Consider the following 72,089-nt stretch of genomic DNA (forward strand, 5'->3'; position numbering starts at 1 on the left):
ACTTTCGAACTGCCGACTGGCGTGATTGAGACGTCGATCCGTGATTCCTACATTCGTCAGTGGGTTATTTAAATGTAAGGTAAGATTTTTTTATGCGTACAGACATTGTGAATCTGTTAGAATGTACATATATGTAAGTGGTGTCTCCTAGCATTCTATCATTAGCGTTTCGTGTGTTTGAACGTTTGTAGCATCTTTCAATTCCTTTCCATTTATAAAATAATCTTAAAAACATCTTTAGTGTTTTAATTTTATTTCAAACTCTCTGGAACAATTACGCACTTTAAAATTTTTCTCCAAAGCACAATACTAACTAAATAATACAAATTACTTATGTACGTATTACACATATACAGATACACGCAATGAGATTCTAGTTTAATATATGTTTTGCGTATATTACATCAAAAGATTTGTGTAATAAGTTCGCATGTGTTCATTGCAGAAATTGTGTAAAAATTAGTACACATACATTAGAGAATTTGTAAAAAATTAAGTAGAGATACATTGTGGAAATTTTGACATAACAAGAACATATAGACAAGAGAGAGAGAGAGAGAGAGAGAGAGAGAGAGAGAGAGAGAGAGAGAGAGAGAAAGAGAGAGAGAGAGGAAAAGAGAGAAAGAAAAAAAGTTTCAGCGCTGGTGAAATAAGGCTAGAAAGAAGATTGGGATTGTAGGCACGCAGTGCTGGAGAGCTGCTGGGGCTTAATATCAACATGGGGATCAATTGATCAGGTACTCTTACACCTTCCTGAGTCCATCTCTGCCGGGAAACATTGCGACGAAGATGTTACAAAACAAACAAAAGGAGCATGGAAAAAGACATAAATGCATAAAGAAACTGATACAGATGGAAAAACACGACAAAAAAATATGAGAAAAGTTTTTTCAAAGGCATATACATAAAAGAAAGAACAAACTAAAAATTTATGAAAATAAACGCCTTAGATTTATGTTTCTAAAAATTTTATTCATGTTTGCTTATGCATTTGCTTTGCTCTGTCCTTGTTTTTATAAGATGTACGAGTATCTCTATGCACGTGTGTGTGTTTATTGTCTACGTGATGTATGTGAGTGTGTACGTGCGTGTTCGCATGTGCACATGTGAGCCAGTCGTCATCTGTCTTTACAACTTTTTATGTCTATTTAATTCTATGTTTGCTCTTGGAATGTTCAAGTAAATGTTGATTTATTAATCATTTTTCTTTCTGTTTGATTTTTTTCTGCCTTGAAGCGTTTTGCTGTAGCTGTGTCAAATAAGGCATGAAGAAAAAAACAAAGCAGGAATAACCACGTCTTTCGTTACATATAGAGACACAGACACATACGCACAGACATATACACAGACATACATAAACACACATATAAATCAATGATAAAAGGATTCTTTGCACGTACGACACACACACGAGCACGCGCGCGCAACCAAACCACAAGCTTACATCGTTATTTATTAAAAACACAACCAAACTGATAACCAGCTAAAAAACACGGAGCTTCCACTTTCGGAATAGGGACTTGGACTGATTGAGAGATAAGGCTGTCGGCTGTTCGAAACAGGTGAACGTATTGAAGAAAAAAAAGAAACATTGGTTGAAAGTGAAAGTCTATCTTATAAAAATTTTGCATGATCGATAATGAAGGCCAAGCATGCATGCATGTTTGTTCGTTTGCACGTTCGTACGTTTGCATGTGTGCACGTTCGTACGTTTGCACGTTCGCACATTACCATCCTTTTCTTTCACAGCAGTTTAACCCAAAATATGACAATTAAAAGCTAATTCAGCATGAATAAAATAAAATTATTTGTAATTAATGAGCAATTATTAGAGCATATAAAAAAAATTAACAATGAAGTAATTAATTTAAAAGCCATTAATAATTTAAATTTATAAAGATTAATAAAAATAAAAGTTGAAGCAAAAATAAAAAATGCACATAGAACAAAATAAAACTAATGAACAAAACTAAAAAAATTTAAAGAAAAGTTTATTAAAAATTTGTCCTAGACTACTTATAATGTTTTTTGGATAAACAAAAATTAAAACATGAAATCCAAATTTGGTTTTAATTTAGACGGACAGATAAAAATAATTTCAAATTATGAAATTGAAAATAAATAAAATTATAAAAAAAATTGACGAAACGAAAGTAAATAACGACGAAAAATTGAATAAAAATGGTAAAAAATGGAGAAAGATAAACAAGGAGAAAGACACAGAAAAGATACAAAAACATGAATAAGAATAAATTGCTAAAAAAGACTAGGTAGTAAGTAAGCTGGATGAGGTGGCTTTTAATCATTATACGCCGAGATCTAACGAAGGGAATTTAACAAGGAGAATTAAACGCTGATGATGATGATGGTGGTGGTAAAGAAGATGATGAAGAAGATGTTGATGATGGTAGCTGTAGTGATGATGAAAATGATAACGACGATAGTGGTGATGATTTTTGTTGTTGTTTTCTCTAAAAAATTTTAGCTGCCAACAAAAAATTTCTGGTTACGACACTGTATGGATGGATGGATGGATAGATGGATAGATAGATAGATAGATAGATGAAAAAATAGATAGAAGGATAGATGGATGATAGATTAATGCGTAGATAGATGCACCGACGCGCGAATGATTTGCTGGTTGAACTAATGAATGCGGTCACAGTATAATATAAATCACCCAGCAAATACATTATGTTAAATAATCGCTGCTGTGTTATACGCGAAAACCGCAAAAATAATGTCGAAATAGCAGGAAGATAAATACTCAGAATCATTTTTATCATCTTCGTCGTAGTCCCCGTCATCTTCATAGTCTTTATCATCAGTATACCTCATCACAGTTCATTTCTTTATGGCATGTTTTCATAATCATCCAATTTTTTACAAAGTTGAAATTTGTAGTTGAAAATTAAAATTTTACAATTTAGGATGACGTAATATAATCAACATCGAACCATCATCATACATCGATGAATAATTATTTTTCTGCCTCAACTTTAAAATCCAACTCACAAATTTAGCTGTAAATTAATTTTAAACTAATGAACACATGTCCTGCCCTAGCTTGGCTGCGTCGACATATGCAACATTTTTTGATTTCTAAAATCTTATTTACTGCAATTCAAACCTTGAAAACTGAGGACGACTTAGCTGGTTAACCATTCATATTGTTATTTATGTTACTTTTTCATATGCAAATCATTAAAATGTTTTGTTGTGGAGAAAAGTTAAGTTTAAGAAGCAAATATCCACAACTGTATATATATGTTTTTTAGTTTGAAAGTTGTAGAAAAAAAATACAAAATCATTCCTATATTAATTGTTGTGGCAAAGAATGGTGAAACATGCCTTCTTTTATTTTATTTTTATTACAACGTATTCCGTCAGCTTGTCAATTTATTTGTTGTCTAATAAAGCAAGAAAAAATTCTTCAATAGCTAATAATGGGAATTTATTTTATTAATTTTTTTAACGAAAACGAAACGTTTTGATTTTGTGTGAACAGGCTTGAATGGCGCGTGATTGAAAAATTCATCTCACTTGCTAGTTTTTGTTCTTTTAGGATGTTGAAATCAGGGCAAGGCCACCACCATTTCTTTTAGCGAGAACCATCGCAGTTCAAAGAATGCCTTTTGTTCAAATTTTTTTGGCTTCATTCTTCATTTAAAATTTTTTCTATTATTATTCTTTAAAAAATAAGGATCTGACAGACGCAGAAACTGTTACAGCATGCAAGGCAGTGGTATAAAATTGATTTAATATACGTGTGCTCATTAAAGGTTCAGAAGACTGGTTTGGAGTTTTTGAAATTATTCGACAAAAAATCGTTCATTTGTGAATTAAGCAAAAAAATTTTTTTGAACTAATAATTTTAATTATTGGTAATTAATTGAATAAGTAATTATTTTAGTAAAATTAGTCGATGATAACAATGTAAAATTAACCAAATAACTTGATATGAACTTAATGAATTTCGCGATGTAGTTTTTATTTAAAGGTGATATAGTACTCTATCATTATTACCATTATCATCCTAATCATCGTCATCATTCTCACGATCATCATCGTCATTTTCATCATCTTCCTCCTCCTCATCTTCTTCTTCATCATTTTTTCCTTATTCTCAACGATGTTACCCTGGTTGGCTGCTTCATAATGGAATTATTATTATTGTTATTGTTGTCTTGCATTTATTTTTATTATTATTTTTAATCATTTAATTTTTCTATTTTGTTTGAGGAAGAAAATTTTTATTAAGTTTTTTTTCCAAGAAATAAAAAACAAAAAAACACACACGCACAAAAAAAACGAAAAATATATCTCGATGATGAAGCTTATGTAATAGGGGTTTTTGGTGTTTCACCGGCGAAATGGCTAACTTGTATGGCTTGTTTAATTTGTTGGCAGTATCCCTCTCCTTAGATATCATGTTACGTTATGTGGTATTGTGTTATATTGTGTTATATCGCGTTATATTATGTTATTATGTTTGTATGAAAAAGGCAATTTAATGTTCTAAAATGTTATGCCGGATATAAAATAAATTACTGTTAAAATGATTTAAGATAAAATCACTAATTAAAAGATAGATAATAAACCGATTAATAAATGAACGGACGAACAAATGAATGAATGAATGGATTTGTTTTTAATGAAACAATAAACAAATAGTTATATGAACAAACAAACGAATGAACAAAGGAATGAATAAACAAACGAATGAATGAATGAACGAACGAACGAACAAACAAACGAACAAATAAACAAAATAAAGAATGAATAAATGAATGATTGAATGATTGAAGATAAGCATATAAGCTGGCAATTTGGCTTTCATCAATTCTTCATAAATGGAGTATAATGTTTGGCTTTCAAAAGGGACATAAAGAAAAAATGCATCTCCTTTACTTTTTAGTTCTTTATGAGCACTAAAAAATATCAACTGGTCTTAAAGTTTGTTTTTCTTTAAAATTTAGTCGATATCGTTATCTTCATCTCTTCTTTTGTTCATTCTTTGTATGCTTTTCCCCAAATAATTCTCAATATTACATCTCATCAAACATGCCATCCAATGTTGCATCATCAATGTAGTCGTAATTTTTTCATTTTAAAATATTTTTCACATTTGAATGAAGTAAATTTTAATTTTTTTTTTCTGGCGAACAGAAGTGATTCCCATGGAAGGAGTCGTTTGATGGAGATTGAGAGGGGCAAACCGAAGCGGCAGAACAGCGAAACGAAGGCGAGAGCATGCTTGCTGGCTTCAAGTAGCAGCGGCAGCAGTCAGTCTTTGCAAAGTGACGATGAACTAGTCAAGGTCGTTTAAAATTTTTTTAAAATCTTGTTTTTGCTCAAAATGATACAAAAAATGAAAAATCGAATCGGAATACAAATTTTACTGAAATTTAATTCAAAAATTCAGTGTTATTTACTAATGTTAGTAGCAGTGTAAAGATGTTTTGTAAAGAGTTGAAGATTTCTAACCCGTGCAGATGGCCACAGGTGTTTTTAACGTGGCAGATGTTGGCAGGGTGGTCGACAGTAGTCAGCAGCAAATTCAAGTCACAACATCCACAGCAGCAACTTCAACATCGTCAGCAGCAGCAGCAGCTTCAACATCGTCAGCAGTAGCTTCAACGTCGTCAGCAGCTCGAGTTTCTCCTCTCGTGTGGCTCAAACAATGCGTACCATCTTTGGTGGTGTCTTCTTTGAATTATGATCAAAATGGTTGGTTGTTCTTTTAAAATATTCACATTAAATTTTATATATTTGATTATAAAATAGTAAAACGTAGAGAAATATTTCTTTAAAATCGCACTTATAAACCGTTTTGTTATTTAAAACCTGATAAAAATGTTGTGATTACTTTAAATTTAACGCAAAAACCTAAGTAAACAAATTTTCGGCGACGAAGAAAAATATGGTATTATATATCATATGAACATTTAGTTTAATTATTGCTTTAAATTCTGAAGTATACTGCGAAATGATTTAACATGATATTATAATGAACTTAACAACCAACACATGTCTATTTGGCAGCATTCGGCCACAGGATGTTCAGCGAGGACTCGCCACCAAGGCACACAGACCACCAGAAGCTACTCAGCAGATCATCGAAGCAGGTTTCTTTACCTCATCATCGTCTTCATCATCATCTTCTTCCTTGTCATTTTCTTTATTTGCACCATCATTGTCGTCTCCTCCATCATTTTCATTAATACGATCTTGTTTTTTAGTTGATATTTGAGCAAATTATTATCATTTCTTATTATCAATTAATTAATTCGTGAAATAATCATCATTAGGATATCATCAACCATTTAATCAATCTGTCTTCTGTCGCATGTTTTCAACGAGAAACGTCGCAAAGCAAATTTTCTCTCATTTTTCGGTTTCAAATAACTTTTTATTGACTTGAATTCAGTTCAAAAAATTAATGAATTATTTAAATGCTCAAATTTCAATGTAAAAAATTTTATAAAAGTTTCTGTAAAATACAAATTTATTATTTAGAATCAGATCATCATAGCATTTTTGTTTGATTTCTGTGAAGATTGGTGTGAGTTGAAAGCCTGCGCAAAAATGTTTAACAATGAAATGAGTGGTGCATATATAAAAGAGTTACTGAATCAATTTGTTTTGAAGCTTTCTCGCATTTGATTTATTCAAAATGTTCAGTTTATTATATAATTATATATTCGAGTTTCCTCTGTATGATGTATCGACGCAGACTTGTGTAGGTATGTGTGTATGAAATTTTCTTCTCGCCATGTTCGGTTGCATTATATGGCAGCATAATAAAGCCATAAAATTTTTCATCTATCTATTCAGGCTTCTAAGCGCAAGAAAAACAGACGCACAGGTTCACCCGACCTCGGTGGCCGGGTCAACAGCGAAGAATACGACGACAATGTTTCGAGTGACGACGACGACCACATCCATTCGGCTTCCACTTCTGCAACCGCTGCTGTTGCTGCTACTACTATTGTTGACTTTGGTGGTGCTGATGGTGACAGTGTGAGAAATATAAATCGTGATGACACGAGTCGTAGAGCAGCGAACGAGTTGGAAGTTGGCAGCGACGATAACAATGACCCCACGAACTCTCTGCCTCGACGAGGAAGAAGGCAGGCGATCTTCGATACAAAGGTCCCAATTAATCATTTTGTCATCAGCATCGGTTATTTTCGCGCCAATAACTTTGCGCCAGCGTCCAGCAATCAATCAATCAGAAATAAAGCCCAGTGAATAAATAATACCTGCAACGATCGAACCATATGCTCATTGCTCATTGGCTATTTTTTTTTATTTCATCACATTCAATGGCGTCGTGAAAGTTATCTATCAGTCACGGGTTATGTAAGAATTGAAATAAACTAACTTTCAATATTTTAGATACAGGTAAGTTTTAGGCTAAAAGAGCATTCAATTTTCGAATTATGCGCGCAATAAGCTAGTATAGGCACTATTAACAAAAACAATTCGATAATAATAATTTTTTCATCATCATTAACACAAACTTTATTATTGCACATATTATACCGTAAAATAATTTGTATATTTACCTTTATTACTTGCAGAGTTTAGGCATGGAGGGACTTGACCTTTCACCTTCGACCTCGTGTGACGAAAGCGACAACATGTAAGTTCAACTTTCCTCTGCATTTGATTTTAGTTTTTTTTTATTATTTGGTTCAATGCTCTAAAAATCAAATTAACTGGTTTCATATAATATTTTATTCGTCATTGCTTGACTTAAGTTTAAAAATTGCATTGATATGAATAAAAAGTTGCTTAAGCATAAATACGAAAAAAATCATGCATCGATATGATAAAGGTTGTTTACACATAGAGATGGAAAAAAAGTTGTTTATGCAATCGTTAACATGACGCAATATTGTTTGAATCTCTGATCGCCCCATAACAACATTCCAAATTCGCAGTTTTTAATCCGATCGTTGTTGACTCACGTTAAAGTATCGTAAATCAACTAACATAAGTTTCAATCGCCATAGACACAATTACTTAATATCGAACATTGAACAACTGGATAGATCAAGCAGAAAGAATTACAATTTCAAAAACTAAATTTTTTAAGCGAATGTAAAGAATTTAACGTTTAACTGTTGACTATCAACGATCGGCAGAGGCTCAGAGAGATGAATTGTGGGACGACTTGTGAGAGCGATACAGACGATTGCTCTGATTTTCGAGGAAGAAAGTCCAGTAAGAAAGGAGGTGCTTGCGACTTTACTTCTTGTAACAAAGGTAAGGGAGATCAGAAAGGAGAGCCGAAGTGTTCGTGCAGAGGGGGAGAATCCTTCCAGAAGTGGAAGAAGGAGATGCTATCGAAGGAGTGTAGCAAGGGATCATGTGGCAAGAATGCCAAACGTTCCTACAGTGACACCTCCTGTCGCGCGACGAAAAAAAGTTCGACGAGTAGCAAAGAATGTTGCGGCTGCTCGTGTGCGTCATTCGTCTTTTGTGCTGCCGCGCTCGTGGCTGTCGGTGTCACTGCTGCCTACATCAAGAAGAAATATATCGATTGAATCCTCTTGCAGCTCCACCACCTTCATCATCTCGGTGACAATTGCTTTTTAATTAGTTGGTGAAAACTATGAACTACGAAGAATTCGCTTGTTAAATGTTCAATTTAAATTAGTACGCCCACCTAATAAAACATCTTTCTCGTGTTCGAGTCTTTCGTTTTGGTTTACAATTTTTCAAAAATTATTCAATCTAGCAAAATATAACTCAAAATAGTTTTGAGTATGGATGGCGAACATAGCACCTTATAGTAATTTGAATCTTTTTCAAGTCATGTACAAATGAATTTTAACAAATGCAATTACACGCGACACTTTGCTGAGAGGTTTGAATATGATTGCTTTCAACGACTTGACAATTACTTTGCAAAAAATAGTTTAATCGGCACTTACATTTTCTTCTTGCTATGAAAAGTATTATAAGAAATATATTTAGTCGTTTGGCTCAATTTCGTAACACGTTTATAAAAAACATAAGAGTAATAATTTTTGACTTACTTTTTAAACAGATCGGATAACAAACCAGCAACTTAGATCAGATTAAAAAAAACTATCACAAATTGAGCAGTTAAAAGTAAAGCTCTTTGCTTTAAATGCAATTTATTTCAATTTCAAGGTGAGCAGTTAGAGTTAATCATGGTAAATAATATTCGTTCTGACTGAATGACATTCTTTGCGCGTCTTGTAACACGTAAGCTTATGAGTGTGTAAAAATTAAATATAAAACTAAAGGAATGACCAATACGGTGATAGGCAAATTTATAAATTTTCTTACAAGCATTCGTTATAGATGCAAAACGCTAAATGCAAAATTGCTGCTGAACTTGAAGATGAAGTGAACTACTCGACATGAAATATGCGCGCTGCTCATAGCTATTTTTATACTTGCGATATTGCACTGCTGATCGAGTTGCTCTCCTCACAAGGTGAGCAATTAATTCTAATGCAATTTCTCCGTCTGCGCACTGCATGAAAAAACATGTTAGGTTATTTTTGTCATTTCCTTCTGCAAATATCAGTGCGTCCACGCTGGAAAGTCGGGAGATTTCAAAAGCGATTTTTTTCCAAGTGCAATTTAAATAAACTCAATTGCATTAAGTAATGCTTTTTTAAAAATATTCTTAGTAACTTCTTGAAAGTTAAGTTTTTGGATATTGTGAAATGACTTGAAATTCAATGTTTTTTTTTAATTTTTAGCAACATGTTTAGCGAAAGATTTATATTTTCCCAAATTAAAATGTCCTCAAATCAACTTTAATTTGTTTTACTTTTAAAATATTCAAACTTGCCATCCTCACATCAATAATCCAACGTTCCTTGCAACAAGAAATTCGCTAGCTGTCAGTATGGGAACGCAGTTGAGACGACGGAGCTCTGTGGATGAGCTGCAGATGTTGATGACCATGAAGGAGAAAGAAGGTAGGAGGAAAAAAGAGTTTGCTGTTAGACCACTGCTCAAAAGAAACACCATCGCCGATTTTGCCACGTCCAAAACTTTCCAGGGTTCCACCGCGAGCCTTCTCTCTGCCGGAGATCAAGGTTTTCCATGAGAGAACTTTGAATAAAATTTTTATAAACTTAAACGTTTGATCAATTTTGTTTTTATCATATCTTGAGATATTGTAATAATAACTCTTGCAATATTTGTAATTAAATTATCACAAACAATCGTTATATATTTATATTTACTTGGAGTAAATTTTCTATTTTTACCATTTTACCGGCAGTTTTAGAAAAAAAGTCCAAAAATGCATTTTCTTTTCTTAAATTGGTTAGTCAAAATTTTTCAGCGATAAAATTATATAATGGATAAAAGTATCAAATTACCTGCGTAGATTGACAAAAAGTGCCACCGATCAAAAGATGACTACAAGGATTTGAACGAGGTGCTCAACAGTTTAAAACCATCAGAATTTAAAGATTACCATCTAAACACTTACAAAGTACTTGCTTGTTTTCTTCGTACCATCCATAACACCGCATATTTTCATGTAAATAAGTTAATAAAATCTTAAAATTTAGCTAAAAGCTGAAAAACTTAACGATCCTTAAAAACCTATCTGCCGTGCCGCCCATTACACAGAACATGCATTGGACCGACCTGATGGAGATGCAACCATCAACATCGACCGGTGCAACGAACAACAACAACAACAAGCCTAAGAAACTTGTTGTAAATGAGATGGAGAGGAAGAGGCGGGAGGCTGTCTGGGAACTTTTCCGAAGTGAATGTGTCTTCCTCATAGATCACCTCATGGTCCTCAAACATGTGTGCTTCAGATTTTCATTTGTTTATCATATTGGGCAAACGTTTTTATATTGGGTTGTGGAATAAAATTTTATTTATTTTAATTTCAAGCATTATGTTTATAATAACACATATAGTTCTATAAAATTGTGCGTGTTATATTTGTGTGTGTTATAATTAATAATATGCGTGTTATAATTATTTGCATAATTCGCTCTTATAAGATACATTTCATATATTTTATTTTACATTTCCAAACTTTCATCCAGTATTTTTAATTTAATCAATATGTTTTGTATGATGAAAAAATTAGCAACGAAATGTCGCTGAAATTGATGTGTGCTGACGTAGGTCACTGCGTTTTTATTCTAAATACCTGGGTGCGTATTTGAAAGTTAACATTTGATTCAATACTACTACTACAGCTGGACAGAACGAGCAGAATAACTTAATTAATTTATCAAATTTTAAAATATAACTGCTTTTTATCTCAAAATGTTAACAATTTTTAAAAATAAATTGTTCAAATTTCAATAAAACTATGATGGCCCAGTGTTTTATGGAGCCAATGAAGAAGGTTCAAGTGGAAGGCCACCTCATGTTCACAGAGCCACACCAGCTGTTCGGCAACCTAGATGAACTTTGCTACGTCAGTTACACTTTCAGTAAAGACTTCATTTCGCTGCTCCTCAAAGATTTTGACCCGCTAGAATTTGGCAAGACTGAAATTTTGATGAGAGCTCTTAAAAGGGTTAGAGTCTAATATGCTCTAGGCGTGCGTGTTTTTGTATTTAATTTTTGAATTTTCATTTTTTTGAATTTTTATTTTTGTCACTTTTTATTTTTTGATTAATTTTTATATCTGATTGAAAAATGTTGATCATGAAATTGTTGTTCATTGTCACGATTTAAAAATTCAGTTCTGTCAGTTGACGAGAGATGGAGAGGTCTACCACGACTACTGCTTAAACTACTCTAAAAGCACCAACTATCTCGAGCAACTCAGGAAAAACGAAGATTTCAACGAATTTGAAAAGGTATTTTTTTTCCTCTCTCTCTCTTTCACTCTCTTACTCTTTCTCTCTCACACACACATGCTTTCTCTCTCTCTCTCATATATATTTATATTATTTATACATATATATGCTGTATATATGTATTTAATTTGATGGAAAGTTATTTGCATACCTGGATTTGTGTTTAGAAAATCATTAAACCCATATATATTTAATTAAATATAAAAAATGCAAAACAAATTTTATTATATACATATATATATACCCATTCAAACAATATATATATATATATATATATACACACATAAAGGTAATTATTCCTATTTCAAGAATAAAAGGTGAGAGGCTAATAAGTCTCTCTTTATAGAGCTTCATTGTATTCAGTGCGTTGGTGACTGTACATAAATCGTCCGTCATTCCTATATCAGTTGTGCAGTAGTACACATAAGTTGTACTGTACACATCAGTTATGCACATCAGTTGTACACATCAGTTGTACACATCAGCTGTACACATCAGCTGTAAATCTGTTGTACATCATTCGCACATTAGTTATACATAGACCTTACACAAATTTGACAGACAGTTTTATAAATGCAAAACGCCAATGGGATTGATGGTCACGATTTGTTGACATTCTGCAGAAAAATATGAATTAATCGTTTGGTGTTATTTATTTTCACTTGCAGTGGTGCAACCAGGATGAGAGGTGCCGACGACTCCAGCTGACTGACCTGCTCATCTCGCCACTGCAGCACTGCACCAAGGTGCCATTACTCTTGCATAACATCCGCAGGTTGTTGCTGGTCACTTGCTATGCAGTGCTAATCATATTAAAATTCATTATTCATTCATCTAGCCTGTCTGTTTAAAGAAAAATAGAGTTTTAATTTTTAATTTCTAAATTAGAAGCATTTATTTTATTAATTTTTTTTTCTTTATTATGCAGCTCTGACATACGCATAACCGCTTACATATCATCCCTGTATTTAAACCTCCGTGCCACAAAGACTGTACTATCCACACCAAACGACGTACATGCACATGCATGTACATGCACGCGCAAGTACCGCATCATACACGCATGGGGAATGATAGTCTTTGAGTTTTGGACAAAGAGTATTCCAACCAAACCATCACGTAACTGCACGAGACATGACACTTTTACCGACTGAGCTAACTCGCCGACCCATTGTGTCAATTATTTTCGGACAAAGACTTTTTGATAGTTATAATTATACTTTTTATAAATTTTGTTACAATTAAAGTTTTTTCCATTAAATAATTAATTAAATATTTGAAAATTATGTTCAGATACACAGCAAGCAGCAACGATCAACAATGGCTATCTGAGACATTATCTAAACTCGAGTCGTCTTTGGGTCGGTAGCAGTAATCTATTTTGAACATTAAAATTGACTACATTAATGTTACTAACAACATTTAAAACATTAATTTTTAAAGCCATGATCAATTATATCAATAGATTATAATCACCGTTGTTATAAAGTAATATTGCAAATTGTTTAAGGAATGTTTAATTTTGACATCAAACACATTTCTTCCTTCAAGTCAACTTGGAAACGAAGATGGTTTGTCTAACGAACTACGAGCGGATACAAGAGATCCAACACCAAATCGTCTGGCAACCAATCACCGAACTGGAACCAAGGGCTTACATTCCCGATGTTGGCAGCATTTATCTTTTTCCGAATGTTTCACAAATTTTGGGGTTTTCTTTATATCCACATACTTGCATTTTCAATATTTATCTTTTCAGTTAAAAAATGGGTGAAAGTAAAAATGAATGTTTACTATATTACTGAGTGTTTCATATTTGCACCGACTCCACTTTTGTTCAACAGTTCCTTCGCTGCACACTGAGCCGACAGCCGTGTGAGAAACTGCTGACATGTACCAGTCGGAAATTGATATACGAGGGTTTCGTCAACTTGCTAGGTAGTACGGTCTCAATATTTTCATTTATGTTGCTGTCAAGTTAAAAAGTATAAATAACTTTTTAAACGCTATCTAACTTATCCCATTTTTTCTGCAAACCTAAATATTTTATCACTTGAATAATTTCTGAAATGATTTGAACTTGAATAAAATGTATAACAATTAAAATAAGTTTAATTTTTTTCTACTGGCAAAGAAATATCAAAAGCCATCACAATGTACATGTTCCTCTTCGACGATATCTTGCTGCTGACCAAAATAAAAAAGTCAAACAGAAGGGTGAGTGAGAATGTTAAATCTCAAGTTGTCTTCCATGTTGTACACATTATTGCCATTTCTTTTCGCCATTATTTATTTTTTTTATCCATTGAATGTTTAAAAAATAAATGCCTAATGCAAATCCAGCATTTCTTCAAAATAATATATTTAGAAATACTTTGATGTCCGTAGGTTCTGCCTCGAAACTGCGCCGCTTGTTCGATTGACACCTCCTCCACTTCATCCACCAAATTGCCAAACGAAGGATCCGTCTTTGTGGTCTACAGGCAACCCCTGGCCCTTGATAGGTTCACCGTTCATGACGTCAGACCACCAGATAGTCCAGGTAGGTCGCTTTTTTTATTTTGTTTGTTTTATAGTGTGAATGTTTGTTTTCTGCTTCATGTGTTGATTTCTATGATTCAACATGGTACGTGGTGTGTTGATTTGTATGTCTAAGCATGCTATGGGGTGTGTTGATTTGTGTTATTCAACATGCTATGTGGTGTGTTGATTTGTATGTTGACTTGCTTGCAGATTTGTATTATGATTTTTATGTTGTTTTTATACGTTGATTTGTTGTACGGGTTCATATGAGCGTTGGTCTTTGGATTGACACGTCTGCTATGATGGATTGTTTGCGTTTCTCCCACTTTGATTGATCGTTTGTTTGCATTCCAAGTTAATTGTTTGCTCGTACCATTTTTATTCTCTAGTATTTATAAAAATTCCATTGTATATTATACATCTAAATTAATACGCAAGTAAAATTTATACTCTCATGACGAAACAACGTTTTTATATGTGTTGGGATTTGCCATCCGAGGAATGTATTTAAAAGTGGACTTGTATGTTGTTTCTTGCAACATTATGATCAAATTCCTTGAAAAATTTAAAAACCCATATTTGGATCGGGACGGGCAGGAGTTCAACCGCCTGTTGAAGCGACGTTCGAGCAGCCAACAAACGGCGGAGAAGCCTCAGATGCCGGGAGTGACGCAACAACTTCTCACGGACGAGATTGGTGCATTCCACATCTCGATGAATGCAATCCAGGTTCTTCAACTCAAAAATCGAGTTTCTTTTTCGGATGTGTGTCTGTGTCGAACGTCTTGAGGAACGCTTTTGTCCTCGTTCAGGTCAATCGCTTCCAGCAGATCATCGGAGTCTTCACCATTCAGGCACATTCCAACGTCAGCAAGGTTGCTCATTTTGTGTTAGGGAGTATGCGTCATTGTGTAGGGTTAATCTTTGTTGGACGTTATTTTTTATTCATATTAATTTCAAGTTTTTCAAATTAGAAATTTATGACTTCTAAAAAATTGATCGATCATTGATTTCAAACAGCGCTAAAATTTATTATTTGTACATTTTCAAAGTTAGTCGTAAGGTTATTGTTTATCAGAATGAAAAACTAAACAATTGTATTCGTATTTTATTATCAGTCTTTTTTATTATTGTTTGTTTCAGTTATCAAACTTTAGTGTTTTAAATTTGAAAAATTATTGTTGAATAAAATTAAACTACAAAAATTTCAACGCGCCAGACATCGTGGCTGCAGCACATTCACGAAGCGCAAGTCAACTACAGAGAAACGTTGGACAATCCAAACTTGTCCTCAGCGACCGCTTTCGCCGACAAACCGCCCTCATCCCCATTTGTCCAGCAACCATCAACAACAGCCTCCAAGTTGTTCTTCAGCAGCATGATTGGTCGCAGTCAAATGTCTATGTCTATCGCTCCATCCGTGGAACAACTTTTTAAGGCACCTGGAATCAGGAGCAGGGAGGGCAGTAGGTTAGGTACAATGTCTTCAGTCGCGAAACCGACATGCACTGAAACAATCTCGCTAGCTACATCCTATGCTACAAAGCCAGCTGATTCAAAACCACACTACAAGCGAGACATGAAAATTGTTATAACTCCTGAACAGACTGTTTATCAAGTCGTAGACACTAAGGATAGCCGAAACCAGATGACAGTGCCAGGAAAATGTGGGGGTGTTAGTAAATGGAGAAGTGTATCGTCAGACGCGGCAACAGTGACTTCTCCAACCTCTGAAAGTGTGGTAAGGAGGACATCCGATCCAATATCAACTTCTCCGTCCAATCAACTTGACCAGCAGCAGCAACAACAACTTTGTTTTGAACACGAACAACCACATGAACAGCCACAACAGGAAGAAAGCATGCTTCATCAGCACCAACACAGAATTATTTACCACAAACCGCAGATACATCATGAGGATGTTCCGATGCCCCCTTCATTATCCCCCGGCATGCTGTCACTGGGTTTGAACCAACAACTTACGGCCCATAGTTATCAACATTTAGCTCAGCTAAACTACCACCACCAACAACATCAGCAACAACAATTCAACCTACTTTATCAACAACAACTCTACCAACAGCAGCAGCAATACGTGTTGCAGCAACGGTTGCAGCAATCCAGATATCCTTCTGTGCCAAAGAATCTTGAATATTCACAATCTTTTGATCACATGACATACGGGGCGTCACCAATTCTTCATCCCTCGTCCATGTTCAACTTACCAAACATTTCCTCATCCACCAACTTCTCCATCTACAACGCGCCTGTTGGTCTATTTCTCATTTATTTTCTTGCTTTTGCAGCAGTATAACTTATGACAGTTTTCTAAATAATTCTGTAACAATATAACAAAATATTAACTTAGTGATGAAACATTCTTCAAAATTTGTTGGTGTTATTCGAATTAAAAATTGTTGCCAAATATAGCATAAACCTGGTTATCGAATTTGATTTTTCCATTGTTTTTCAATTTCTTGATTGTCATCAAATGAAATTTTTGATCTTTCCTCACAGAATTCTTCAATCAACTTGAACCAGCAAGATTTGGCGGAGTTTGAGAGAGAGCAGCTGAAAAAAACGTCGGCAACGATGGCAACATCAACAAACAACTCCACATTATTTCCATACGCAGTCAGCAACACCACTCCAACTACAGCAGCGGCTGCCGTTCCATTTTCACCAACTATAAAACCTCCACCGTCGTTATCGGCGCAGATGTTGACGTCATCGCCATCATTCATGACGTCAGCATCGCCATCTCACCTGCCTCCACATCTTCACAGACCTCCGTCATCTTCGTTGAAACTTCCGCACGACGAAGAAGTGGTGAGGCACTCGTCGCTGCGAGTGCGCAGGAGACCGAGTCCTGGCGTCATCGGTCTCAAGTACAACATCGAAAAGTCGCAATCGTCCGACGTCATCCATCTTTGATGACATCCGATCAGTCGATGCAATGACGCTTATATGTGCAGTGATGATGCTGATGAGATGAGCTGACCGTAAGTGTTGATGAAGGTGATGATGAAGAAGAAAATAATGCTGAAATTGGAAGTGTTTGATCGAATGTCGTTTAAACATAATGTCAAAAATATATTATGATAAACGTAACGAATGATGATGTTGAATTTATTGATGACGCCATAGACGGTGGAAATGTTTCCGAAAGGTTTCTCGTTGTCGAGTGGAGATAGTGATGAGAATCAGTAATGATGAGATGACGATGACGAAGGCACTCAATTTATCTATTAAACAAACTGACGAACGCCCGGGCGCGTGAATTCGAGTTATCAAACATTTCACAAATATTTGTACTGTGTGTCTACGTTATTTTGGCACTGCGACGAGCTTTCGAATGAATATTTTGTATAAAATATATTTTTCACTGAAAACGTCTGCTTAGATTTTAAATGAACATTTTTTTTCATTTTTGTATTTTATAATTTTTTAGTTATTAAACCACTCATTGTCGTATTGAATTCTTAAAACTTGCAAATGTTTTTTTTATCTAGGTAATATTTCAATTCCAACCTTCAAATAAATTTTATATTCATTTTTCATGTGTGTCTCGTTCAAGACGAGAGCTTCATACAAACTAGTCAAGCAGTAACAAAATTTCTCGCTGCTACCTCCAGTCAAATATTTTTTAAGTCTTTTTGTACTTAGTTGTAAACCTTTCACACAAGAATGAAATAATTTTATTAAAATATTGAATGACGAACTGCATGATGTGTTAGTAAGTTACGTTCTCGAGTATTTTTTAAACGAAACGTTCTAACATTTTCAGCCTGTCACAAAACATATCACGAATTGCACGTTAACGTTGGATTGAATTCATAGAAAATATTTTGTTGGACAGATTTTACAATTTTTAAATAGTATTGCATTTCGTCGGTATGAATTTTTATATTAGTTTAACTTGAGAACTTATTTATGTACTTTTTGCTGAACAGGCGATCTTGCAACAAAATTGTTGTTTCAAAATGAAGAATATTATTGAATAAAATTCTTTTCTACATGATTTGATGTCTAAACATATCTTATAAGCTCAACTTTAATTTATTCCAAAAACATTCAAATGTTTTATTATCTGGTTTCTTGTATTTTTTGTTGTCAAATCAACCTGGTGCAATACAACTTTGGATATTTTGATACATCTTGCAATACTTCATTAACAAGAATCATCAATGGTTATTTGTCTGTTTAGACAAAATATTCTAAAGTCACGTCAAAAATTCATGCGTTCAAGAATTTAAATATTTTTATTTACTTTTTCCATAAAGTACTGTAAATGTTTGACTTGTAATATTTAATATTATTCACCCACTCAAACTGGACCTATTTAGTGTATGCGTGAGTGTTTGCGTTTGTGTGCGTTTGTGCTTGCGTGAGTGTGTATGTCTGTGTGTGTTTACGTCGATATGTTAAGTTATTAATTAATTAATTCATTAAAATGTTTTTTTTATCTTCAATTAATTAACTGGAACCAAATCATAGTGCTATTGTAAATTAATATGGAATGCGGCTCTGTTTTTTAATACGCTTGGTCCAATGGAAAATTTTTATTTAAGTAGTTTAGATTCTAAATGAAATATATGTTATGTCTCTGGTTTCAAGTTATTTTTAATAATTGATATTTGTTAATTTAAAACAACTGTAATGGTTTTGTTAATGTTGTCAAACTGTTTGATATTATTGCACTGTGTTTAATGAATACAACGCTTCTGTTTTTGTAACTATTATTAATACATGCTGATATGCTCTACATATCATATCAACCACAAAACCGTATTTCTATTGCGTCTGCGGTTTGATAAGTTTAAATAAATATTTTTCAAATAAATCACTTGTTTGACTTTCACAAGAAGTAATCTTTTTCAATAGACTTTGTAGGAATTTGATATACAATATATAGTACGTTATCATAAGTGGGTATCACGCTCATGTGTATAAATGCGTGTGGTGTAATTGTGGTAATATTTTAATATCATTACAATAACTAACCATTAAACTGTATGGTGGATGGTTGGCAATCCGAACGTTTACAAGTACAAGGTATGTAAATCGGTGGCTTTGCCATGTTAATGACACTTGACGGCCAGATTAAACCCTGTTACATTGCTTTAGCTTCGATGAACTTTTAAACACACATGACAGAATAATGACACTTTGCGGCAAACGACTTCCGTTTCCTATTTTTAGTTTTTTCTGTAGGTTTGAGTTGAGGTTTCTGTCTGTCAAAACTGCTCAAAAAAGTAGAAATCTATACAAATACAAATTAAAAATGGAAGGCAAAAAACCTTTTGAACGCCTTTCCACAGTGGTTCGTCCTGTTAACTACGATCTCACTTTCAAGACAGATTTAGAAAAATTTACTTTTGAGGGAAAGGCAGACATCAGTGTGGAAGTAAGATGATTAATTTTTATTTAAGTAAATTCACTGTGACAAAATTAATGTGAAGTTCGTTTTTGTTAGTCATGTTGTTTGCAAGGAAGGGTCTTCAATTATTATTTTAAAAGGTCATGTCAATTTACTTTACAGACTTCAGCGCCCACAAAGAGTGTCATGCTGAACAGTGTCAGCTTGGATATTGTTCAAGTTGCTTTTAAATCTCAAGAACAAAGTACAAATAAACAGTTAAATTTGGATTGCTTATATTATAATTAGGGATGCACCGGATTCAGGTTTTTCAAATCCGGCCGGACTTGGCCGGATTTGAAATTCAAAAACCGGCAGGGGCCGAAGCTGGAGCCGGATTTTAGTTACCATTTTACATATGTTAGAAAAAATACTCACATTTACGGTTATCTACATGTTGAACATCAAAAAATAACACCAAGCAAATAGTTATTTAATTCAAATATATGAATAAGTTGTGTGATATGCCAAATTCTGTACACAAAGATCAGCTTATAATTTATGCATATTTGCATAACCCAAGTTAAAGCACAAAGAAAATTGTCCAGCTCACTGCACAATTAGTGATGTTGTAATTATGTGTCATGTATACCTAGCCTAACCTTTAACATACCATGTTCTTAAATTATGTGCTTATGTATCTCTCTCTCTCTCTCTAAATATATATATATATAGATATATATCTTTATTTATATATATATATAATGTAACTATATGATCCGTCATGTGCAATTATCAATATATAGTACATACACGTGCACAAGTTCTTTTACACAAAGATCAGCTTATAATTTATGCATAACCCATGTTATAGCATAAAGAAAATTGTCCAGATCACCTCACAATTAGTGATGTTGTTATTATGTGTCATGTATGCCTTTAGCTTAGCTTTAGCCATTAACTTATTGACATAAAATTAATTGAATTCAATAAAATTTTTTTTTCTATTTCTAACATTTTTAAAAATTGATAGACGCTTAAATCCAGCCCTAAATCCGGCCGGGGCCGGATTCGACCGGATTTGAAAAAAAGCCGGATTTTGGCCGGGGCCGAACTTCGGTGCATCCCTAATTATAATAATATTGTGCTTTAACAAATAGTTATGGTGCATCTAAAATTAATTTAGTAATGTTAGTCTTAAATTGTTAATGCAACATTAATTTAAAAAGTGAATACCTATTAGAACAGAATCAGATTTGGTGCAAATAATGATCATTTGCATTTGACAATCCTATCTGCCATCTGATAATTTGTTTAATGAATGCAATTATCAGATGATAATAATAATGTTAGATTGTATATTGTAGCAACAAAACAAAACTAAAACTTAATAGCCTGATTTGTTGAAACTCATTTGTTTTTATTTTAAAATTTTTTTAATAAATATGAATGCATTTTATTTGTTTTTGTATGGTATAAAATGTCATTGTAGGTTTTGACAAAGTTGAAGTGAGTTTTTCAAAAGAAGATGAAACTGTTACTTTCACTTTCCCAGAAGAACTGAAGGTGTATAATTTTAGTATTCAATTTATTATATAGTCATTCATTAGAAAAGTTATATCTATAGTGTACAATCTAGGGAATATTATTACATTTTCAATTTTTATGCTTGAACAAATTCCAGGTAGGACCAGGCAACATAATTATAAACTTCCTTGGTGAGCTGAATGATAAGTTGAAAGGATTTTACAGAAGCAAGTACACAACTCCTGCTGGTCAAGAAAAGTATGCTGCTGTAACCCAGTTTGAGGTGATTATTGTTCTTAATACAGTGTATCTTTCTTGTTTTTATGTTACATCAGGTTACAAAATTATTTTGTAACATTAAGACTATTCATATGCAATGTGTATGATGTGTGGTTTGCACGCTATTCATATATGCTGTGTGTGTTTGTCGTTGAAACTTCTGAAGCAAAGGCAAAAGAGAGAGATTAACCTTTAACATTTTATTATCTATAGTTCTTGTTTGAATTAATAATTAAAAATTATTTCTGTTTTAATTTTCTGTTCAGAATGATATTGTTTCACTAGTACTTACAGTTCGAAGTATTTCTGATTGAAGAATGTGCATGTAAGTAATAAATAATATAACGTTTAGCCTACAGATGCCAGGCAATGCTTTCCGTGCTGGGATGAGCCTGCTATCAAGGCAACATTTGACATCACTTTGGTGGTTCCACAAGATAAAGTTACATTATCTAACATGGTATGTCAGAGCTGAAGTCTTTTCTGCATTTGTTTTTTAATTATTTTTGGAGGCTTGTTTTTTTGTATATTATGTTGTAAATATTTTTGGCCTTTCACTAACAAATTTTTTAAACAGCCTGTAAAAAAAGAAACCAAAGATGAAGATAATAAGTTGAAAACAGTTTCATTTGAAAGAAGTCCAATAATGTCAACCTACCTGCTTGCCATGGTTGTTGGTGAGTATGATTATGTTGAAGAGAAGGATTCTGATGGAGTCCTGATCAGAGTCTATACTCCTTTGGGCAAAAAGGAACAGGGTCTTTTTGCATTGAGTGTAAGTTTTTTTTAATTTTAAACTTTTTTTTTATTAACTTTACCTGCTGATAATTTACAACAAACAATTTGTTCTGATTTTTAAAGTATTTTGTTTTTAAGTTCTTTTCTGATTCAAATTATTACAAGCAGATATCTAAAACAATTTCTTAACTAAACTCAGGTTGCTACTAAAACTCTTCCATTCTACAAAAACTACTTCAATATTGCTTACCCTCTTCCAAAAATGGACCTGATTGCAATAGCTGATTTTTCAGCTGGTGCCATGGAAAACTGGGGCCTTATAACATATCGTGAGACGGCACTGCTGATCGATGAGAGCAATTCATCAACTGCCACCAAACAGCGAGTGGCATTGGTTGTTGGTCATGAAATTGCTCATCAGTGGTTTGGCAATCTTGTAACCATGGTTAGTCACAAGTAGTTTTTTTAAGGACTTCAAAATTGTTTGCAGTATTTTGTTATTTTAAATTCTCTTTAAGTCTTTTTAATCTAAATTTTTAAAAATCTTTGTTTGGAAAAGAATGGTGTGTTGTTTTTTACTAACCTTATGGTACATTTTGTATATTAACTAAGGAATTTACATTTATTAAATAGAACTGCAAATAACTGCTTGTTAGGAATGGTGGACCCATCTGTGGTTGAATGAAGGGTTTGCATCTTGGATTGAGTACCTCTGTGTTGACCACTGCTTTCCAGAGTTTGACATCTGGACACAGTTTGCAAGCTCTGATTTCAGCGAGGCTCTCAATTTAGATGCTCTCAAAAACAGTCATCCAATCGAAGTATGTTTTTGAGTATTTTTCATTTGTTATATTTGACATAACTTTGATTTTCTGTTTACAATTTCTTCATTTTGTGTCGAGTTATGCTTACTGATGATTTTTTATGTAGGTAGCAGTTGGCCACCCATCAGAAATTGATGAAATATTTGACTCCATATCATACTGCAAGGGTGCCTCAGTTATCAGGATGTTGCATGATTACATTGGAGATAGGGTTTGCTAATTATATTATACATCATTTAAAAATATCTATTTTCTAAGATTTTTACTTTCACATTTTCTTAAATTAAATAGGTTTTTTCATATACTCTTATTTATGTATAAGTTCGAAATTTGGAAAATTTTTATATTAGCCTATACAATTCAAACCTGTAGCTTATACGTATGAACACCTCTCTCAACCTCAGGACTATAGAGCTGGTATGCATGCCTACCTCTCCAAGCACCAGTACAAGAACACCTTCACTGAAGATCTCTGGGAATCACTAGAACAGGCCAGTGGCAAGCCCATCAACGAAATCATGAGCACATGGACCAAACAAATGGGCTATCCTGTCATTAAGGTTATGAATGATGTCGTATTGCATTAATGTTGCTCAGAGTGGGCCTCTTATAATTATAAAATTGTTTTTATTCTGTGATATGGATATAGAAAATGAGAATTTAAGGTAACATTCATTGATAAGCCTTTAACAGAGGTCTCTGAGTGGTGTTAATGATAAAAAAATAGATATTGAATAATTGACTGGATTTTTATTACAGGTTTGTCAACAGATGAAAGAAAACTGTAGACAATTGAAATTGGAGCAGCAAAGATTTATTGCTGATGGCAGTCATGAAAGTAAGTATTGTCAAGAGTTATTGATTGATTGGCTGTTTGATTGATTTGTTGATTGGCTGATTGATTTGTTGATTGGCTGATTGATTTGTTGATTGGCTGATTAATGACCGACTGATTTATTGACTGATTGTTGGTTGATATGTTTGATTACCAAATAGCTGATCATTTTAATGATGCTTTAGTTGGCATGTCAAATGAGATCTTGTTTGTTGATTTTCGTCATCCTATTTTTCAACAGACTAAGAATAGAATAAACCCTTAAACTACTTACAACAGATCAAACCTGGTTGGTGCCTATCACCATCTGCACTCAATCAAGTCCAACTGTACCTGTCCACAAATTTGTGCTAAGAGGTGAAAGTGAAATGATCACAATTGATAATGTCAAGTCTGATGAATGGGTTAAGGTCTGTTAAGCTGGTTATTTATTTTTTTAAATTTGTTGTTGGTTATCTTTTTGTTCATAGGTGGACAAAATTTAAAAAGTTTACATAAAAATAATGTAGACTGGATCAACAGAGAAATACTGTTGTAAAAATTTACCTATATTATCTAATAAAATTTGCGTGATTGCCTGATTTAATTTTTTTATTTATTTGGTTGCAATTAATTGTTAATCTTGAAACATTAATAGTTGAATGTTGGTGGTGTTGGATTCTATAGAGTTCATTATGCCCCTGACATGTTGCGTCAGTTGATTTCATCACTCGATTGTAAAGTTCTCTCCCCAAGGGATAGACTTTCTCTACAAAGCGATCTTTTTGCTCTGGTTCGTCAGTTCTGTTTTTATTTTTTATTGAAGTGTAACTATCTAGTTCTAACCGGTTAAACTAGATGGCTTTATATATTTAAGATTTAATAAAATAGCATGAATTTTTCTGGGAATTCAGATTTTTTAGTTAAAAAATTTGGCTTTATCGTTCTATTGTAGTGATTCTGAACACACACTTTTGTTGTTTTTTTGCTAAGCAAACAAAATGTTATTGTTCAGTCTTCTTTATTTGGTGAATTAAGAAAAAATATTTTAAAATTGGCATCTAACGCTATTTAATTCTGCAGTGTCGTGCCAGTGTCGCCAAGATTGATGATGTATTGAAAGTGGTTGGCTCATTCTCTCATGAAGACAACTACACAGTATGGACAGACTTGACCTCCAATCTTGCCAATCTTTCCATCCTCTACCAGTACACTGATTTCCATGATTCCTTCAAAGCATTCCTTAGAAAATTGTTCACTCCTATCATGGGCACAATTGGATGGGAACCCAAAGAGTCAGAAGGTTTGTGTTAATGTTTGTTTGTATGTTTTTTCTTCATTTATTTCTCTAATTTTTCTTTAATTATCATTTTTTTTTTAGTTCTGCTACATATAATGCCAGCTCATTTCTCTTTTTTATTTATTTTTGTACTCTTCACCCAGTTTTTTGTTCAGGAGAAGATGATTTAATTTTCACCTAATAATAGTTTATGCTTGGTTTTTTCATTCAGGTCCATTGACTGCAATGTTGAGAAGCTTAGTGATCAGTCAGTTAGGTAGGAATGATGATAAAGATGTGGTGGAAGAGGCCAAGAAGAGATTTGAGCAGTATTGTAATGATGGAGTAAAACTCTCCAGTGACCTTAGAGGAGCTGTGAGTTTGTTTCTTTTCTAATAATTCTCTCAATTTGTAATTTTTTAGTGAGGTTTGCTGTTATGGATTGTCATTTGTTATAAATTTATAAGTGTCTTCATTTTACTTTTTATTTTTTCAGCATTTAAAAAGGCATGAATTCTATAATATTTTTAAGGTTTACAGCATTGCTCTTGGCCATGGTGGAGAAAAAGAATTTGAAAGCCTATTGAAGGTTGTTATTGATTTGTTGTTAAATAAATTTTGTTCAACAAGGTTACTGCTAATGTATTTTGATGGTTATTGTACTGCAGCACTAATTAAGCCTAAATGAGTCTCATTATAAGTATTCACGTCTTCTTTTTTTATAGTTGTACAAAACTGCTGACCTTCAAGAAGAGAAAGTAAGGATCCTCAGAGCCCTCGGTTCTGTCAAGTCAACTGATCTCATTAACAAAGTTCTTGATTTTGCTATTGGGGTTTGTAAATGCATATCATTTTTATCTTTGTTTCATAAAATTTGATCTTGTAGAATTTATAAAATAAGTTCACAAAGTATTATTTACTCTGGGAAATGTTTTTTTCTCTGTCATAATTTTTAAATTTTTACACCATGTAGAAAGATGTACGTTCTCAAGATACTGTTTTTGGAATTTTGGGTGTGACAGGATCTGCTGAAGGTCGTGATTTGGCCTGGAAATTTGTGAAAAAGAACTGGAATGAGTTGCATGAAAGATACCAAGGAGGTTTCCTGTTAGCTCGTCTTATCAAGGTGTTTATCGTCTGCTCTTTCATTTTCAAATTTATTAAATGTCTTTATTGGATTAGAAGTTTCATGCCGGCTAAATACATTTTTTGAATGTTTCTCATCTTTTATAGGGTACCACTGAAGATTTTGCCTCTGAAGATTGCCTGAAAGATATTGAAGTATGCTGTTTTTGTTCTATTTCACGATGTGTTTCCTTGCAAATATCAAACCCTTTTTTATTTGACCAAATTTAATTTTCTATCTTTGCCCAGGAGTTTTTCAAAGTCCACCCAGCACCATCTGCTGAAAGAAATATCAAACAAAGTTTGGAGAATATCAAGCTAAACATCAGTCAACTAGAAAGAGATGCTCCAGTTGTCCGAGAATTCTTGGCAAGCTATATATAGAGTCAGCAATTTCTTGCTTTTAAATGAAAATGATATAACTATGTTAAGTATTTTTCATCAGTAAGTTGTAGTTTAATTGTACTACTGTGTTGAAAACTCTTTATTTTCAGGAATCACATTTATTAAATTATTTCAATTTTACTGTTCACGTTATTGTATTTGTTAATGTATATGTATACCACTATCTAATTATACGGCGATGACGTTTTGATACATATTTTTAGATTTATGAAATGTGTTGATGTATTTCGAACTAGAAATTGTTGATTGTTACTTTTTATCATAAATTATATCTCTTCACGTAGTTTATTTTAAATTATTTCAAGATGTTTCATGTAACAGATTTTATTCTAAATCAAAATGCTTGTTGCGTTTCATTTAAAAGTACGGAGGTGTCGGTCGATGGGAGGCCGAATGTATTTTATGCAGAAGGTTGGGCATGGATATACATATCCATAAGTTGGGAACGGGAAGAATAGCGTTCTGAGGTTTTTAAACTCAAAATATCAAGTTACGATTCCATAATAAAGCAAGAGCAAATTCCCAAGCAAATAATGTAATGTCGAGCCAAAGTTATTTATTTTGCAGGCTGATCAAAGTCGGAGTATACTTGAGACCGAACCCTTGCTTCAGTCTAAAATAAAAAATCTAAGCACTAAGCGCTTCGTATTTTAAAAAAATGTTGAGTTCACTTTTGCAGTTGCTTCGTTCCACTTAGTTTTTTTTAGTAAACAGTTGTTTTAAGCTTATTGTAATTTAATTTTTTCCACTTCTTCCACCTCACCTTCATTTTTTTTAATTAAATCATTTTAATTATATTATTTATTTTCAGTTATTTATTACCTCTATGTTGCTCGTGTAAATAATGAAAATGGATTTAGTAGAGCAGACTCCTTCCATCTCATCATCCACCAGATCAAGTTATGACAACTCCTTAAGAAGCTCCAACAAGAATGCTAATGATGACGTGAGTCTTGTCAGGGAACAAGTTAGTGTGGGGATGTGTTTTTCTGTACGGTTTCAAATTGTCTGGATCTTTTCTTTCTTTTGTTTTTATCCAAAGAAATTTAAAAAAATTTATTTTTGTTTTGTTACTTGTGGAACTTTGGCAAAGTTCCAAAGTAAGTAAGATAGAGCAAAGTTACTTTGCTTTATCCTACTTACTTTACCTTACTAAAAAATTTGAAAGTTATAAGTTAACTCGAATATTTGTTGTATTACCAACCAGGCTAATAACTCGAAAAATGAATTATCTTGGTTTGAAGGTTGGTTGTTTATTCTGAACAAATTATCTTATAAGTTTTACTTTTAACTATACAAAACAGTAAAAATTTATTCACAGGTGAGATAGACATTACAGAATGCCCAAATGTTGTATGGGTAACAAATTTTGAGAGTAGCAACAACAACAGCAACAATGTAACGGAATATCAGCATCAGCAGAACATCAAAGGAAGCCTTCTACTTACAAACTTCAGATTGAGATTTCTGCCAGATGCTATTGAAGTCAATGTAAATTTATTTTATCTGTATTTACTTTTTCAAATTTAAAGTGAATTTGAAAAAATCTTAGTTGTTTGTAAGTAAAAAATTTTTTAATATAAATTTTTAATTAAGCCAGTTTTTTATGATATAACTGGAGATTTTTTTTAAGAGATTTTTGATTAAAACTAAATTTAAAAAAACTATTATTTAAAAAAAAATAATTATATAGAAATAATTGTAAACCATCATCATTATCAAAACTCTCTTCCTCTTCTTTTAATTGAAGCAAATAATTTTCTTATTCATTATTTCTTTAGATTCTTAATATAAGTAGAAATGTAATTGCTATTTATTATCACTTATGTTGATGATTAATTACCATTAATTAATTAATTAATTAGTTAATTAATGGTAATTAACATCATAATCATTAATGCCGTCATCGTTTTCATCATCATCTGTCATCATTATCATCATCAGTCATCATCATTAACTTCATCATCATCACCATCTGTATCAGATTTATATTTTATTTAGATTTGCCATGTAGTTTTAATTCAAATAATTAAATTAAATTTTTCAAATACTTATGTTTTTTCATATCCTATGTAAATATTGTGTATATAAATAATATAGATATACAATACATACACGCATGCCTAGATAAAACATGCATATGTTAAAATTATGCTTGGAAAAAAAGAGTGTGTGTGTTGTGTGTGTGTATGCGAGCGTTAGTGGTGTGTGTGTATGTTGCGGGTACTGTTAATTATAAACATATGTGCATGTATGGCAGTTAGAGTATGTGGTGTGTGTGTGTGTGTGTGTGTAATTGTTTGTGGCTTTATTTTTGTGAGTGTATACTATATATATGAGTGTATTTCTGGGGTTATGTACACATTTCATTTCACAAGGCTCCCCTTCTTGTGGCATTTAACTGTGTGCATTTTGTATGTACATTATCCCTTACCATCATTATTATTTGGTTAGATGTACAGACGCATATATACATATATATATGTATATATATATATATATATATATATATATATATATGTATGCATGGACAATTGTATACTTACATATACATGTTCAACTGTATACATACACATACCACATACATATGCATGGAATTAAATTAAATTTAATTTTTATTCATTAAAGGACAACATAAGAAACGTGATAACCGATTATGACGTCATACTATACAACATAGATGTTGTTTATAAAAGTATGTTGTATATTGTTGTGTGTATTTATGTATGTATGTGTGTGCGTGTGTGAGTGTGTACGTTTGTATCTGTGTGTGTATGAATGTATGTATGTGTGTGTGTATGTATGTATGCTTGTATGCATGTATGTGTGATAATATGTATATATCTGCGTGTTTGGACATGTATACACGTGTGTGTATTGGTGTATAGTATATGTTTATAGGCACTTATTTGTGTGTGTCTTTTGTGTATCTGTGTGTGTATATTTATTTCTATATTTGTGTATTTTCCATGTATTTTATTGGCTTATTTAGCAATTATTTGAGAATTTTTGTGGTGATGATGTTTCTCATCATGAGTTATATTATCACCATTGTTGTATCTTATTTAAATGATAATAATTGAGAGGTAATTGGTTTTACACCATGGGTAATATTTTTATTGTTGTTATTGCGGTTGTTGCTGCTTCTGTTATTGTTGTTGTTGTGGTTGTGGCCGTTGTTGTTGTGGTTGTTGTCGTCGTCGTTGTTGTTGTTATTGTTGTTCTTGTTAACGTTATAATAGCATGTTGAGGATAATAAAAATAATTTTAACGAACAGATAATAATAATACCAATACAATAATAATAACAATACAATAATAATAATAATATATAATAATAATAACAAATAATAATAATGATAATAATAGAAAAAAACAATAGTAATTGGTTAATTATTAAATGGAAATATTAAGTTAAGAAAAGGAAGAGAAAATCCCTCTTGCCTGGCTTCTTGCTAAAGAATAAAGTAGAGAGAATTGAAATTACTTGCAAAGTAAGATGATGATGATGATTGTGGTGATAGTGATGACGACGACGACGACGATGATGATGATGATATGGAACTGTGGTCTAAATAAAAGGAATGATAATGATGATATGAAGCAGATTTTGTTTTTTGGTGTTGATGAAAGTTATTGTTGGTGTTGTTTTTATCTTCTTTCATTCCATTATTTTGTTTGTTAGTTTGTTTGTTTGTTATCGTTGTTGTCGTTGTTGCTAATGTAACTTTTGTTATTTTTGATGTTATTGTTGATGCTGTTTATGGTGTCATTTATCTTTGGAATGTTGAGGTTATGTTGTTAGTAGGTGCAGTACTGATCTGATCACCATTTTGGTGTTTGAATGTTTTAAACATCACAAGCTTCCCTCGGCAAATGCTTGCTTGGTGAATGTAGGTTTTATTCCGTAGTTTAAATTTTATGACAAAATGTTAACACACAAGCGTTTGAAAAATTTTTACATCCATCCATATTGATGATTTTTTAAAATTTTGGTAAATAAATAAAATAATTTTTCCATTGTGCTACATGCATGCATGTACATGTACATACACACAAAATTTCTGAGAAGCATATTTAAAACATACAAACAAGAGACATACACACATACATCATACATAAAAACAAACAAAGAAACAAACGTACATCCAATAAACATACAAACACAAGACACGCACACACACACACATTTTAATTAACACATTTTCTAACATCAAAAGTACTCTTGTTCATAAATAGGTTTGTTCATATATGCATTTACGTAAACAATTATTCAAAAGCTATACAAACATACAAAAAAAAACATACAAACATGTACATTTAAAAACGTGCATACAAACATTCAAACATGTGTACACGCAAACATACATTAACCAACGTACATACATCCTATGCAGACTTTTCAAACAGTACTGATTGATATGAACGCATCTAGCGAGGATGATTCTAACAAAGTTTGAATATATGTCTCTATGTGAGCGTGTTTGCGATGATATTATTATTATTATCCGTTATAGTTGTTATTTTTATTTTTTTTTATTATTACCGCCTTTTTAGTCATACAATCAAAGGCTTTTCACATTATTTATGTTGTTTTTATGGTTTTTATCACTATAAGCATATTGTTACATACACACACATACACATGTACACACACACACACACACACACACTCATATATATATTTATATATTTATACACACACACATACATATATATATATACAATACAATACAAACATGCATAAATTTTTTAGTGTGTTTTTAAATATTTTTTTACTTCTATTATAATGTTTATATTAAACTTTTTTCAAGTCTTGCTTATATTACTGCTGCTCATATTATATTTTATAGTTATTATTATTTGTATATTTATTTTTTAATAATTATTTTATTTATTATAATTATTATTATTATTATTATTGATTATAATTTTAAATTTGATTGACAGTTGGTGTATTTGTTGATTGAAGCGGTGGCAAGCAGCCAATATGAATCAATCATGGTCAATTCTAAACATTGGGATGATAATTTTGCCAGCGGTTGGTTCATTGGCTGATCTGTGGGTGTGTGCTTTGATTAATGAATGGATGAATTGGTTGGTTGATCGGTTGGTTGGTTGATTGATTGATTGGTTGGTTGGTTGTTTGGTTGGTTTATTGGTTGATTGATTGGTTGATTGATTAGTTGATTGATCGATTGACTGGCTTACTGGCTATCTAACTCACTGACTGACTGGCTGAATGAGTGAATGAGTGAGTGAATAAATGAATGAATGATGGAATGAATGAATGAATGAATTAATGAATTAACGAATGAGTGAAAAAATGAATGAACGAATGAAGGAGAAAATGAATGAATGAGTAAAGTTTGTTAAATATTGTAGATCGATTGATGTTTGTAATAGATATTTCTTAAAAATTCAATTTTCAATTATTTACTGAGTATTTTTTAGCTGTAACGTTGGCAGCAGCTGTTAACTATGATGATGTTTTTGGTTCACTCACTCGTATCTTCATTGTATATTCACCATACGAATTCACCATCTTAATGTAATTAATCATTATATGTATATTCCCTAATTTATCTCATCTTCATCAATCATCATCTTCACCATCATTTAAATCGTCATTTTCATCATCTTCATCTTCTTCGTCGTCATCATCGTCAGATTACAATTTGGAATCATATTGGAATAACTTGCTGAAGAAGTATGAAGAAACTCAGTACAAAGTCGTAACATGCAATGAATCTTTCCATGTAGCTGAGAGGTCATGATGATGATGAAGATGATAATGACGATGATGGTGATGTAGATTGTGATGGTGGTTTAGATAACGTTGACGGTTTTGATAATGATGGTTGGTATGATGATGATTATGATGACGATGATGATGATGAAGATGATGATGGTTAAATGTTGATGCTAATAGCTTTGTAACTATAGTGATAATTATGGTGATGACGGAAGTATTAATATTTTATTATTATTATCATCATCATTATTATTATTATTTATATATATTATATATTATTGTCTTTCAAATATATTATTGTCTTTTTATTAACTTTATTGCAACTCTACGTTTATCATAAAATTTGAAAGATAGATAACGCCAAAATAATAAGAATAATTGAACCCCAATTGAACAATTAAACCAGCCCCTCTAAAATGTACTCACTTGCAGTGACGAGCATTTTAGACTAATAGGATTTTATAATTATCTCATTATTGATATTTGGTATTTGGAGTTAGAAAATAAAAAGATGTTCTCATTATTATTATTATTTCTATTATTCAGCTTGCCTAAATGTTTCGTCATCCCATCATCGCTGTCCGCCAAAGATGTTGTAGACATGGCTACCAGATTTGTCAACAATAGATTTATAGTAATTTTTTTTTATTATTATATTTTTTAATCAACTTTTATTTTTATTGATATTTTTTTTATTATATCGATTCGGTGACATCACCATCATCATCATTATTATTAATATTATTATTTATTATTATTATTTATTATTATTATATTTAAATGATACAACAGTTTTGGACGTACACCCACCGACCAACCAGAACAGCCCTGCTGCGCGTCTCCTACAGGAGCCCTGGCGTTGAGGACAATGCAGAAGAGAAGTCTGTATTTTGGTGGTCCGGTATTTGTTTGTATTTGTACTAGTCTGGTGTTCTGTATTATCAATGTATTATTGTCGATAAGTTGAGATATTCATTCACGTGAAAAGTGAAAATCATTTCTTGTCTGTGTATTGTTTTATATTGTACCAAACAGTACAGGGCAATCTAATGGCATTAATCATCTACTGTTTTACTGTTTTCATACTTAATTTATTAATTGATATAAGGCTTAGTTTTTTAGTTTTTACTTTATTGAATAAATAAAAACGCACTATTGTAAGCTATAAGTTATACATATGATTTATATTTGCTAAGATAGAGAGAGAGAGAGAGAGAGAGAGAGAGAGAGAGAGAGAGAGAGAAGGACATTACACATATATTTTATATTTTTTACACATGTTATGTAACATGTTATCACCGGTTCATTAATGTATTATTATACAGAATATTCAATAGCATAAGACAAAGTCATCCGTCGCGGGAGTTCCCGCGTCTATTCGACCTCATCAGCTACCTTCCGTCCACCGATGATATCCGGACAGCCTACACTGCTCTCAAGCAGATATGTTTGTACGGTGAGTGCTTGTGACTGTATGTGAATGTGACGAGTAATTGAGAAGCAGTGGTGAGTTTTATGGCTGCTAATGTCACCATTTTATCACCAACTTTATCATTCTTGACATGGCAATAATTTGTTAATCATTTTTGCCATTGTGTTTATTAATCATTATTGTTGGTTGCATTTAACGTTATTTTAACCATCAAAGTGTACATTGTGGCCATCATTGTAATAATTTCTACCACACAAATGTTTGTTGCAACTTAACAAGACTCAACAACGCCGATGTCATTTGTGCTCGCTCAAGATGGAAGGTGGTTCTCACAGTTGGAACTGACCAAATGGCTGGACATTGTTAGCAAGTGTTTGTTACTCGCGAAAGATGTCGCAAACATAATGTCCAGTAAGAAGTTATCTGTAGTACTAAAAGGTTTTTTTATTTACTGTAGTCAATTCTTTATAAATTTTATATATAAATTTTTTTTAGACGGAGCTAAGAACGTTCCAGTCAGTTAGAAAAATACTTCTAATTGTAGAGATAATTGTCAAAACGATCACAAATGCGGATTTTTAATAACTCAATTGATATTCCCTACAAACCAGAGTATACCTCGAATGATTTGTCACCCCTCATATCAAGTCTCGTGCAACTGATGCTTGATGAAGAGTGTCGTACCATTTCAGGCTTTCAGGGTGTGGTCAAGAAGGAATGGATCGCCATGGGGTTTAAATTTGTTTCCAGGAGCAGTTCGAAGTACTTTTCCTACTCAAATAATTGCCAACAGGTGAACGTCGTTAAAATTCTGTTTTGTTCTACAACATAATTATATTAAATTTGAACATCTTTTATGACAATTCATTCAATCAAAGATTACTATTTATTGTCGAGATTGTCCTTTTTGTTAATTGCATTTTAACATGATGATTGAAATAACGTTTTTTTAAGAAATTCATGATGGAATTTTTAAATGCCTATTAAATTGTAGTGCAACTCTTTTTCAGAGTCCAATTTTCGTGTTATTCCTTGATTGCGTCCACCAAATGTTATCCTTAAGACCGTCATCTTTCCAATTCAACGACAACTATCTGCTCGAAGTATGGAGCGCCGTCTGCTGTGGCTACTTCAGGGACTTTTTATTCGATTCACCAAAAGATTCCTACTACAGTTTATTAAAATGCCAGATAGATCTCTCAAGAAACAACTTGAATGGCAGTCGAATGCATAGGAAGAACAACGTGGGAAGCAGTCCTGCTGCCACGCTTTCGAGGAGGGGCGAGTTGGATCTTGGTGTTGATGGAACCTTGATGAGGAAAAGTCAGTTGGATTTCACAGTTTTTAAGAAGCAAATGAAAAAATCTGATAACAAGTTATCCGTTCAGAGTCAGAGCATGTTTAGCCCAAGTTATCTAGCGCTAACTGATGTCGATTCGTACACGTTGAAGTCCAGCCGATCTCAGCTGTCCAAATTCAGTATGATGTCACTGAACAGCACCAGGTCCTACTCAACAAACTCAACACCATTCTCTAAGAAGCAACAAATTTCTCAGTCGAATCAACTCGGCGAACACTCGTATTCACCAGACCTCAACAACTTGCGAACTCTTAAAAAATCTAGTTTCTCACAACAAAAGTTGAACGGTAATTATCAGCGTGACGACCAACCAAATGCTTCGTACGACAATCCATGGATTGATTTGATTGGTCAGATAAGCAAGGAAGGAACCTTCCAACTGTTTGATTGGCCACCCGTTTTCGATCCTAGCAAAATAAAATTTCAAAATATTAATTATAAAGCTAAACTTGACTTAAAATTGTCTGCAAATTCTAGCGACAATGGTACGTTGAAAGCGCCTAGTTCGGGGTCAAACAACGTCTCAAAGAGCAAACCTCCGCAAAATGTTCAACATCAAAAATCTGCCATCATATTAAATGGCCAGAAAATTTACAGCTACTCAAGTCTCTGTCAGAACATCACGTCACCCGTTTTTGAGTTTTCGTCCATTAGTTTCAGCGTTCCATTTATTAAGTTCTGGTCGGAATGCTACTTACAATTCCATCCAATCAGTAGCAACTTCTTGCTTGCCAGGGGGGGTTGTACGGCCCTCCCTCAAAATCAGTTGGACATTTATTCTGACACCTATGGAGTATTTTATGAATTGTTACAGGGCATTATGAATGTTGAGAAGTGCCTTGAAAATGCTCTATGATTAATTCTTTTAAATTGGGTTTTTATAGCTCAATGTTTTACTTTATATATAAATGAATTTAATTTATATTACTACTCATTTTTGTTTTGTTTGCTTTAGAATTCTTGTCATATGTTTTTTATTGTTTCGTTTCTTTTAAAAAGAGTAATTCTATAAAGCATAACTTATTTATTTCTAATATTTATTAAACATTTTTTTTCATGATTTTCATTTTTTTCTGTAATTTTTTTGTTTTAAATGCCATCGACCATCGTACGAACATTTTCAAATTCAGATGTTGGTCTCTATTAAGTTAACATTGTTGAAATATTTGCACAGTTCGTAATTTTGTTTTTTTTTTATTTTCAAAACTTTATTCTTAAAAAAATGTAAATAATTTGGAATTGTTAATTGACGACGTGCTAATATTTGCTTTCTTTCAACGAATTTTATGTCATCATTTTGATTATCATCGTATCGTTGATGTTGTTGTCCATTAACTTATTGTCGGTTCATTGATTTATATGTGTTGACAACGACACGCACGATTTCATTTATTTGTTGAATTATTTTACTATTCTGTTTTCTGATCAACTTTTTAGCATAAAAAGGGACAAAATATTACGAAAATGATTTCATTTGTACGTTATAGCATGAAATATCTACTCCTATGTTTCGGCTCTTGTACATATCCTTATTTTTTCTCGTCATTTATTTATAAATTAATTTTTTTTTAAATGTTAATACACGTTTTTTACATATACACGGGCTGTGATATCTTTTTGAATAAAGAGCTCTTACAATCTGTCTTAATTTTCCTTACAAATTAAAGATTACCTTATTATTTTAATTTGTAAATAATCTATATAATCTAGTAATGATCTATATAATAATATAAATTCAACCGCGCATCTTAATTGATTGAATATGTAATGGATAAAAATCTCCCGTTATAAAATAAGTTTCTTCATACTTGATCGATAAAAAATCTATAGCGCCTATTGATGTTTAGGAGAAACAGCGTAATAAAGACATGCCGTGGGATAAAAAGACACTCCCCGTCGGGGAATTGAACCCCGGTCTCCCGCGTGACAGGCGGGGATACTTACCACTATACTAACGAGGACTTGAAAATGGTTGGCTTTTTCTGATAGATGCATAGAACGTACTTGTAAACACAACATTAGAATGGCCACATCTTTATATAAATATCGGAAAAATAGTTTAACTTTTATTCGTTTGTGTTTTTTAAGATTGTTTTTTTTCATGTCCACGAATCGTCGTCATCAGCCTCCTCTCCTTTATGTTCTCCGCTGGCTTTCGAAAAACTTGGAGAATAAAATCCAGGTTCTGCCACGTGTTGAAAAATTGAAATCATTTTAATATTATTTCATTATGATGTGATTGGCAAAATAATATAGATTTATTTATAGAGTAAAGTGATTTTGAACGTTTTTTTTATCCGGATGCTTTATTTGCTAAATGGTTAGAACGTGGAGTCCTATGTTGCGGTAGCAGGTTTCAAACGCAGACTCCCAACTATAGCATACCCTACCTAAATGTACGTTGCGTTTGTTTGCTCCTATGCACCTGTATTGTATGCTGCTATTCGTCACATGTTATTTTAATGAATAAATTGCCAACAGATTAATAAACTAAGAAACCCTTCGTAATAAATGGGCAAATCAATTAGTTGTTAATAAGTGATTTTTGATCAATTATTAATTGAAAATGTTTAAACATGCCTTTAGAAGAATTAAGTGTGTTGAACTTTGGCCGAGTGTCATTTCTAAATTAGAAAAAAAATTGATTAAAATTTCTCTTATAAAATATATTACCATTAATATCTGGTGTTACTAAAATTAGGTAATCACTATCACATCTTATATATAGCATAATTATAACATAATTACCATTTATCAGTTATCCATCCAAATATCAATCCTTTTCATCCATTCATTCCACATTTGTTCGTTCATTGTGTTTTCATTCATTCATTCATCAATTCATTTGTTCGTTTGTATCGTGAAATACTAACAGGATGGATGGAGACTTGTTAGGCGAGGTACTATTGACTGTATTCAACGTGTTGTATGGCGTGTTGGCAGTCGTGTTCGGCAGGTTGAACTTACCAACTTTCTCGTCAAAAACCGCTGCTTCATTTCTTCAGACGTTTTAATTTATTTGCAATTTAATTTTGGTAATATTATTTTTTTTAAATAGAAGTCTCTTTGAACTTTGTCCACTGAATATTCAAAGTTTGTATAATTTTAGTAAACGATTTATCTATTTCTTGTTGTAAGACAAATTCAATTTGCTAGCTATAGAATTTACATTTTTTAGCACACAAAGTGAACTAACATAACGTATGTTGAGTTAATAGATAGATTTTTGAACTGTTTCTCAATGTCGTCGTCGTCAACATCGCCTTCGTGTTCTCCATCCAGCTTGCCGTCCTGGGAAGAACGAAGTGATTCAGATAGAATTTTCCTGTAAGCTTCGGTTTCTGAAATTTTTAAATTATACCTTATTTAACTTTATTTTTAGTTTATTTAAATATTTTAAATTGACTGCACTGATAATGATAAGTATAAAATTATACACATTCAGATAGTGAAGAGATACAAAAATGTGCACATTATGTTTCGACGTAAAGACTTCATCTGATCCGCAAAATAATAACGTTTTAATTTATCTTTCATTTATTCATTTTTTTTTACTCATTCATTTTTTTCGTTTTCCTAATTCATCCATTTATTTATTTATTTGTTCATACATTCATGATAATTAACGGAAAACGAACGAGACAGGGATGTGATGTCACCCATCACCGAGCTAGCACCGAGACTCTTAGAAGATTGCAACAAATCACGTGATGCATTTATGTCTACGTCATCACTGCCTCCCGTCAAAATACCGTCAGCCTTTTGATTCGTTGAAGACGAAGGAAGAGGGGAAAAGGAGGAAATCTTAGGTCTTGAGGGAACCAGTGCCGGTAAAGTTGGTGATAATGATGATGATGTTGGCGGTTTTGGAGGTGATGAAGATGATGGTTTTAGATGTGGTGTTGGTGGATTGGAAGGCGGACGTGATTGTAGTTTGTTGCCGCTACTGCTGCTGCTTTCGAGTTTTGAGTCGATAACCTCATTAAGATTTGTTCTTATTTTTTTTTCTTCAATCTTTGGCCGTTTGCTAATTTTTTTACTTGCCTGTTCGGTCGTTGGAACATCCCTAACAGTCTCGACGTCGCTACTATTGAAGGCATTACGGACCGGTGCTGAAGAGCGATCGGCATTTTCACTTTCACTTTTGTAATCTCCTTTGATGTTTTTCAATTTATTTTTATTATTCGAGAGCGTACTAGAGTTTGATGCATCGGGCAGCACATTCGAGTTTTGCCGGTTTTTACTCTTTCGCTGTTTTGCTGATGCTGAATTATTATCTTCACGATTTGTTTCAAGTTTATTTTTAGAATCATCTTTTACGCGCTCGTTGGGTTTTTTATCGTAATTATTATTCTCAATATCAACTCTGTATAGGTTTTCCTCGTCAGAAATATATTTATTGCCTGTTTTACTTTGGCTATTTTTCAGTTTTTTGTTGTGTTTACCGACGCTAATTTTATCGTTCATGTTCTTATAGTTTCGCTCAATATCAGCTTCAACGTCCATATCATCATCATTCTTATCATCCTCATCATTATCAGCATCATTATAGATATCGTTGTGTCCAACATTCCCATTAGAATCAGATGTTAAACCATCATTCTGTCTAATTTCATCTTTATCATCTTCACCTTCTTCATCTTCTTCATCCTGTTTATCATCAACCTCATCATCTCCATCAACGTCGCCATCATCACTTTCAGTTTCATAATAATTAAACGTCATCGGCATTCCATCCCTGGAAATCCGAATGTTGTTGTTATCGTTGTACGAGTGGTGCACATCGAGATGTTCCCTATCCAGACACCTCCTATCACAACAGCCACACTGATCCTGTCTGCTCCAGTTACGAATAGTCACCTCGTCTTTGAAGGAGATCCGAGATGGTCCAAATTTCCTTCTTTTCCCTCCCATACCGTCTAATCTAGATGAGGCTTTCAAAATTTTTAAATTAAAATATTCTTAAATAAAAAATAAAATTTAATTAAATTAATTAGTTAATATAATTAAATATAATAATTAAATATTCTTTAATATATAATAATCTTCTACAAATACAGTAAGTGATTTAAAAAAACTTGAAATAAGAAAATTATTTCGTGATCTTTTCACTACTAATAACAATAACGACATACAGAATTGAGGTTTCTTGACTCCGTTCATTGGCATGACGTCATCATCGACGTCATCATCAGCGCCGAATGCACACGAATCAACATTCCGACTGGTGGCGCCCAGTGTTTGCATCTGCCTGGATACGATGCTGTCGTTGGAATGGAAAATTTTTGTTGTAGGGTTTATGAAAAACAACGTAGCTGTGTGTGTGATTATCATTTTTTGTTATCATTTTCATCAATATTAAAAACTTTCATTATTCTGTTATCATTTTCATTATTGTTAAAAATTTTCCTTATAGCTAGGATCATTGTCATCACAAACGCCATCATCGTCGTCATCGTCATCATTGTCATCATTTTTCTGTTACAACTAAGAATGACCTTATTGATTTTTTGATGTCGTAATTATCCAATAGCATCATCAGTATGCTAATTGCCTAAACGAAGGAAAGTATGAATGAATAAATGAATGAATGAATGCATGAATGAATGCATGAATGAATGAATAAATGAATGAACGAACAAATGGACGGCTTGCCAATGAAAATTAATTTTATTTAATTTCTGTCTTATCTAATTATTTTCAATAAAATTTGATTTTAATATATTAAAACGTTAAAATGATAATGGATAAATACATATCGTAATAATATAAATATATAATAAATATAAATATAAATTATATAAATACATTCGTATAAATACATAATAATTTAAAGGACCTGGTTATACTTAATGGATGTAGGATGAATAAGCATAGGTACGAATGATTTCACGATCGTTTCGTTACAGATAGAAGAAGTTCTATAGAGAATGAGTAGATGATGGAAAATTCGAATCCATAATTTCTTCAAGCAGGGCTCTATGGAGTTTCTAATAAATGCATTGATGTTTGCTAGTGACTGTCATCATTCTACGTTCAAATATACACGTGCAAACTCACATACACACAGCACAACACACGCACGCACATACATACATTACAATACATCACTAACATAATCATTTCGAACGTGGGGTAGCACTCATCCAAAAGGACATCGTCAAAAATGCAGGCCGACCTTGACCTCCTAATCAAGCTCTGCATATGGCACAACAAAACCATCGTCACTGCCACCGAGTGATATTTGTCTATAGGCCGTTTGCAATTTGCCGCGCTTCAATAAATAATAAAAAAAATAATAATAAATTGTAAAATATTGTTGTTGTAAACAATAATGTTTATTAAAATAGCAATAATGATATAACATTAGCAGTAGTATTCGATATAACAGTCACAGTAGTACAAACCCAATGATGTGATTTTTTGTGGCCAGATTGGGAGCCACGGTTCTGTAGAAATCCCTCGTGTATACGCACTTCTTTAAGCAAAGTTTCTCGATGTAACGAAGCAGATATAAGAAACCTCTATACGTCAACTCTAGAGAACTTGAATTTAATTTTTGGTTCACTGATTGGTTGGTTGGTTGTTTGTTTGATTGGTTAGTTCTTATGTTGGTAGACAAAATTGATTAGTCAAATTGCAGAATGTAAGATCGAGAAGGAGATGATTATTTAGTTATCGATAGTTGGTTAATGAAGATTTTTAACTAAACTAATTAAAATCACTATAATTTTTCCATTACTAAATAAAAAACCGCCCAAAAATCAGAATAATTTATTTGTAAAGTTACCCATTGTAGGAGGGTAGGATAGGTTGCGCATGACTTATACAAAAATCTTCGGGAAACTTTCCGCATTCTTCAAAATTGCATTCATTCTGAAAAGAATGCCTGTTCGTGACTGCTGATGATGCATCAAAGTTCATGGAGAAATTATCTTTAGGGAAGTACTCACTCAGGTGGTTGGTAAGATGTTGGGGATGATCGTTTGTTACGAAAGAGACGTGGCTTAATGGCCTGCCTTCAAAACAATTAAATAAAGTAAATTTTGCGAGTCGCCAAAAGTTACAAAATATTCATTAAGTGAATAATATGTTCATGCAAAAAACGAGTAATTAGATATAAAAGAAAACCAATGCGAAAAGTCTTGCAAACTGACTTGGAATATCATTAGGCACAAAAGACCAAAAAGCATTGCCCTCCAGTGTTGAACTAGACGAAATCTCTGAGAAGATGGCGCTTTCTCTTTTGTTCTGCATGAGACTTGATTTCATTTTTAAAGGTTTCACTTTCGAAGAGTCAACATGTTCGATGCAACAATCATCTTTTATGGAATTATCGACTACATAGCACTGTCTTGCAGGAGGTTTCGACGATGTAGAACGACTGCATAGCATTCTCTCCCTACTCAAATCTTCGTCATATTCCAGAACATCAGAATCACAAACAGCCATATTAGAGCTGTGTAACGAATTCCTGGCAGCCAAATCTTCCATGTCCTTTAAAATCTGTTGCAGACGACATATCATTTTTCTTTTTTGTTCTTCACTATCGCGACCGTCTGTGTGGTCACTTTTAATGATTCTACAGATCAGAGAAGATATTTTTTCGATGTTTTTATTGTTTGACAAAGAACCTTTGGGGAAAACAATTTCGATTTCACTAACATTCGCATTCGGAGGTTTATTGCAGCTATCATAATAAGAAATAGTCGAAGCTCCTGATACGGATCTGTAATCCCTTTCGTTAACTATTGTCACTCTAGATTTTGATTTAGAGTCGTTAGATTTCATTGAATTAATTTGCTGCCTGCTGGATGGTGTTGAATGGTTCGAATTTTTTAAAGTTTTATTGCTGCTGTGACTGGCCAACTTGATTGGAGATTTATCACTAAGCTGAGAATGTTTAGAAGCACAATTGTTAGAATGCCTCTTTGTTATTGTAATGATCTCTTGCTTGGATGGCTGTTTCAGATGAATGTGTTTATAAAGGTTGTCTGGATGATAGGAAGGCAGCAAGTAGGAGGCTTGTGACGGACTGACGCTTAACGTTACAGTACTTGCAGCTAGCGAATTGTTTGACGGTGATCGGTAAATTTTTGATTCTTTTATGTCGCTGTTTTTAATCTTCACCGTACTTTTTAAACTGTCAGTGTTGCTTTTAGAACCAAGGAAAATATTACTGGCTTTAGAGGGTATTGGTGAAGCCTTTTTACTGCTATCTCGACTATATTTTTTGTTCAAAGGTACCTTAATTTTTATTTTTGAAGGTTTAGCCCTCTTATGTGAAGACACCATTTTAATCGGCTTCTTTTAAAATACGTAAAATAAATTTTAAACTGAAATTTTATTGAAACAACATCAAAAATCATACATTATTTGACGATCCTTTATTATGAAATGCTATTTCTTCTGCCCATTTTGGATATTTGGCATCCAACTCATTCAAATATTTGATCTTATTTGATGAAAAAAATTAGTTAAACAATTTACATTAAAATCTAAACATTACAAACTTTTTTTTCCAATAGTTTGCTATTTTGAGTTTTAAAAGAATTTAAACATCTTTCGGATTCTATCAATAAATCTTCATATTCTTTTAGTCTGTCAGCTCGAATTAATTTATTTCTGATCAGGTTAGAAACATATCCCTCCAATTTGGCTCTTGCTTTTCTGAATGGGCTAGATGCTGATTTTTCATTTGCAATCCTAAAATTAAAATCATTTGCAAAAGTTTATTTAAAAAACGTTGTTTTTTTTGTAATTGTATAATAAAATACAGTTAATCAATTTCTTTTATTTCTTTCATTTTTTTCATTACTAAAACTAAAAATATTACTTTCTTATATTAAGTAATTTAGTTAGACTACTAATACAATAGTGAATAGTATTAGTAAAATTGAATGAGTTTTCAAATATAACATATTTTATATTTGTTTTTTATTATTTAAAACTTTTATTTTTAAATAAATAATTTATTATAATAAATTTAAAAAAAATTAATTGAAAAAACTTATAATTTCAATTTTAAAATTAACTTGAATTAAAAGTTGAAAAATACTCACAACTGCATTAGAGGTTGTTTTATTCACATCTATCAAGATAGACGTTCAATAAAATAAAGTTTTTTAATAAAATTTTAGCAGATTAAACAAACTTTTTCATAAAATGTTTTGTTGTTTTTTGTTTACATTTCATTACACTTTTTACTTTTAAAAACTGTTGTTATGGCAACGACGTGTCCCAAGAACTATTTTTGTGTAATGTTATTTGATCTTTGCACAATATTTCATAGTTGAATGTCAATTATAGGAGTAATATTTAAGCAAATTAAATTTTTAAAATAAATTTTAATTAAATTTTAGTTATTCAATTTATTGTCATGATTATCGTTATTTTTTTTATATCATAGCCGTATATTTTTGTTACAATTATATAATGAAAAGATGACTATAAAACTCAAATCAAATGCAAAGTATTTTTAATAGCTAAACAAACAAATAATTTTTGTTGCCACTGGTGACAAATTTTGATGTGTAATGCTTCTCTTCAACTGTCATCAAAAAGTCATTTTATTGAATTTTAAACTGGTGTCATATTTCTCAAAAATATCAGATGAAGATGTCAAAGACTTCAAGCAGCAGTAGCAGTGGTAGCAGTAATAAAACATTTCATCCAGTTCCTGATGCTCCTGATGAGGAACTGTTAGAAACATTCTCATTTGTATTTTTATTCAAATTAAAAAGTTTTTATTTTTCAGCATAGTGAATATAACTTTAAATTTTGAATTATTTTCAAGTATATAAAATTATAGATGTTGATATTCTTGGAGGAAAAATTGATAGAAATTACATATTGATAAATAAAGCATTAATAAATTGACATATAAGGTCTGAAAGTCTTCAAAGTGGTTCATTAGCAGATAGATGTGCCCACTCTGCAAGCTTTGATCTTCCTGACAAATTAGAAGTTGAGCCAAACAAAATCTCTAAAAGTTTATTTTTTTCTAATCTTCCATTTTTAACTAAAACTCATTTGCATAGCAGTTTATTTAATAAACATGTATAATACTCTACCTACATACTTTCACAGAAGTCTAACATTTGGTAAATTGATTAGATAATTATTAATGCTAGATAGTAACTTCTAAATTAATTTTCAAAATAACTTTTTACTCAGAAATTTTTCCAGTTCGACAGAGCTTGCCAATGTCTTTCACTTCCTTTTCAATGAAACTCCCATCAATTGAACACCTACATCATACGATCACTGGCACTTCATATTTTTCAAGGTACTCTCAGTTCAATAGGTCCACGTTGGTAGCTAAAACTTCAAAAACCAGGCAGTTTCCATTTTACTGTGTGGCTCCAGAACCTCTTCCTAGGTTATACACAGGTGTGTCCATGGCTTTCCAACAATTTTTGAGGGATGTGTTTTATTTTGTTTTTATTTAAAATAGTTTTATATAATGATTTGTTTGAATACAACAAAATTTGTCGTAATTTTATTCGCGTTGCTTCAATTTTTTGCCAAGACTTTGGAAAACTAGCACACAACAAAAATAATCTTCATTGAACGATGAGAAGATTTGTGGATTCACTGTTCTTTGTAAAACATCAATGGATAAACTGTTAAACAAATAACCTGTATACATTTTAATAACTTGTAACGAATGAATGATTCAGCCTTACAGGATTCAGATGACGAAGAAAGCAGTTATGATGATGAAGATGATGAAAGTATGAACATTATAAAGAATGGAGCAAAACATTCAACCGCCAGCCAATCACAAGTATAAAATGCAATGCAACTATAAAATATATATTTGAGAAACTTTCACCCCGTAATTTCGTTTTGAAATCCATTTAATTAATAATTGATGCATTTAAGGACGACTTTCATCTTCGTGCAGGTTGATGAAAAGTTGGACTAACCTGCTCTATTGTGATACGCGTGCATATACATTAATATTTGTATGCGAACTCATTGTTTTAGCTTACAACAAATGCTTCATTGTGTGTGTGTGTGTGTGTGTGTGTGCGCGCGTGTGTGGTATGTGAGGCACTGTCATTAATACATTAATACATAGTTATCATCAACGTTTTTTTTTGAACGTTTTTTGGCCACACTAACCTAACCACAAAACGAATGCAAAGAAGCCGCCACAAAACTTAGACCCTCTGGTTCGCAGAGACAACATCCAAAAACCAGCAAAAAAGCCTAGAGCAAGCCCTTCTCTATCTAGCTTAAATGTATACCAGGAGATTCACAAAAAGCAGGAACTACCCGAAAAATTATCACAGCATTTCGTAATAACAGATGAGTTACTTTTCGAAGAGATGATGAAAAAAGCCACGAAGAAGGCAGAAGAGAGAAATGTTTTTAACGCGAAAATCGATCATTTAAAGTTGGTTGAGTTGGTTTTGCTGGATTTAGCGCATAATATTTTTATTCTGTTCTGTTTTTTATGTATTTTTTACGACTAAATGCATTGCTATATTAACTCAATGAATCGTCTTTCTTTCACTGTTCATTTAAACACATTTGTACCATCTTTTATTATGATGAATAAAAGTCATTAACTCATTCTCTAATTAAAATTTGAAAGATTAAAAATAACTTACGATGCGCTGGCACGGGAGTGGCTGGAATGTAATACGATTTTAAATAATGAACAAATGAGGTTCATTGCTAACAAGGTTCTACCCGTGTTGGTCCTTGGTCTCATTAAGGTAGTTTCGGTTCAGGTTTTGCTTTCTTTTTTTTTGAATAATTTCAAATTTACTGTGGCAAGAAGATAAAAATAAGCGGTACTTTTACGACTTTAAAAATTGATCATCATTATAAACTGATATCTTACTCTATTTTTGAAGGTGCTGGAGGTGGCTGAAGAGAAAAATTTATTGGATGGGAACAAAGTGGACAAAAACTTTAACCCCATCAACTATCTGGCCAGATATCTTATCAGGAACAACCCCAAGTTAATTTTATTACATATTTTAATGTTTTTTTTCATTTTTCTTATTTTTGATAAATATTATTTCATTTTAATTTACGTTGTTTATTCATTTTGTTTTTCATTTTACAACAATTTCATCTTGTATTTAACTCTTTATGACTTTCAGTCTAATTTGCTACAGCTATCAATTTTATTCCGATTATTATTGCTATAATAATAATAATTGTTATTATTAATTATCGTTATTCGTGTTATAATTATTGCATTATCGCTTTTATGTTTTCTCCGTCATAATTATATTAAATTGTTGTAATATTCCGCGCCAGTTACTCGCCCTTCAATGAGACAGATCCATATGTTCACAGTCTGAGGATTGTCTTCAATTCAGTGCTTAAGGGAAGCATAGATGACCCGCCAAACTCGTTAGTTTTATATTCATTCATAGGTTTATTCATTTGTTCATACGTTCATTCATTCATTCATTCATTCATTTTTTTTATTAACTTAATTAACTGCTTAATTGATTGAATAATTGATTGATTGATTGATTGACTGACTGACTGACTGACTGACTGACCGACCGACCGACCGACCGACCGACCGACCGACCGACCGACCAACCGACTGACTGACTGACTGACTGACTAACTGACTGACTGACTAACTGACTGACTGACTGACTGACTGATTGATTTTGACTGAAGCCTTCTAAGTTTGAAGTTCAAAGTGCACGAAAGAAGGCTGCAGTGCGAGACAGAAGTTTTGAAGAAGAGCAAGGAAAGACAGAGAAGAATGTCAGCGCTGAGGGAACTCTTTGCCCAGTGGAACAAAGGCAGAAGGATACCCTTGACTATGGTGATGAAGATGATGATGGTCAAGCTGATGGTTGTCGCGACAAATATGATTGGGATGTTGATTTCGATGATTACGATAATGTTGATGGTCTTTTTTGGTCATCATGTTTGTTAATTTCGTTAAATTCGTCATCACTTTTGTAATCATTCCCTCTTGAATGTACCGCAGGCACAGAACGCCCTCATATCATTCAGAGATTACGTTGAAACTCTTAACGTCAAACATCGCAACCAAGGTAGAGAAATTTTGTAGTAGTAGCGGTTGTAAAAATTGCAGTAGTGGCAGTAGTAGCAGCTGTAGTAACGGCCAAAGTAGCAGTTGTATTGGCTGCAGTAATGCTAATAAGAGGTTTTTTTTTAAATAATTTTATTCATATTAGTAAGTGACATATATGACAATCCATCATTCACTGTTCAATTTGAATTATTAAAAACTGCTCTTAGGCCAGTTCAGCAGAGAAATTGAGATAACAAATCAACCCGGGGAATATTTACTGTCCGATAATTTTGTTGAAGTTAGTTATGTTTAATGTTGGAATGAGGATGTAATGTTTGAATGATGATGTAATGTTTGAATGATGATGTAATGTTGGAATGAGGATGTAATGCTGGAATGAGGATGTAATGTTGGAATGAGGATGTAATGCTGGAATGATGATGTAATGTTGGAATGATGATGTAATGTTGGAATGATGATGTAATGGTAATTTCATGTCGATGTGATGTTATGATGGTGAAACATTGGGTTGTGATGATATGATATGTAATTAGATATGTAATTATCAGTTATTTACACAGCACACCTTTTCTATGCCTAGTGTCATATCATATCATGTGAGAAACAGAACTTGTATACTTTCTGTTTTTCAATGAAATAAACCATCTAACATAACATGATCACATAGAATAAGACTACGTAACACGACATAAGACAACATAATATAACATAACCACTTAATATGACGCCACACCAAACCACACGTCAACCGCCACACCAAACCACACGCTAAACACCACACAAAACGCCACACCAAACCACACGCCAAACGCCACACAAAATCACACGCCATAAACGCCACACAAAACGCCACATCAAACCACACGCCAAACGCCACACAAAATCACACGCCATAAACGCCACACAAAACGCCACATCAAACCACACGCCTAACGCCACACAAAACGCCACACAACACCAAACCACACAACAGTACGTGTGTGACCTGGTATCGACCCTCTCGAAAATGATGTTTGATAAGTTCATGGAGCATATGAAGCACGCCGGCGTAGATTACAAAGTCAACAGTAAAGTGCAGAGCATTAAAAATAGGATCGAGCAGTTTTTTAGGTCCTGCGATGTTTTGAAGGTTGTTTTTGTGTGTTTGTTTGTTTGTTTGCGAGTCTGTTCGTATGTTTGTTTGTTTATGTGTTTGTTTGTTTGTTTGTGTGTCTGTTTGTTTGCTTGTCTACTTATCTGTTTGGTATAGTTCGAAAATGGTGATGATGATAGAGATCATGATTGTTGTATGATGATGATTATTATGATGATGATGATGATGGATGATGATGATGGTGATGATGATAACAATTATGATACTGATGATAACAATAATGATACTAATGGTGATGATAATAAGACCTACGCTGATGATAATATCGATACAAATATAATATGATAATATGATGACGTCAGTAGCGATTGATAGCATCGATCATGATACCACCAGACAAATTACGTGGAACGAGAAAAACTGCTGGGACTGCTGGCATCATTCTACAAACTTTTGAACACGGAGGACAAGAAAAAAGTCAGGAATCCTTATTACTGTTAGTAAAATCGTCATTAGTTGTTTTTACTGGTTGGATCTATATCCAAAAAAAATGCTAAACGTATTTTGTTGGCTGTTTTAGTTTAAGAAACGCAGTGAAATTATTCCTGTACTGTTAATTTGTTAGTCAGCTAACTAACCAACCAACCAGCCAACCAATCAATCAACCAGTCAATCAACCAATCAACCAGCCAACCAACCAGCCAACCAATCAACCAACCAGCCAACCAATCAACCAACCAGCCAACCAACCAGCCAGTTAACCAACCGACCAATCAACCAACTTACCCACCAACCAACCAACCAGCTAACTGGTTTTATGGTTAAACCAATAATGCTAGGGCCAGTAATAGAAGACGGTGAGATAGAGGAAACTGCCGACGAGGTCATTCCATTGAAAGATTCGTACGAAAATTTAGATTCATCTGACTCTGATGATGACGACGACGACGATGATAAATACGCTGATAGGGATGGCGATGAGGATAATAATGAAATCGGTTCCTCTGAAAATGATGTTATATCCATTGTCAGTAGGGTGTCGACAAAAATAAAAGTTGGTTCTTTTGTTTGTCTGTCTATCTGTTTGTTTTTATCATTGCGTTCTTTTGTAATGTTGTTTGTTAGTCATTCGTTGAACTTTAGCGCCGTTTAAAATCTTCTACATTTTATTGTGTGTGTAATTTTGTGAGCTCAGTTGCAAGTGTTTCACATGTGCTTTGCGTCTTTTTGTCTCTCTTTTATTTTGGGCTTGAATACCTTGAGCTCGCAATACGCTCATTGTTTTGTATACATTCTATTTAAGTTCTTCTTCAAAATTATAATAGCAAGTTGACATTTTTGTTAGTCTTTGCTCGAATTTTATATCTCTGTCCATTTTCTGTTTTAGATAATGAAATGCCCAACCGAAACATTTTAAAAGTCGCGTGTCTCATCTCATGATAATCTATTATTCAATTGATCAATCAATCAGCCAATCAATCATTGGTCACTTTTTGCAAGCAAGCAAGCAAACAAACAAACGAACGAACGAAACAAACACGAACGAAACAGACTCAAACTTCGACCTTTGTGATTGATTTCAACCAACGTCTCTCCCCTCCAATGGACGCAGTACTGGAGGTCAGTCAAGAAGATGAGCCGAGTGACCCGCTGCTAGTGACACCTGTCTACCCGAACCAGGCATACAGAAAGTTTTTTGCCAACAAGAATGTCAAGTTCGCAGCTCTAGATTATCACGATTTGAAATTCGCTCAAGAGCAAAGTTTGTAATGATGACGTCATACACGACGATGATGGTTATGATCGTGGTGATTTGGTGATGTTTTTGGGATGATAACAATATTGTAGTGATGCCTACGATGGTGAAATTCACGGCTAGGACGATTATATGATGAAGAGGTTGATAAAAAGAGTGATGATGATTTAATTTTAATCATTCATTCATTCATTCATTCATTCATTCATTCATTCATTCATTCATTCATTCATTCATTCATTCATTCATTCATTCATTCATTTATTCATTCATTCATTCATTCATTCATTCATTCATTCATTCATTCATTTATTCATTCATACATACATACGTTCATTCATTCATCTACTCATTCATTCATTCATCCATCCATTTACTCATTCATACATAAAAACATACGTTCATTCATTCATCCATTCATTCATTTTTTTTTTGACCAATCAGATCAAAGTTCAACGAAGACCGAATGGAAGAACATAAAGACCCTGTCAGTGGCTGTCAATCTGAAAAGGAATCAAGTGGGGGAGGAGCTTAAGAATGACATCAGTGAGAAAGTTGACAAGGGTTTGTTTACATGCTTGCTCGTTCGTTCGTTTGTTCGTTTGTTCTTATATCTGTTCATTTATTGTCTTTTTGGTTATTTGTTTATTTCGTACGTATTGTTTGTTTTGATTTTTTCATTTCCACATCGTCATAATTACGTCACATCATCATGACATCATCACGACATCATGGTGACGTCATAATCCCGATACAACCACAAAAAGGCAACGCTCTGAACAGCCTACCGACCTGGTCACTTCATTATGTTTCGAAGGCAGACAAGGACAAAAGTCTGATAAACAAGGAGCAGTTCTGCCAGTTGACCATGAACTTTTTGTACACTGGAATATATTCACCTGAACTCATCAATAAACTTGGTTGGTCAGTTGTTTACAGAGGCGTGGCTAGGGGGGTGGGTGGGCGGGGGGTACATATGTTCCTGGGCGCCAAGTACAGGGGGCGCCAAAAGTGAGGCAGACAAATTTTGGCAAACAAGAGTAAACTGTGTAAATTATCTTTGAAAGTGACTGGATCATATGTTATAATTTGTATATTTATGTTTTATCTTTAAATACAATGTTCCATTAAATTTGAATTGTTTTTGTAAACAGTAATTTTTACAATGTTAATGTAATAAAAAATGTGATTAAACATGGAGAGGGGGGCGCCAATATTATAGTTTGTCTCCGGTCGCGAAAAACCCTGGCTACGCTTCTGGCTGTTTAATTAGTTGGCCGGCTGGCAGTTTGTTATCCTTACATTCATTTATTAGTTCTTTCTTTTGTCTATGTATTTATTTAACTGTTCATTCAATTGATCATTCATCATTCATTCACCATTCATACATCACTCATTCATTCACTTATTCATTCACTCATTCATTCAGGAGTGCACCTAATGGAAGGCTTCAAACTGAGAGATGAGGAAAAAATGGCATTAGCCGCAAAGGTTACTTGCGATGACGACCTGTTAATAAATGATGACGATGACGAAAAGTACGATGGTGATGACGATGACAATGATGATACATTCTTCATATGACATCACTCATTGTAGTTCAAAGCGTTGAAGGAAGAGGAGAAGATGAAGAAGAAGATTGATGCTCTGTTTGAGCTGTGGGACTTGAATCTTGCCAGCTTTATATCGCTGAAACAACTGCATCTACAACTTTTTAACGTCAAGATGCTCACTGAGAAAGTCGTCAACAATAGTTCGTTGGTTGGCTGATTGGCTGGATGGCTGATTGGCTGGATGGCTGATTGGCTGGATGGTTTGTCGTTTGGCTGCTGATGACGATGGTGAAGTATGCATATGGTGATGGTTGTGATGGCTATATTGCGAAGAAATGTCATGACAATGTTGGTCATAAGGATGACTAAGATCTATAAAAATAATAATGATAACAATTAATAATAATAATTAATAATAATAATTATTATTATTATAATAATAATGGCGATGAGGAGATAACAATTTTGATTACATTAAGAACAATAATGATGATGACGTTATTGACGATGATATGCTATCAATAATGAATACGATGGTAATAATGATTACGATGATAACAATGGTTACAATGATAACAATGGTTACGATGATAATAACATTGATGAGACCACTTACAGTCATTAGCGAGTTCAGCAACAAGTTCGGTCCAGACGACAAAGTCTCGAAATCAAAGTTCCGCTACCTGATGACGCTCGCCGCGTCTAAGATACCCAAGACTGAGACCTTTGAGAGCTTCTATGAGCAGTTCTTTAAAACATTCGAGGTCGCTTCTTAATTAGTTATTATCATTTGTTATTTGTTATTGTTAATTATTACGATAATTAATTATCGTATTAATTAATATAATTAATTATAATTTTTATTAGCCTTCCTTGAGTAAACTTCGAAACCGGGATTGGCGCAAACGTCTTGTGCATAGGATCTTCTACAGGGCCATGTTGTCGCCCAACGATCTGCAACCTGTCTACGATGAAATCTCACGCGTCCTCAAAACCGTAAGTTTGTGTGTGTCGTGTGTGTGTGTGTTTGTTTGTGTGTGTATGTGTTTGTGTTTGTCTGTGTGTGTGTGTGTGTGTGTGTGTGTGTGTGTGTGTGTGTGTGTGTGTGTCAGTAGGTTTAAAATTGTGTGTGTTGCATCTGTGTGTGTGTGTGTGTGTGTGTGTCTTGCCGTTTTTATTATAGTCATTCTTTTCTATTTAGTTTTCTGCCACTGATGATGGAAGTAAAATGGTTTTGCTGCATTTGTTTTTCTCATTTTTGTTTTTCACTGTCCTTCTTCCTTTTTCTCTGTTGTTTCTCTCTCTCTCTCTCTCTCTCTCTCTCTCTCTCTCTCTCTCTCACACACACACACACACACATTCTCTTTATCGTTTTAACTCTTTCCCTCTTTCAATCTTTCTCTTGTAGCTTTTTTTGTTACTCTTCTTATTTCCGAACTCAAGGGAGATAGTGACAACGTATCGAACAGTCAGGCATCAATAACGATAGCACTAGTGGAAATGTCGACACGTTTCAAATACAAAGGTAGTTATGGGCTTGCTGGTCGTTCGTTGTCTATGTTGTCCGTCCATGCTATTCGTCAATGGAGTTTGATGTCATTTTTTTGGTAATGTTCTCGTTGTCGTTTGATGTTGGCTCTGATGTTTTTCTTGATGTTACCTTAACATTTGTTATTATTTCAAACGCCGATGAGAACATTATCCGTTATTATTTATTTATTATCATTATTCATTGTCGTTATATACCAGACATCCTCATAATTGACTCATTTTTGATACACGAGTAAGTTGATCATTGTTTTTTTTTCATCATCTATAATGATAACGACATTATCTCCGTTAAATCAGGTTACAGTTTTTTGCTGTGCATGCACTATGGTTCACCCGACAAGCACGTGATCAATGGTACGCTTCTGGAGCCACATCCGCTCTCTATTGCGTCAGTTTGGGGAGTCGTGGTGGTAATGATGTTTCTGATGATGGTAATGATGTTTCTGATGATGGTTATGATGGTAAAGAGGGTCAAAATTATTTGGTGATATGGTGATGTTAAGAATAAATTATGGTAGTGATGGTGATAATGATGATGATTTGGGTGATGAAATGGTGATGGCGTTAGGGATGATTGTGATAGAGATGATGACACTATTAATCCAGTTACAAAGTGCTGGAGTCAAAGGAAACGGTGTTTGTGAAATCCGTGTGGGCGCATCCGAACGTGTTGGCTGATTTATGGGATAGGAACGTCAGAGAGGTAAGAAAAGGGCGATGATGATGAGGATGATGATAACGACGACGAAAATGTTGCTGTTGTTGCTGCTGCTGCTGATAACGATTATGATGATACCGATGATGATGATAGTGATAACGGGAGCCGGCTGTTAAAAGGATATTAAAGTTTTTAGTGATGGAAGCAAATTTTTTCGCCACCACCTCGACGATAAAAATGCCAATTTTACCATTTTCACATCACCATCATCATCGTCGTCGTTGTAACGATCACCAAAATTATATATATATAATAATAATAATAATAATACTTATAATTATAAACCAACTAATCAGCAAATAGGCGAAGGTCAAATGATGTTCATACCGCTGCTGGACAGACACGACAGAGCGTTCGGGGTCTTCACAGTGGACAACATCCCACCTCCCATTAAAGGGATCACCAAGGGAATCCAGAAGGAACTGAAGGATCTGGACTTTGCTTCAACCACGGATAAACCAGCTAGGAATGTTTCGTCGGTATGTGGTGATGGTGAGGAGAGCGGTGGAATTGGTTTTGTGCAGATGAACGAGCATGGGAAAAAATATTCATTCAATTTTTTCAACATTTTTTAACTCTGATTATTTATTATATTTATTTTTTAACAGTCTAAGCTTTCGAGATTTGTAAAGTGTATTTGTTATTGTGTCCGTTGCTTTCATTAACAATTATCGAAGTGGTATTTTTCCACAAAAAAAATCTAGTTCGATAATGTTTTTAGTAACTCGCTAACTTTTCAAACTGCCAAAACTGTTCACCACCGTTTGGCAGATATACTTCGTCCTGGATGTGCAAGAAAACGAGGAGAATGAAAAGACTAATCAAGAGAAAGACTCTCTTTACTTGATGGACGATGAGAAATTGTCAAATACAGAACAGATGCTGGCACGCAGTTATTATTCACAAACGTCCACCATCTTCGAATCTTTAACTGAGAGAAGGAGAAGTCAGAGTAAGTTTTCCGTTGCGTTTCAATCAGGAGAGTGTGAAGGTAATGGTGATGAGGATGATAAGTCGATAGCTAGAATGAGTAGGCACAGCTCGAGATCAAAAAAATCATTCAAATGTCAATCGAAAAAGACGCACAGGAAACCGAGTGCCGAGGGTGATAAACACTTCTTCAGAGATGATAAAATTGAGTTTATAAAGGTTGGCCTTTCTTATCTAATTGTGGAATGGTTGTTAGTTATAAATGCTTTATCATGTCACTGTCTTAATAAGTTTTTTTACAACTCCTATACCATTTGCAAGAAAGTTTTAACCACGATTATAGGGACAGGCGAAAGCGATCAGTATAGTTATGCACCAACACAACCACTACATGAACATGATGAGTTCATTTAAGTGCCTGGTCGAAAACCTCAGGTTTCATTCTCTTCCGAATTAATTAAAATCTGTTTAATCATTAGAAAACTTTTTAAAATATGGCTGAATAAAATGTTCACATATTTCTTGACGTTGCGTCTTTGATTATAATCATGATGACAACGGAAATAATGATGGCGACGATGATAGTGTTATGACAATGGCGACAAGTGATTATGACGATGGCGACAAAGGATGCTAAACATTCACTCAGTTACATATGCATGTCGGTGGTTTGGTGCGCGTTCTATCGGGTCAGTTTCGACATCTCCATTAATGACTATTTCCTGCAAGAGATGATGACCTATAGGACAAAGGAAAATGTCAAGGTCAACAAAAAACTTCCATGTCTTAGTAGGGTGTACAATTTGTACAGGTCTGTCTGTCTGTTTGTATGTTTGTATACCTATCTGTTTATATGTCTGAATGTCCGCCTGTTATATTTTGTATCTATTTGTATGCCTGAATGTTAACTTTTTGTTTGTGTATCTGTTTTGTGTGTGTTTTTGTGCACTAGTCCATGTTTAGTTAAATAGTTTTTTCTTTCTTTCTATTTAAAAGAATTATATAATTTGTCGTTGAATTTTCAAAAGACTGATGTTTCATTTGAACGTAAACAAACATGTACTGACTTGATGGCGCTCCACCATTTAAAGACCCTACCTATTTGATTGCCTCGACTCTGGCCAGCCCATGTTTGGTACATGTCTAGGAAACAATTACTTCGTGTATCCAATCAAAAACCCAGACAACCAGGTCAGGTATTAGACACTTCTTGCTATTGCGGTGAACTTTATGCTGCATATTTATTAACGTCGAACTAATAACAAAAATATTCCAAAAAAAAATTTGCAACTGCTATGCTGCTAACGATGTTAATTGCAATCTAACCTTATGATATTATCTGAAAACAACACCAACTAACTTCATCAACAAAAACAACGCCATTAAAACTCCACCCCCTAAACAACATCAACATTTACAACCTCTGCAACAACATCAACAACAGCATCAACAATAGCATCTACAACAACATCAACAACAACAACGTCATCAACAACTTCACTACCAATAAAGACGGAATTCATAATCCTAGTGGGAATAGGGCAGAAGAAACGGATAACAAAACACGAGGAAGTGGATCTTTTGTTCTTCATAAAAGTTTTCACCAGGGTACTGCACTGGATCATCGAAAGAGAAAATACCGGAGCTAGTTATTATTATTATTATTATTATCATCATTTTTATTTTTATTTATATTATTATTCTTTTTATTGTATATTTTATTTCATTAACGAACCTGGGCCATCCGTTGAATATTAAGCGATACGACAGCATAAGAGCAAGTTTTGTCGTCGTTACGTCGTTCAGTTCATTAAATTTCATGCAGAATATTTTTAACTTGAATGTGGAAACTATTGCGATTGGCTAGAGATACTAATCGATCAATCAATCCATCTATCAAACAAACTGTAAATCAATCAGACATTCATTCAATCAATCAAACAGTCAATCAATCAATCAGCCACAATATATAACAGCGCTGATGCTACTCAGTCAATTTTAAGTTCAAGTACCATAGTTCAGTTTTTGTGTTATAGCTCAATTCTTGTGTTATAGCTCAATTCTTGTACCAAAATTTCATGGGGTGAACAATGTCCATTTAGTATATTTTATGTAAATTCTCACGCATATAATTGTTTAGGCTCGGACACAACTGAACCAATTCAGAATGTTTGCATACGGTTCTGTCTCGAAAGAATTTCTGATAAATTAATTGAACATCTTAAAACTGCGCAATGGTAGCTACAATTTATTCGTTCGTTCGTTCGTTGATTGATTAAATTATTGACTGATTAATTGGTTGATTGTGTTAATAATAGTTATTATTTGTTATTATCATTACAATTATTTGTAATATTAGGTAAGGCACAGTGCTAATAATAATAATAACGATAAAAAATAATAATAATAATTACGATGGGTTTTTCATAAAACAAAGGAAGCGAATAACTTACCTGAGGGAGGTACCGCCGACCTTCTGCACAATCGTCTTCATCATCCTGAAACTTCTCTACCCTCAGTCACCTCTTATCGTTAAGCCTCTGTGGAACGATTTGAAACCCGTAAGTAGCTGTGGAATTTCAATCATTTAACTAACATTCAACCAATCTGTCGATAAATTAAACAGTTAATTTGATCGATCGATCAATCTGCTAATCGTTCATCCTGTCAGTCACTCATCCGTATAATCAAACAGTCGTTTACACACTCACTCATTCGATCAATATTTAATTTTTTCCTTCATTCATTCATTTATTTATCGGTTAATTAATCAGTCAATCAATCTAACAATCTAACAACCAGCCAATCAAGTCATCAATCATTCAATCAACCAAACTGCAAACCTCATATCAGATCATGGCATGGCAGACTAATTAATTTTAATAACCATTCACACCAATCAATCAATCAATTTGATGACTACCACCTTCCTCGCTAAGTTCCTCTCCTCGAACATGGACCAAAAAATTCGCAAGTTCAATCCACTGAGTCCTTTGCTCAATTCACTGAACATGAATGATTTCAAAGATCTGCTGGATGGTACAAAAAAATTCTCTTTTATTTACAAATTTAAAAATTTTAATTCGATGAATGAATGAGTGAATGAATGAATGGATGAATGAATGAATTAATGAATTAATGAATGAATGAATGGTGAATGTATAAATGAATGAATAAATGCATGAGTGTGTATTTTAAACGCCTTTTTGCAATTATTAAATAAAAAATTAATTTTAATGATAAAAACCAAAAAAACCACACACAGAGATTCCACGTTCTCACCTTACGTACACGAACTATCCGTCCCTGAGATTATTTTACGAGTGGGCCATGTTCTCCGTAGCTTACATCAAACAGATCAGATATATCCTGTGTGTTCTGGTGTTGTTGGTCTTGTGTGTATGTATGCGTGTACGTGTGTGTCTCTGTGTGTGTGTGTTGTGTGTGTGAGTGTGCGTTGTGTGTGTGTTTTTCTATTTATTCATTAGCAAATTATTTTATTTCCTAATCAAATTTTAATTGTATAGCAATTCAACAATTCTCTTAACTGTTTATTTAATTTTTGTTTCCACGTAGGAGCTCCAAAAACGTCGAGAACGACGACGACTCCAGGGTAATTTGAAAGAATGACGTCAGAATTTGAAAGAATGACGTCAGATGTTATTTAGGCCTAATTTTTATCATTGCATAGATAGATGTAGCTAGGTAGGTTCTAGGTATAATATACAATTCGGAAATTTTTAAATCTTTTTCATTATAGTATCATTTAAGTATTTCAATTGTGCTATACTGAGTAATTGTTATTCTTAAAGTCGATTATTCATTCATTTCACTCACTCATTCATTCATTCATTCAGCATTTTCTCAATATAATATAAAACGGTCTGTGTTTTTTGCAAATTTTTATTATAAAAATTGTCCATATTTTGATGTAAGACTCTGTAGTTAACTCTATTTGCAAATATTTTAGAGAATTTCATTCAATGTTTTACAAACTATCTCAGTTGTTCATTTGTATTATAATTGAATTATATCCTAATTAATTTATGTTATAATTGGTTCATATTATAATTAATTTATATTACATAAATTTTTGAAATTTTTTAGCATAAATGTTATCAAAGAATTTCTTTGTTTTGGTTCTTTTTTTAGCACTATATTAGCAGACGTTAAAAACTTAGGTTGACGTCATTAACGTTGTCTGCTAATGTTGTTATCATAGTTAAATGTTGATGTTAATATTGTTCTATTAATGTTTTTGGCTCTTAATTTGCTAATGCGTTATTTAAATATTTCGATTTCTATTAAGAAACGACGATACTTAATAAAAATTAAACCTAAATTAAAAAACTGAAAAGTTTAAGAACAAAATTATTAATATTATTATTATTATTATTATAAGACATAATTGTTTATTGCTAGTCTGGATAAAAACAACAATAAGTAAATATGCAAGAATCGAACTTTTACAAAATTTCGTAAAAAACGTTTCAAAAAACAAAATAAAATGTCTGGAAAACTTTTCAAAAGATAAACATAACGGGCCTTACATAAAAAAATAAGTTATACACATGAATAATTAGCTAATTAGTTAATTAATTAATAAATTAGTATTTTAATTAATACATATTTCAATTGAAAGAGTCGCAAAATGCTATCAGCGAACCATGCATGAAAACTTTGAAACATTCACTGTGTTAAATGTTAACTAATTAAAACTTATTAAAATCAATTAGCTAAGTAAATTGAATAAACAAAAGAATAATTGATCATTCATTATCGTTATACCAATTCAGATAATGTGATAATCCTCATCGTCTTCATCGCTTAGGAGGTTACTTAATAATAGGAAATTCTTGATATTAAATGTACATTCATCATCATTATTTATATTTAGACGTGTGTGTGTGTTATTAGCGTGTGGTGTGTGTTTTGTGAGTGTGTGTGTGTGCGTGAGTTTGTCTGTGTGTGGTCATTCTTTAACGATAACATTAGATAGCTTATAAATGGAGTTAAACGCGTTAGATGTAGCGACTACGGACAGACGTAATCTATTTAAATTATTTATTAATTCATTTATTCATGCATACATACATACATCAATTAATTTATTCATTCATTCATACATTAATTAATTCGTTCATTGATTCACTCGTTCGTTCGTTCTTTCGATCTATCAATCTTTACATATTTATTCACTCAACTAGATGTCAATTTGAAGAAAAGAAATCTTTTGTAACAGCACTAAAAATGTAAAAAGGAATAATAAGACTACTAATATTATTATAATTATTATTTTCATTATTATTATTATTTATTTAAGTACGAAATTTGGATCGAAGAATTTTAATTATACGAAATAATTTATACACTGAAGCAGCTGATATGGTTGGGATTCAACAACGTCAACGTTATCATCATCATTATTCATTCGATTACTCTTTTATTCATTCATTCATTCGTTCGTTCGTTCATCCATTCATTTACTTACCTATTCACTCATTCATTAGTTCAATTGTTCAATCATCCTCTTGTTTTTCTTCACGCAATGCTAATTTACATTTTATTCAGTATACAAACATTCATTCAATCTAATTAAAATAAAAGTCGGATTGAATGAACGAATAGATGAGATGAATGAATGAATGAATGAATGGATGAATGAATGATGAACGAAGGAAGGAACTACTGAGAGAATAAGCGAATGAATGAAAACTAAAAAATATCTATTTATATGAGTGAATGCACTAATCAATGAACAATTATAAAGATAAAAAATTAAATGAACCAGTAACACTGAATGAATGAAAGAATGAATGAATGAATAAATGAACGAATAAATGAACGAATAAATGAACGAATGAACAAGTAATTAAATGTAAGTACGAACGAATGAAAATGTAAGTACGAAAGAATGAACTAACGAATGATTGATTGATTGATTGATTGAGAGATGTGATGGATGAATTAAAATAAAGAGATTGAAAAAACACAAAACGGCAAGTAAAACAAAAAACCAATAAAGATTGATTGGAGGAGCGGAAAACGAGACTTATACATACATACATACGCATAAAGAAGTATTTGTGGTAAAAACTAATTAAAAATACTATCAAAAATAAGCATTCCATAATATTCGAAATGTATTTACTATAATTATCATAATGTTAATAATACTACTTATAATAATAATTATCATTATTATTATGTTAGAATAATTGATATATTTGATATAAACGTTACAATCTATTAATATCATTATTAACGATAAGAGTTATTTAGTATCTAAATATTACTTTTATTATTATTATTTATTATCCTTAATTATTCATAGTTTTTAATATTAATTTATTAATTATCATTATTATAAATATTTTCAATTCATTGATCACACGCACACACGGGCACACACACATACACACACATACGCACACACAAGCAAGCAGTTAACTATAAATGATCTAGAAATAGATCATCATCAACAGATTTTTATTATTATCAACAATTATGCAAACCAACAACAAATCTATAAAATGAATAATAATAATAATTATAGTAATAATCATCATCATTATGACAGCAGCAAAAAATAAAAACAATTTGGCCTGAAATTCACGATCTGATTTTACTTTTAAAAGGATGAAGCAAAAAATCGAATTCAAAGAACCATAACAAAGAAAATAAAAAAAAACCTGTAATTTTCAAGCATTGATATGAAAATTTTTAACAAATTAAGTATACATTTAGACACAGAAAGAGAGAGAGAGAAAAAAAAAGAGAAAGAGAGAAAGACTGAGAGTGAGAGAGAGCAAGAGAGAAAGAGAGGGAAATAAAAGATAAATAAATGAATATACTATCAACCAAAAATTCAATTAGTTTATTATGTTACAAAATATGTACAATGCAGTGATATAAATATTATCTAAAATATGAGTTTTAAAATGACTTTAAAATGAATGAAAGAGTGAACTGAACAATAAATAAATGAATAAAAATAAAATTTCATCACTAAAAGGTGAAAGAGTTTCAAATCATCATCGTCTAACTAAGAAACGTTCCAGCTGTTTCTGGATTGTACTACAACTGATCGGATTAACAAATCAATCAATCAAACCAACTAATCAGTCAAATCAAATTAAACTAACCAGTCATTCAATAAAAAAGATATCAACTAATTAACTGACCAACGAACTGACCAACCAATCAACGAACTGACCAACCAATCAACAAACTGACCAGACAATCAACCAGCCAACCAACCAGGCAACCAACCAACCAACCAACCAATCAATCAATCCATCAATCGAATAAACAATCAACCAACTAACTAGCGAACCAATCATTTAATCAAACCAATCAGACAACAGTTTGGATAGCATTATCCATCCCTCTTAATATTTTCCTTATCTCATTCTTCTTATGTGAGTACTTCCTGACGATTGACTCGATCTTGTTCTCTTCTTCTCTATTCAGTATCGCCAGAAAGTTGTTCAGTTCAGGCAGCGAGAATGCATTCCACTGTTTGTGGATTTGTGTATGTGTGTGTTTTTAAATTGTGTGGGTGTGTGTGTGTGAACGTGTGTGTGTGTGAACGTGTGTGTGTGTGAACGTGTGTGTATGAATGTGTATCTTCATGTGTTTCAAAATCGTAGTCCAAACTATCATATCACCATAACTGTTAACATTATCAATGATGCTAGCAATAGAGACATTAAAAACATTAAAAATAAAGTCAGCTAACAATAATCTCCCCTGTGGAATATTCCTGGAGGACGAATTGAGACCTGTGTAGGGCGTCCAAACCACCATCCAGCACCCATTTCAAGCAGATCTCCAATGGCAGCTCATGATCGAGTAACTTTCTCATGTGGCAAGTTGCGGTTGTCGTCGATGTCGTCGTCGTTGTGGGCGTCTGTGCTGTCGATGGATATGAATTGTAGCCACCACTGTCACTGCCATCATCTGATTGTAAGATTTTTATTATAAGACATAAAATTGTCTCCTCGTGAAAACTGTTTAAAGCAATAACATTAAGCCTAAAAAATTACCAAAATCTATTTATAGAAAATCTAAAAATAAACATTTTGAAAACAATTTATCTACACAAATGCAGAATTAATATAAACGATTACAAACGATAATTAATCACATGGTAATTTAATGAGGGAATGCAATCCACTCACGCTGGCAACTGTCGTGGGTTTTTTGAAACAATGCAAATTTTTTTGCATCATCAATGATGTTGAACTTGTTCAAAAGCGACTGTATTACTATGGGCACTGTAGACTCACTGTAAAATTATAAAATTAATTAGTTAATTAATTAATTACAATCGTACCCAATTATAGTTTAATTATGATATTTATATAATATCAATTATTTAATTATAATTATATAACAAAAATATTGACCTGGTGATGTGAACGACTTTGGAAATCCCGACAGGTAAATGGAAAGAACAGATGCTACTTTCACTATCGAATTTGTGAGGTAGGGAGCGAAATTTCGAACCAGCCTGATCGTTGGGGCTCTTATTTTTCGTTGAAGTATTTTTTATGGTATTATTAACATTATTGTCACTGAAGTTATCGCATCTGTCGACTGTGGATGTCGTCATAAGCTTCATGTTGATTGGCTGGGTGAGGTTCAAATTGATTATGATGGAGCCAATGAAAGATGAGGGATCTAATTCTGACTGTTGGGTGGTTGGTTGGTTGAAATTAAAAAAACAAATTTGTTAATTTGCCTAAACATCGTTCTGTTACTACAAAACTCCAAAACTACAATTGAATCTTAATGACAAATTCAACTTGGTCACTCAAAATGAAATAACCCGTTTTCATACATTATAATGAGACAAACAAAGCAAACAAACAATCAAGCAAACAGACAAACAATTAGTAACCAATTCCATCTGAAGCCCAAGTTTGTTACAGTTGAAGACTCTCAATTTCTGCTCCAGATCTAATCTGCTAATTGAAGATGCCAGTGAACTATAATTCAGACCAGCCATATTATTCTTATTTTTATCCATCCTTGCTACTAATGACGTCATTGATGACGTCATCGTTTCACTGTCACCTGTCTGGTAGGCAGAATCGGAACCATCCTGACATTGAAATTTTTAAAAATTGATTTATCAAAATTTTAAGCTCAATTAACAATATTGAAACACAAAAATAATGATACATAAATTATGTATACCAAATATTGAAACAATGATAAATAACAAAATTGCATTCGATCAAATCACAGTGAAATGAGCAACAATAACACCTTGTTTTTTCCACCACCAACACCATCATCATCATTCTTTTTAAGAGTGCCACAGTCATAATCACCATCAAGACGATCACCACCATCACCACGGACAGCATCATCTGCAGCAGCTGCAATAGCGCCTGTACAAATCCCGCCATCATCATCTTCATCGTCATACTGTGTGCATTTCTTCAGATATTTTTTAAAATTAGCATTGCTGTTAATAGGTTCACATCGTAGACATCTATTTGTCACATTATTATAGTTATTATTATTATTACCACTATTATCATTACAACAATTATTATTGTTACTACTGTAACAGTTGTTGCTGTCGAAATCGTTGACGTCATTAAGAAACTGCATCGAACTGATGGATTCAAAATATCCCGACTTCAATATTTCCCTACAAGAACTCCTCTTGGCGTTCAGACATTTAGGGCAAATGTGGCCAAGTATATCGAGGGATTGACTTCTTACGGGTATGCCACGGAAGTGACCACTCTCTGATTGGATGGAAAAGGTCAAGGTCAAGGTCAAATGTATGCATTTGTTATGGTTAAATGTTTAAATGTATGTTTAAAACTGCATTAATATAGTTTTAATATGCCCAAAGTATATGTGTGTTGAGAGTGATTTCCTTTGCTGAAAATTTATAAATATAATTAACATGCAAATGCCATAATATGATGCCTGCTTTGCTATATAAGATGTGTGTCAATAAAGATCAATACAGTTGACACATAAATTATTACAATTACTGACGACATATATATTCATTGGTGGTGATGATTTATCTTTTGTCATCTGATTCAATCAAATTCGTAAAAAAACTGGAACTGAGCTATCATATAAGATTGACAATACAACTAATCTTCCTCGTCTTATCAACTTTTGCATCATTACCATCATCACCGTCGTCATTACCATCTTCACCGTCATCATCGTCACCATCATCGTCATCATCAAAACCATCCTCCTCTTCATACTCGTCTTCATCACTTCACCATTCCAATCACTATCCATGCAGATGCCAATTCAGAGTGCATTATTTTGAAGCAGTGGTTACGTAAACATGTCTCACAAATAGACTTCTTTAGTTTTATTCATATCAGATTGCTACAAAATATATACACGTAAGATAAATAAATAAAAAAATATTAAAAATCAGAAAATCAATCAAAATGACAATTACTTATAAAAAAATTAACAATATATATATAAAAATTACAATAATAAATATATATATATATAGAGACATGCATGTATAATGCATGTACATTGTTAGGCATAATAGATAGAGTTAATGTAAGTTATTTTACTAAATGAAATAAAAATAAAAAATAATTAATAAATAGGAATAAGGAATTTTTCCTACACAAACCTTTTTTATTGAAGCCTGACATACTATTAGAACATGAGCTGCAGTCGTCATCATTTTCAGAACAGTTGATACTTTGATGAATTACTTGGTTGTTGTTGTTGGTGCTGTTGTTGTTGATGTTGCCACTTTTAATGTGTTTGCTGTTGCTAGATACATTATGCTTCCTTAATAAGTTAAAATAATTTTCATTTTTATGATCATTTTTAGTCGTAACATTTTCAAATGGGGCCAATGATATGTAATCTGATGAGTTTAAATCTCTAGATTTTCTGTTACCCATGTGGGAATGATTGTGGACAAATTTATCGTTCTCAGCTAGGATATGATAAGATGCTGTTGATGATAGAGTTTGATACTTTGGAGAGTTAGTGGCTAGCTCTGTTAAGACTTTGTTAAACTCGCTTACCTGGAATTTATTATTTGAAAAAAATTAATCTTTGAACAACTATTCAAAATAATTCATTTATATAAGTAATAACTTTTTAATTCTAAAAAAAATATAAAAAATTCAAGTGAGCAAAATTTTTTTACCTCATCGTGTAGAAATGATTTGGGCCTATCCTCAATGAAGTCATTCAAAGCAGCCTTATATGAGAGATTATGAGATTTAAACTTCAGTGGCTTGTCATCCGAACTCGTGTGGCTGCTTCTTGGCTTTGCAGTAGAATAGGTAAGCGGAGGGGATGACGAAAACAACGAAAAGGAATCACTGAAGGAATCTGAATTTTTTTTTCAAAAAATTGGTAAATTAAATGAAATGAATGGAAGTAACTAAATAAATAAATAAATGATTGCTAAATGAATCTATCAAATTATGTTTTGGTACTCAATCATATATAAGGATATAAATAGTTTATATTAAAAATTAGTTTTATACAAATGCACATAATCATATGTCATTCACCATTCAGTTAATTATGTTATTATCTATATATTTGCTTCAATTAAAAGCATAATTATTTGTTAAGCAAAGAAAGATAAAGGCATAATTATACTCAGTTGATAATAATAAATAATGACATAGATAAATAGATGCTTTACAATAAGTGCATTCTATATTATATATAATTCTATATAATTCCATTACATATTTCAATTAAATACCATCCTAGTTTTAGTAATCTAGTAATGCTACACATGTGAATTGTATATATTATATTATCATAATATAATAGAATATATTATATAATTATGTTTTAATTACATACTATAATTAATATAATATATATAATATATTATATAAAATATATATATAATTATAATAGTATGTTGTAATAATGACAATAAGTTACAGCAGCTAAAAGAAAATCTCAGTTAATATTAAATAAATAACTGATTTATAACAATAACAATTTATAACAATAAGTTACAGCAGCTAAAAGAAAATCTCAGTTAATATTAAATAAATAACTGATTTAAAATGCTATCACTATGATAAAAACATTAACTAAATTAAATAATATTTATTTATATAATCATAATATTATTAGTTAATTATTAATTATTATAATCAAAATATAATAATCAATGTATAATTATTTATAATCATTAGTGATCAAAATCAATTTCAAAGGTTTACACAACAACCATCATTGATGAGGAGGGCATCGAACAAGGCCAAGGTTTCCTCGAAGTCTATTTCAAATTGGTCTGCCCGGATTTCTGCCAGCGAGTAACCATCTTCCTCTTCCTCAGTTGGAGAATCAGAATCATCTTCATAATGAAAATAACTGGCCATTCCATTAAATAAATTTTGAAAAAAGTTATTATATCAAATCTATAAAATGTTTTAAAAATTAATTGTAGTTTAATATTTGAACGTCACGGTCATATCGGTCCAGAATTTAATTAATTAATATTAATATACATCCGAAACACTTAAAAATTCCAAGTAAAAGTTATTGGGATAAGAACGGATGATCGAACTAATAGCCAAATGAGTTTTATTTTTTTTATTATTCCACTGTGTTATCACATATATTTGGAATATTATTAATATATTAATGTTATATATTGTTATCATTGCATTACATAACTCCACATATATATAATAAACATTATTGTCATCTGTTATATAAAATACTACATCTAAACCTAATAAATACATTCTGTATAATATGACAGGTAGAAGTTTAGCAGTAGAAGAAAAGTAATGACTAATTAGTTTATAGTTCTTGCACTATCAGGTTCACGCACATGTGTAATTACAAGGACAACGTGTAGGTGGATTTTGTTCGTCATAGAGGTAATGATGGGACCGTTCGTGTATGACGTAACGTTCCAATGGAGAAAGGAAGAGAAGGCTTGAGATTTTGTTAAGATGTGTAATAGCAAGTGAAATTTGTTATGTGACAACTTATTTCTGTTAAAACTGAAATATTTTCAAAAATATAACAACTAAATTAAAAAACTTTATAAGTTAAATGGTTGATAAACTTCGTATAATAATGGTTATTATAAATAAAATTAACTTAACATTTACAATTTTGGTATTTTCTATACATAAATACATTCAGGGTAGCTATGAGGTGTTTTTACATAGTGTAAACTTCGTTAATACGAGCATCTTTTGAATTCTATTTTTAAAACAATTTTGAATTTCAGAAATTCAAAATGGGATGATATATTGTTGCGAATTTATAAATTAAAAATAAAAAGAAACACAAAACACCTGAAACTCAACCTTGAAAATCTCGAAAAAATTACATAAAATCCTCTTCAAGTTAATTTAACGGTAGCTAATTTTGCCAACCAATTAAAAAATAATTGATTAAGTTGTTGATGTCTTGATGAAAGGTAATAACCCTACACCTGTCTCGTCAAAGGATAAATAGAAATGTTTCCAACTTTTAAGTATTTCAGAAAACCATCAATTTGATAGTAGTCAAGCAGTTTTCTGAAATATTTTAAAAATCTAGTGAACAGAAATGGAATGACTGAATGAAGCGAAAGGTTATATATATATATATATATATATATATATATATATATATATATATATATATATATTTCAAAAATTCAACACTACTTTCAACGTTGTTCAACTTTTTCATATTTCTTTTTAATTTATTAATTTCCGAGAAATTAGACATTTTATTGTTTTTTTTTAAATTTTTATTAAATAAATTTGCAAATAGCTATTTCGAGTTATAAATAACTCATCTTCAGTGCATTATATATAAGGTATGTAAGATATTTGATATAAAGGAACAAGTAATTATTAATTTATATAAATTATTTAATTAAAACAGAAAACCAATAAAGTAAATTTAATAACTATAAACAATATAAAACGCGATTTTTAAAATTTTAAAATTTTAAACGCAGTTTTTTTTAAATTTATTTTAAAATTTTATGAATTTAAAATTTTAAAATGAATTTTAAAATGCTAACTCAACAGAACATAAAACACCGCTATTAACTGGAGACTACAGACCAGGTTATATGTATGGTACTGTCAAAATTCACAAAACTGGCAACCCACTTCGTCCAATAATTAGTCAAATACCAACAGTCACATATAATGTAGCAAAATGGCTCAACAACATCCTAACTCCATATATCCCAAATGAACATTGCATTTCTTCATCATCAGAATTTATTCACATCCTAAAAACTAGATCATCATCAGGCATCATATCATCAATAGATGTGGATATTTACCTTAACAACCATAATATAAACAATTAAAAAGAAATATGAAAAAGTTGAACAATGTTGAAAGTAGTGTTGAATTTTTGAAGTGTTGCGTTAACAATAGTCTGTTACCAAAATATATATATATATATATATATATATATATATATATATATATATATAACCTTTCGCTGTTGAGTTCGAATTTTAAAAAGAACCAACTCATTGAACAAACAATATCTCTAAAATAAATGCTAACCAATTACTCCTGCTGAAAACATTTTTTCATAATTTATAGAGAATAAATTAATTAAAGCGTGGATAATAAATGTCAGTTCAGTTGAGTGTGTCCAAGATGAAGCATTCATTATTTACGGCACATAATCATTAGACGTTGTGGTGCCCTTCGTTATTTTCAGTAGTAGCATCATCAATTTCATAGACGGGCACGCCTCGGTGAACAGTGCCTCTCCGTACGAGTTAAAAATAGTTGACAACAAAGAACTAATTTATAAGCATAGCATAGTTGGAGCATTTATCATGGGCCTAAGAGTTATTGGTAATGTGTTTTCAAAATTTTTGTTAATTTTAATGCAATAAAAACAAATGTAAGTTAGAAATTAAAACTAAAAGCTGAAATATTTCACAGTTACTGGAAAAAATTATTTGAATACAAATAAAAAAATTGAGCAAAATATTAAAACAACAAAACAAAACGTAGAACGCAGTTCAATTTCAATAAAACCTCAAACTCGATGACCAATATGTAGAAGATAAATGAAAAAATAAGTTTTAAAAGTTACAAAATTAAAGCAACATTAGAAATGAACACCAGTGTTGTAAAAATAAACATAGCGGTGCGGAACACCATTACATGCAAATGAGTCGTGCAAATTTGCTATTGTGTTAAACATTCAACGCTCAGTTTTTTAACCACTGGAACAGCAAAAAATTGTGAATTTATAACGAAGGAATTTTCAGTATATTAGTCAACCTACCTAGAGAGGATGTATTTCAATTTCTAATTCATGGAGGTAGGAGAATGATCGAAATTCTGACTTTACTTTTCCTTTTGTTTGCAGTGCAGCCTGCGTGGAGCTTGGGCTACACAAACACCCTTCAGTTCAGAGGACCATACACGTATCAACTGTCAAATGATGGAGGCAGTCAACAGTGCGGCTATACTCAATCAAATTCAATCAGTTTCATTTCTCGATCGAAATTACACTGTGCTCTGAAGTGCATTCCGTTTAGTGGCTGTCTGGGCGTTAATTTTTACCTGTCCACTAGAAAATGTGACCTGTTTTACAGCAACGAATTCTCAATTTTCAATCAGTCTGTGTTGCCGGCTGATTGCCTTTTATATTTGGTAAAAAATTCAATTTACTTTTTTTAATTTTGTAAAAATATTGAATAAAAAATTAAACAATGTTTCTGAAACAACTCAATTTTAACACTTAAAAGAACAAGCAAAGTCGTGAAAGATATCTATCGCCAAGTATGTAACCAACCACGATGTCATAATATACTTTTTAAAAAGTTGCACAAAAATAATATTCTTTTCTTTTTGCAAAACTTATGCTTTGCATTGGATGAAACATCAAATCAATGAAAAAAATTGCCAACATAATATAACGCTACACCGCTTTTTAGCAAAATTGATGACGCGAAGATAATGTTACGTTTTAATATAACCGTCAACATACTCTAAGCCATTTATCACATTCAATTAAAATCAGGATTTTTTAGTACATTGAAGCTGTTTGTATTATTCAATAAAACATAAATTCTTATAACCTCAATTTTTCTAATACTTACAGATCTACCAACATACGGTTACGACTTGACATGGACGCTCATTCAGCAGAGAACTGACGGCTGGTTGTCTTTTGATAAAAACTG

General features: G+C 32.5%; 8 protein-coding genes across 8 annotated transcripts in view; 6 read left to right on the forward strand and 2 right to left on the reverse strand.

Annotated features, from left to right (window-relative positions):
- Window positions 1-4,373: 4,373 nt before the first annotated feature.
- HELRODRAFT_175165 (hypothetical protein) lies at window positions 4,374-7,652 on the forward strand (the record flags this gene model as incomplete). Its single annotated transcript, XM_009022600.1, has 6 exons — window positions 4,374-4,432; window positions 5,170-5,320; window positions 5,496-5,730; window positions 6,046-6,128; window positions 6,838-7,155; window positions 7,587-7,652. The coding sequence occupies 6 exons, from the start codon at window positions 4,374-4,376 to the stop codon at window positions 7,650-7,652; spliced, it is 912 nt and encodes a 303-aa protein (XP_009020848.1).
- Window positions 7,653-8,165: 513 nt separating this feature from the next.
- HELRODRAFT_175166 (hypothetical protein) lies at window positions 8,166-8,555 on the forward strand (the record flags this gene model as incomplete). Its single annotated transcript, XM_009022601.1, has 1 exon — window positions 8,166-8,555. The coding sequence occupies one exon, from the start codon at window positions 8,166-8,168 to the stop codon at window positions 8,553-8,555; it is 390 nt and encodes a 129-aa protein (XP_009020849.1).
- An 853-nt stretch (window positions 8,556-9,408) lies between these two features.
- Window positions 9,409-17,294, forward strand: HELRODRAFT_175167 (hypothetical protein; the record flags this gene model as incomplete). Its single annotated transcript, XM_009022602.1, has 16 exons — window positions 9,409-9,478; window positions 9,891-10,091; window positions 10,280-10,323; window positions 10,388-10,495; window positions 10,636-10,821; window positions 11,354-11,551; window positions 11,721-11,837; window positions 12,506-12,612; window positions 13,131-13,198; window positions 13,389-13,504; window positions 13,682-13,775; window positions 13,972-14,054; window positions 14,226-14,379; window positions 14,958-15,235; window positions 15,580-16,629; window positions 16,878-17,294. 16 exons carry the CDS (start codon window positions 9,409-9,411, stop codon window positions 17,292-17,294), a joined length of 3,291 nt encoding a protein of 1,096 aa, XP_009020850.1.
- A 2,350-nt stretch (window positions 17,295-19,644) lies between these two features.
- On the forward strand, window positions 19,645-26,689 carry HELRODRAFT_175168 (hypothetical protein; the record flags this gene model as incomplete). Its single annotated transcript, XM_009022603.1, has 20 exons — window positions 19,645-19,767; window positions 19,903-19,984; window positions 21,212-21,285; window positions 21,404-21,529; window positions 21,878-21,985; window positions 22,103-22,300; window positions 22,463-22,708; window positions 22,920-23,084; window positions 23,194-23,298; window positions 23,492-23,647; window positions 23,847-23,925; window positions 24,202-24,332; window positions 24,560-24,694; window positions 24,985-25,204; window positions 25,413-25,555; window positions 25,677-25,769; window positions 25,906-26,013; window positions 26,154-26,306; window positions 26,414-26,461; window positions 26,555-26,689. 20 exons carry the CDS (start codon window positions 19,645-19,647, stop codon window positions 26,687-26,689), a joined length of 2,628 nt encoding a protein of 875 aa, XP_009020851.1.
- Window positions 26,690-27,560: 871 nt separating this feature from the next.
- Window positions 27,561-36,113, forward strand: HELRODRAFT_175169 (hypothetical protein; the record flags this gene model as incomplete). Its single annotated transcript, XM_009022604.1, has 10 exons — window positions 27,561-27,677; window positions 27,918-27,954; window positions 28,032-28,201; window positions 29,339-29,405; window positions 32,381-32,480; window positions 33,287-33,346; window positions 33,791-33,921; window positions 34,177-34,335; window positions 34,509-34,690; window positions 34,908-36,113. The coding sequence occupies 10 exons, from the start codon at window positions 27,561-27,563 to the stop codon at window positions 36,111-36,113; spliced, it is 2,229 nt and encodes a 742-aa protein (XP_009020852.1).
- Window positions 36,114-37,340: 1,227 nt separating this feature from the next.
- On the reverse strand, window positions 37,341-43,552 carry HELRODRAFT_175170 (hypothetical protein; the record flags this gene model as incomplete). Its single annotated transcript, XM_009022605.1, has 11 exons — window positions 37,341-37,442; window position 37,757; window positions 38,131-38,256; window positions 38,454-38,598; window positions 38,896-40,218; window positions 40,336-40,520; window positions 40,756-40,811; window positions 41,097-41,247; window positions 41,436-41,531; window positions 41,665-41,824; window positions 42,415-43,552. 11 exons carry the CDS (start codon window positions 43,550-43,552, stop codon window positions 37,341-37,343), a joined length of 3,483 nt encoding a protein of 1,160 aa, XP_009020853.1.
- A 17,553-nt stretch (window positions 43,553-61,105) lies between these two features.
- On the reverse strand, window positions 61,106-68,289 carry HELRODRAFT_175172 (hypothetical protein; the record flags this gene model as incomplete). Its single annotated transcript, XM_009022606.1, has 10 exons — window positions 61,106-61,150; window positions 63,344-63,424; window positions 63,648-63,868; window positions 64,090-64,196; window positions 64,318-64,601; window positions 64,812-65,015; window positions 65,183-65,673; window positions 66,552-66,957; window positions 67,083-67,270; window positions 68,139-68,289. 10 exons carry the CDS (start codon window positions 68,287-68,289, stop codon window positions 61,106-61,108), a joined length of 2,178 nt encoding a protein of 725 aa, XP_009020854.1.
- A 3,747-nt stretch (window positions 68,290-72,036) lies between these two features.
- Window positions 72,037-72,089, forward strand: part of HELRODRAFT_82245 (hypothetical protein) — a gene marked incomplete at both ends in the record, with an annotated part of 709 nt that continues 656 nt past the window's right edge. The window contains one exon of the mRNA XM_009022607.1: window positions 72,037-72,089. This exon is cut by the window's right edge and continues 173 nt beyond it. Within this exon, the coding sequence (XP_009020855.1) occupies window positions 72,037-72,089 (53 nt within the window).

This window comes from Helobdella robusta, assembly GCF_000326865.2.
Source record: "Helobdella robusta unplaced genomic scaffold HELROscaffold_32, whole genome shotgun sequence".
NCBI lineage: Eukaryota > Metazoa > Annelida > Clitellata > Rhynchobdellida > Glossiphoniidae > Helobdella > Helobdella robusta.